Below are 72089 nucleotides of genomic sequence, written 5' to 3'. Positions count from 1 at the left end.
GTGGATATCCGAACGCGTTATCCGCGAATATCCGACCTATTCAGATATCCGCATAGAAAACCAGAAGTGGCCTCTAAATTGCTTTTAAAACGTTTTTTAGGGTAAATGATGCATGTATCATCATGTTTTATTAAAGAGAAACGCTAATTGATTATGTGGGGAGTTAGGCCTCGTTCACATCTGCTGCGCTGAAAAACGCGTGAAAGCACGTGGTAAAAAACGCATGCGCTTTAGTGCGCGTTTCTGTGCGTTGCGCTGCGCTTCTTTAAAGCACGTTTTGCTTGGTGTACCAGCAGCAGTTGTCAATAAAACTTTGTTTTTGTATGTAAATGTATTTTTTTCTCCAATTAGGGGTAAAAAACGCATGCGCTTCCATGCGCTTGTACGCGCTTCTATGCGCTACAAACGCACCCATTCACTTGCATTGATGTGCGCTTTCCAGCTCAACGCACAGAAATGCATGCAACCCTACGTTTCTGTAACGCTGCTCAGCGCAGCGCATAGATGTGAACCAGCTACATTTAGTTACATGGGAAAATAAATACCTTGCTGATCGCAGAGGGCAGTGCGCTGTAAAACGCGCACAGAAACGGCCCTGATGTGAACGAGGCCTTAAAATACAAAGATGCACACAAAGATGCCTGTACACATTCAAAAGATCATTATAATGAATTATTAAGTAATTGAGATCTATTAGTCTGGTAAAGGAAATAAAGACCTTTCTAAAGCTTTGGGACTCCAGCGAACCACAGTGAGAGCCATTATCCACAAATGGCAAAAACATGGAACAGTGATGAACCTTCCCAGGAGTGGTCAGCTCTCCAAAATTACCCCAAGAGCACCGAGAAAACTCATCCGAGAGGCCAGCAAAGACCCGAGGACAACATCGCAAGAACTGCAGGCCTCACTCAATTAAGGTCAGTGTTCACGACTCCACTGTTGTGAATTTTGTGTTCAATTGTTATCTTTGACTAATAGTTAACGGTTTTTGATAAGCAGAAACATGCAAAAGAATAAGAAATCAGGAAGGGGCAAATAGTTTTTCACATCACTGTATGTATGTATGTATGTATGTATGTATGTATGTATGTATGTATGTATGTATATATGTCTATCTATGTATGTTTATTTATTGTATTAATAAAGCACCAACATATTATGCAGCACTGGACATTAATTTAGGGTATGTAACACAACACACAACACACAACACACAACACACAACACACAACACACAACACACAACACACAACACACAACACACAACACGTTTGGGGTTTACCTTACAGACAGGAACCAAGAACGGCCTGGAGGTGCCTCGCTGGCCCCGACCCGCGGTCCGCAGCGTCGGCACCCCAGGCCTGCGGCCTGGAGGTGCCTCGCTGGCCCCGACCCGCGGTCCGCAGCGTCGGCACCCCAGGCCTGCGGCCTGGAGGTGCCTCGCTGGCCCAGACCCGCGGTCCGCAGCGTCGGCACCCCAGGCCTGCGGCCTGGAGGTGCCTCGCTGGCCCCGACCCGCGGTCCGCAGCGTCGGCACCCCAGGCCTGCGGCCTGGAGGTGCCTCGCTGGCCCCGACCCGCGGTCCGCAGCGTCGGCACCCCAGGCCTGCGCATTTTCAGCTGCTTTTTCAGAATTCTAAAATAATGTGGATACCTGCAGTGTGTTTTTTGAACTCTTGGAGTGCTGTTGAGTCGACAGGTCGTCCATAAAGGCTATTTTGTGCTGTGTGTCTGTTTAAATAAAACCTTTGCTTCCCAGTTCCTATTGCAGCGCCAGTAATGTTAATCTGCTGCTCCTCCCTCTTGCCATGGGATATCAGCCTCCACTGCTCGTCTCCAGTGGTTCTCACCTCTCAATCTCTCAATTGTAGAAATCTGCTCCAACCATGCTCCAGCAGGTCAGAGTCCATCACATTGTTGTGATCGTTAGTATGGCATGGTCATATTAGTAAACCGTAATTACAGCCTGACTCACTGAACCACATAGCAGCAGCAGCCAGCTCTTGCAGCCTAGGGCCAATTGGGGGGGGGGGGGGGGGGGTTGGTGGAGGGAGAAATGTAGAAATTAAACAAACAATATAAAAACCATTGCAGCCGCTATCACAGACCACTAAAAGAAAGACCAATTTGTGTGAAGAAATGGAGGGAAGATTAATTTGTTTGCTAAGTTGTATGGCCCTGCTGCGAGCTGTTAAAGCTGCAGACAGTGCAGAGTGCAGAAGTGTAAAAAATTTGCCTGGTCGCGAGGGGGGTGTAAGCCTGTAGTCCTCAACTGGCTAAAATGTTTGCTTTTGATTTCCCCCCCCCCCCCCTGCAGTGACTCTATCTGGGTTTTTGGACACTTTGCAAACTTTTTTTTTTTTTTTTAAGTAATTGTGGCTGCAGGGATACCGTGAAGGTTTAAAATTTGCCTATCATTAGTCAATGGGGCATCACAATGTGTTGTGGTGTTCAGCCACTCCTAATCACAGGCAACTGCTAACAAGGTTTAGTCATATACAGTGCTGCCCATAATTATTCATGCCTCTGGGAAATGTTGACTTTGTTACTTTTATTCAACCAACAAGTAATTTTTTTTTGATGTGAAAGGACATGGGTGTCTCCCAAAAGATAAGCTGATGTACAAGAGGCATTATGGGGAAAAATAACAGACAGTTAAACAGAAAGTGACCAGTCCAAAATTATTCATACCCTTCAAACCGTCAGTCTGAGGGGAAATCCAAAGTTCTATACCATTCCAAATAGTCCAAGCTGTTCTAAAGCATCCTAATTACCCTGATTAATTTGGAACAGCTGCTGTAATCTACTGAACAGATTAAAATCAGTGGCTCTCTGCAGTTGGTTTGTGGACAGTCATGGCTAAGACAAAGGACCTCAGGACCTACTACACTATATTGTCTCTCCCCACTCTTTTTGAACCAGACAAAACGGGCCCTCTCACAGTATAAAGTGTGTAGGAAGGGGGCAATTGTTTTCCTGTGCACTTGTACTATGCAATTGTACCGGCAGTAAAAGTTGTATTGAATGGTGTATGGCATTATGGCACAAATGCCACATTCAGAGACTGGGATCAGCTGTTCTCGGGATCTGGGATCAGCGCTGGTGTTTTTGCGGTTGCATGTGGCTCAATAATCAGATGGAAACCCATGCAGTGTGAAAGGGGCCGCATACTTCCTGCTGGCATTTGGATGTGTTTGGAACTGAATAATCCCCTCTGTATGTGCAGCTGCTGACATTATTCTGACATCCGTAGCAGCCAATCAGGAGCCAGATCTGCCTGACCAAGTTAGACTTTTGTAATGTGTGATGTGGAGGAGACTATATTCCTGCGATGGTGCTGTGCTCATACAGAGGTCATTCAACTGTAACTAGCAACATAATGACTGCTCAGGAAAGCCTTTGTTCTGTGTGTTTAGATGGGAGCCGTTAGCGTCTCTAGTTCAGAATCCTCACGATGGCGGCAGACCGTGCTGAGTGAGAGGAAGATGGCAGCCCGGAGATTGTATTGAGCGGTAACATCTTGGGATATTTTACAGAGAGCAAACACACAAGACCTGATTGTCAACCTGCAGATGTCCTGTATGGAGCCGGTGAGCAGAGAGGTGTGTGCACAGAGGTGTAAAGGTGAGCAAACCAGACTGTGAATCGCTAGATCCATATGTGTGTGACTGCGGGACATAGTGAGTCCTGCAGATCCAGAATCTGTTTGTGGGTAGAGGTGGAGGGGGGATTGCTGGGGTAATAGATTGAACTCTGCGCTTGGGGATTAGGCAGGGGTAGGAGACAAGAAGCCTGTATGTTCCTTGTCTGAGTCTCACCATCCTCTCTTCTTTCATTGTAGTTATTATGGACAATTATCAGGAGCAGCCTCACCTTCTGGATCCACATCTAGGTAAGTTATTTTCATTACCATAGACAAGAGTCGGGGCCAGCAAGGCACCTCCAGGCTGCAGAGAAATGTTGCTAATGTTAATAACAGTGTGGAGCCAGTTGACACTTCACTTTGTACACAGATCACTTTGATCAGGGCCGCTATATCAGGATCATGGCTTCAAAGTGATAGGTTCAGATCAGGGTCATGGCTACAGAGTCATTGCTTCAGATCAGGTTCATGGTGTCAGATCAGGGTCAGGACTCCAGTCAGTGGCTCGGATAAGTCATGCCTTCGAGTCGTGGGTTCAGAACAGGGTCATGGCTACAGTGTCGTGAGTTCAGATCAGGATCGTGGCTACTGAGTCATGGGTTCAGTTCAAGGTCATGGCGTCAGTCATGGGTTCATATCCGAGTAGTGTTGAGCCGAAATTTCTGAAATTTCGCGTTACTATAATTACGCATGCGAAATTTGCTATTACGATGCGAAATTATGGTAGCGTAATTGCCAATAAAATCGTAATTGAAAATACCGTAAGCGTAATTTTCAACGCGTAATTTCGCATTTCGTTCATAACGTAATTTCGCGTTAAACCATAACGTAATTTCGCATTTATTCGTAATTTCACGATTTTCGTAATTACTTGTTAGCAGGGTTGCTCGCAAATTTTCGCCAAAGGCATTTTCGTCTACATGGCGAATTTTGATGCGAAATATCACTACATGGCGAATTTTATATGCGAAATAGCATACCGTAACGCGAAAACGACGCGAAAATTAACTTACAGTAATATGAACTATCGCGAAATTATGTTATGTAACTACGCTTACAAACGGTTGCATGCAAGGCAAACGTAATTTCGCAATACCCACTGTAATGCGAAAATTACGCGAAAATTACGCTTGCGCGGAATTTCGCGAAATCCTTCATTACGATTATGTACTTACGGCCATAATCGTAATTACACTAATTACGCGAAATTTCGCAAAATCGTAATTAAGTCATTACGCTCATCTCTATATCCAGCTTTTTGCATGTCTCCACAGGTATTTTTGCCCATTCATCTTTAGCAATAAGCTCCAAATCATTCAAGTTGGAGGGTCTTCTTCAGGGATGCTCGGGTAGTGCTTTTTAGTTCCCACCCGGATATCCGATCCGGATATCCGACCAAATCACCCGCGGGTACCCGACCTATTCGGGTATCCAGATAGAAAACCCGGAAGTGCCCTTTAAATAGCTTTAAAATGGTTTTTAGGGTAAATGATGCATGCAGCATCATGTTTTTTTTTTTTTTAAAGGGAAATACTAATTATTTGGTGGACATAAAATGGGGAAAAAAACAAAACAAAAACTGTCAATTAACATCAGGACTAGGTTCCAGACAGCGGTCGTGCAGACCACATTGTGTCCAAAGTCCAATCGCACAACTGGGACATGACAGTTTTCAGCCCAGACACCTCCAAAAAAATGACACCGCAATTGTCTTTTGGGTTGAATATAGGTGGCGGTATCAGCAGCAGTGGCCTGTGGCACCGTGGAGGCCAGATTGGGGAGGTGAAGATTCCCCTGCGGCCTGAATGGGATGCTGCGGCTTTTCTCCCTGTGGGGGTTGAGTGGTGCGGCTGGTGGTAGCGGCAGAAGGATGTGGTGGGTCCCGCATTCCACGGCCACTGTCTGCAATGCTGATCCTCCGTGCCAAACCCACCGACGCATCCTCCTCCTCAGTCAGAGCTGACATCCCTATCCTGTGGATGGTAGTCACGGTCCTTCATCCCATCAACATCGTACCCCCCCCCCCTCCTCCAAAACCCAGAACATCCTCCTCAAACTCCTTGCGGCTAACAGCCCTGAGTTCAATCGCGGCGCCTGGAGCGAAAAGCTCGCTGACTGAGGGTAGGCTGCCCGCTGGGATCAATACTGACACGGCAGATCTTCTGAGGGTGGCTGTAATGTTGCTCCCTGTCCTCTTGCCCTTGCTGCCCCTCCCCCAGCTGCCTGTGTCAGCAGACATAGTACAACTTATACGTGATGATGTCACCAGATGATGTGGGGTACTCTTACTTTAATAAAATCGGGGTTGGACTTTGCATCAAATCAGCACGGAGTGGCAGACCGCAGAGTAGAGGACAGACAGTGCACACTGTGTTATGGTGGCGGCCTGGCGGGTACACATGGTGCATTCCTGTACTCGATTTCCCGCTCGATTCCCGTTGACTCGATTATTTCCGACATGTCCGATTTGCATTTCAATGGATCGTTAGGTCGATTTGGCATACTTTACATGCGAATCGACCTAACGATCCATCGAAACGCAAATCAGACATGTCGGCGAGGGGAATCGAGCAGGAAATCGAGTGCGGGAACGCACCGTGTGTACCCGCCAGGCCGCCGCCATAACATCTAACTGCAGTACTAACTACAATACAATAACACAGTAATCCTCCTATTCCATATACTGTCCTGCTGGCCTACACAGACAGGACCTGAGTGAATGAAAGCAAACAATTACAAGCTAGCTAGCTAAAAACACAATAGAACAATAGTGTAGTGAAGGATTTTAGCACTCAAAGCTTAAGGTTTATCACTGTATGATGCACTTGCTAAGCCAGCACTGGAGCAAGTCTGTCAGTAGCCAGCCAGCCACACAAGCAAGGACGATCTGTCTCATCATGCCAGTCCTCCTTGCTATACAGGGGGGCTAGCCAGGGTTCCCTTCTGTGATTGGGTGCCAGGGCTTAGGCTTGAAGGCCTCTGATTGGCTCAATGAGGTCAGGTGGGGCTGGCCAGGGTTCCCCTCTGTGATTGGTTGCTAGGGCTTCTGCTGGGAGCCCTCTGATTGGCAGAATGAAATCATCTCCTTACTAGTTACAATATCTGGACGGATACCAGCGGGTATCCGGATTATGCAGCTATCCAGATAGTGGCCCAGGTATCCGGGTGCTATCCAGATAGTGGCCCAGTTATCCGGATCCGACCCGGATAGCAGAAAAATGGTCGGATATTGTACCCGGATCCGGATGAGCATCCCTGGTCTTCTTGCCTCACCCTGATCTTTAGCTCCCTCCACAGATTCTCAATTAGATTCAAGTCAAGACTGTGGCTGGGCCACTTCAAAACGTTAATGTTGTCTGCTAACCATCTCTTCACTACTTTTGCTGTGTGTTTTGGGTCATTGCCATGCTGAAATATCCACTGGTGCCCAAGGCCAGGTTTCTAAGCAGACTGCCTGATGTTGTCGTTGAGAATTCTCATGTATTGTGTGTTTTTTATAAATAAGGAAAACAGACACTGCACACTGCTGGGTTCCGTTCAGCTCTCGGCAATGCTTGGTCGCATACGTCACTTCCTGCTGACAAGTTCAGCGTGACGCCCGCTGTCTGTTCCAGCAAGCCGTAAGCTGCTCTTTCTGGTGACGTCACCTTAAAGCAATAGGATCCTTTGATGTGCAAATGGTCGCTAAGCGCTATTGCGGCCAGTTTAGTTCCTAAATGCTCCAGAAACGGTTTATTCAGTTACAAGAGAACCTCTACGCGTTTCAGCTATAATACGTTAGCCTTCTTCAGGAGGATTGATTTTACTCGACATAGTTCATCCACTTAAAAAGTGGATGAACTATGTCGAGTAAAATCAATCCTCCTGAAGAAGGCATTGCCGAGAGCTGAACGGAAAAGGGAGCTCTGAAGTACCCGGCTGAGTCTATAGCTTGAAGATCGGGGAGAGGAGCTTCTAAGACATAGAGGTACTCTGATTGAACATAGTTTGCTGTAAAGTCACGCTTGAAAAAGCGCTTGTTAGGCTGCATTTCCACTTGTGCGGTGCGAATCGCCGCGGTAAAAATTCGCATGCGGATGCGAATTTCGCATGCGGGTCTATACGAATTTTCATGCGAATTCGCATGCGAATTCGCATGGATGACGATGTATGCGAATTTAACCATGGCAGTGCTGGTGTGCTTTTCCATTGTTTCTATGCGAATTCGCATGAAAATTCGCATGAAAATTCGCATGCCCAAACCTCATGCGATTTTCCTATTAAATACATTGTATGCGATTCGCATAGCGGTATGCGGTATGCGAATTCTGATGGCTCTGCCATGCGAATTTTTTCTGCACAGAAAACCGCAAAGGAATCCTGACAAGTGGAAACAGTTCCATTCACTTGTATTGCTATGCGAATTTTCATGCGAAAAACGCATGCGAATTCGCTATAGTGGAAATGAGCCCTAAACGAGACTGTTAGCACATATGAAACGGGCTGAATCCACTGAGGCTGATCTATGCATTGTGACTTATAAAGTCTTAAAAGATGCCTGTGTGAAAAACTGACAGCACATATCAAACGGGCTGAATCCACTGAGGCTGAGTGATGCACTGTTGGAACTGACACCTGTTTATTGCACAAAATTGATCAACTCTTCTCATGAATAGGCTCTTAATATACGATCTATTTTTGGAATAGTTGCTGGAAAGAAAGAAAAGTAAAAAGCCTTTTTTCTATGCTCCAGGAATCCTATGCTATTAAGGACTGCCAACAAGCAATCTAGAGTCTAGGTGTAGATCTTAATTAGCTCAGGTTGTTAGGAAGAGGTTTTTGATACACCTGATGAATTTATGGTATGATTGTGAATAGTATGAAAGGCATGAGTGTTTTGTTATAGGTGTGGTTTTTTTTTAGCATTTTATCTATGTACATGAGAATTTTATAGATTAAATCATCATCATTAGCGCGTGTTCCTTATTTATAAATTGTTTATAGTTGATTTTTGAGGGTCCTGGGATCCCCTCTTTGGAACTTGCAGCTTAGGTGTTCTAGTCTCCTTAGTGCCAACTTCTGCTAATAAAATATTGTGTGTTTTTGTTTCGTCTGACCATAACATAGAAGACCAGAAGTCTTCTTCTTTGTCCAGATGAGCATTTGCAAAGGCCAAATGAGCTTTTGTGTGCCTTTATCTGGAAAAGTGGTGTCCTCCTTGGTCTGCATCTGTGGAACCCAGCAGTGTGCAGTGTCCGTTTTATTGTCTGCCTTGAGACATTGCCACCAGAAGTGCCCAGATTCACCAGGATGGCTTTGGTGGTGATCCTTGGATTGTTTTTCACCTCTCACTGTCCTCCTGGACAGCACAGGTGTCACTTTTGGCTTTCGACCACGTCCTCTGAGATTTTCTACAGTGCAGGACATCTTTTTAATAACACTTTGCATTGTAGCCACTGGAACTTGAAAACATTTAGAAATAGAGATGGCCCGACCGGTTCCCGGTGAACTTCCGTGGTTCGCCATCACGGAGAACCGCAAACTTTTCAGGAAGTTTCATTGGCCCCCCATAGTGCATCATTAGGGTAAACTTTGACCCTCTACATCAGTCAGCAGGCACATTGTAGCCAATCAGGCTACACTCCCGGAGCCCCACCCCCTTATAAAACGCAGGCAGTGTCAGGATTTTCATTCACTCGTGTGCCTGCAGTAATTAGAGAAGGGAGAGCTGCTGTGCAGAGACCTATAGGGAAAGCTTACTTGGGCTCTTGTAGGCTTGTTAGCTTGCTCCTTGCTAATCCTTATTGCACAAAAAAAAAAAAAAAAAAAAAAAGCACCCATGAACAGCTCTTTTGAGAGCTAATCTTTTTTTCTTGTGATTTTTTTTTTTTTTTTTTTTTTTTTTTTTTTTGTGTGTGGCCCACTTGCATTATATACAGCCCTGTCAGTCAGTTGCAGCTGGCCTTTGGCCCCTTGGTGGTATAATTACTACTGTGCCAGGTGCACATTATAATACCCATCACTGCATACACCTACCTGTTGTTCACTTCAGTGCACCCACCTACCTACGTGAGCGCAAGCAGTGTCACTGTGCCTGACTGGTACTTGTCTGTGTGACAGGTGTACATTATAATACCCATCCATCACTGCATATACCTACCTGTTGTTCACAGTGCACCCACCTACCAGGCATGGTCGGAATAGCCGATTTCCGTTTCCGGCACAATTCCGCATTCCGACATATAGAAATTCCATTACCGTTCCATTCCGACAGTATACCGGGTCAGTTCCGCGGAATTCCGATTTACACGGAATTCCGTCGGAAAAATTTTAAAATCTCTCTCTCTCTCTCTCTCTCTCTCTCTCTCTCTCTCTCTCTCTCTCTCTCTCTCTCTCTCTCTCTCTCTCTCTCTCCTCCTCCTCCTCCTCCTCCTCCTCCTCCTCCTCCTCCTCCTCCTCCTCCTCCTCCTCCTCCTCCTCCTCCTCCTCCTCCTCCTCCTCCTCCTCCTCCTCCTCCTCCTCCTCCTCCTCCTCCTCCTCCTCCTCCTCCTCCTCCTCCTCCTCCTCCTCCTCCTCCTCCTCCTCCTCCTCCTCCTCCTCCTCCTCCTCCTATCCATCCATCCATCCATCCATCCATCCCATGCAGTAGGGAATTGCAGATTTTCAAAACAGCTTATATACCATAGCTGGGATTTGAACCCAGAACCTAGTGTGTAGTAGGTATGTGTCTTACCCTCTAGACCATGACCCACACTGCATGCTAAAGCTGCCGGTAGCATAAACCATACTTCCATTATGATCAATTCGATAGAAAAAGTAGCATGATTAAGGATTTGTACTTTTTGAAAAGCATGCTTATTTATATACCATAGCTGGGATTTGAACCCAGAACCTAGTGTGTAGTAGGTATGTGTCTTACCCTCTAGACCATGACCCACACTGCATGCTAAAGCTGCCGGTAGCATAAACCATACTTCCATTATGATCAATTCGATAGAAAAAGTAGCATGATTAAGGATTTGTACTTTTTGAAAAGCATGCTTATTTATATACCATAGCTGGGATTTGAACCCAGAACCTAGTGTGTAGTAGGTATGTGTCTTACCCTCTAGACCATGACCCACACTGCATGCTAAAGCTGCCGGTAGCATAAACCATACTTCCATTATGATCAATTCGATAGAAAAAGTAGCATGATTAAGGATTTGTACTTTTTGAAAAGCATGCTTATTTATATACCATAGCTGGGATTTGAACCCAGAACCTAGTGTGTAGTAGGTATGTGTCTTACCCTCTAGACCATGACCCACACTGCATGCTAAAGCTGCCGGTAGCATAAACCATACTTCCATTATGATCAATTCGATAGAAAAAGTAGCATGATTAAGGATTTGTACTTTTTGAAAAGCATGCTTATTTATATACCATAGCTGGGATTTGAACCCAGGACCTAGTGTGTAGTAGGTATCTGTCTTACCCTCTAGACCATGAACCACACTGCATGGAAGTAGGTATCTGTCTTACCCACTAGTAAGGCTGAGGCTGGAGAGGCTGCAGCCTCAGGGCGCAGTGTAGGAGGGGGTGCACAATTCATTCAGCTGTCATTCCCAATTGTGTTTGAAGCAGAAAGAAATAAGAAAAGGTGATACATGGCAGCGACAGCAAGCCAGATAAGTAGAGATTAAGGTGTTGGGGGTGGGGGGGGGGGCCTGGGGCACCTCTTAGTGTAATAGCAATCAGTGTGTGACAGCTGGGGTGGGAGGGATGGGGGGGCGCACTTTGCTGTCTCAGCCTTGGGTGCTGAAGGACCTTGTCCCACCTCTGACCACACTACATGCTAAAGCCTGGCCCTGAGTGTGGTTGATGGTCTAGAGCAGTGGTCCTCAAACTAAGGCCCGCGGGCCGAATGTGGCCCCCTAAGGCTTTCTTACCGGCCCCCCACACAGAAAATGTATTGCTTATAAATGCAGTCAGCTACATCTTTAAATATTGGTGGTCCACATATGGAATAGCAGTGCAGCACCCCCCATCCACATGGAAGCCAGAAAGCAGAAATTTTGCTGGTTTCCAATCAAATTCCACATCCGGTGACACTGCTGTCCAATTGGCTTGCAGATTGTCACCTGGGTATGCTTCACTGTCTGGTCCGCAAAGACTTCTACATCATTTTATGTCTACTCCGGCCCACCAGCGGTCTGAAGTATGTTGACCCGGCCCTCAACCCAAAATGTTTGGGGACCCCTGGTCTAGAGGGTAAGACAGATACCTACTACACACTAGGTCCTGGGTTCAAATCCCAGCTATGGTATATAAGCATGCTTTTCAAAAAGTACAAATCCTTAATCATGCTACTTTTTCTATCGAATTGATCATAATGGAAGTATGGTTTATGCTACCGGCAGCTTTAGCATGCAGTGTGGGTCATGGTCTAGAGGGTAAGACAGATACCTACTACACACTAGGTTCTGGGTTCAAATCCCAGCTATGGTATATAAATAAGCATGCTTTTCAAAAAGTACAAATCCTTAATCATGCTACTTTTTCTATCGAATTGATCATAATGGAAGTATGGTTTATGCTACCGGCAGCTTTAGCATGCAGTGTGGGTCATGGTCTAGAGGGTAAGACAGATACCTACTACACACTAGGTTCTGGGTTCAAATCCCAGCTATGGTATATAAATAAGCATGCTTTTCAAAAAGTACAAATCCTTAATCATGCTACTTTTTCTATCGAATTGATCATAATGGAAGTATGGTTTATGCTACCGGCAGCTTTAGCATGCAGTGTGGGTCATGGTCTAGAGGGTAAGACACATACCTACTACACACTAGGTTCTGGGTTCAAATCCCAGCTATGGTATATAAGCTGTTTTGAAAATCTGCAATTCCCTACTGCATGGGATGGATGGATGGATGGATGGATGGATGGATGGATGGATAGGTGGAGGAGGAGGAGAGAGAGATTTTTATGCTATTGCGGAAAATTCCGTCGGAATTATAAAATTTCCGCGGAATTCCGTTTGAGAGTTATAGGAATTCCGATTTGACTACCGGAATCGGAATTAACCTAATTCCGGCCGGAATCACGGAATTTATAATTCCGCGGAATTTTCCGAGCATCCCTACCACCTACCTAAGTGAGCGCACGCAGTGTGATATTTAATACCACCAGTCACTGTACCTGTTCACGGTACGTGCGTGTGCCAGGTGCACATTTGTAATACCCATCACTGCATATACCATATATGGTGGGTGGGTGCATATTGCGTGCACCCACCCACCTACCTACGTGAGTGCACGCAGTGGGATATACCACTCTGTGAATACCTGTTAACTGCACCTGTGTGACTACACATTGTATTAGTCAAGTCAGTGAAAGTCATCTTTCACTTCACCCCCCCCCCCCCATATGGACGAAAAAGACGAAAAAGGTAGAGGCAAACCCAGAGGAAGGCCACCCGGCAGCTCTGTGCGAGGTCGTGCTGATGTGATTTTGTGCGGCCCTGGACCAAAGTACAGTGCTCAGAAGAAGAGAGGTCCCATCAACTCCCAAGATTGTCAGGACTAGAGATGGCCTCCGATTTTCAGTTCAGAACCGCGAACTTCCGCAAAAGTTTGGTTTGCATGAACTTTTGCGAACCGCAATAGACTTTAATGGGGAGGCGAACTTTGAAAACTAGAAACATTAATGCTGGCCAGAAAAGTGATGGAAAAGATGTTTCAAGTGGTGTAACACCTGAGTTTTTTTCAGTGACTACAAGAGGGAAAATAAAAATGTCAAAAAGACCTCATAGTTTTTGAGAAAATCTATTTTCAAATTCTACTTCTTACCGTGAGAAAATTAAACCCCTGCCGAATTTAGTGGTTAATAGCAAAGCTCCTTTAAAAGCTAGAAACACCAAAACACAAAAACAGTGGGAACAAGAGGAACATTTTTTTTTTTTTCTCAAAAAGACCTTATACTTTTTGAGAAAATCGATTTTAAAGTTTTTCAAAGAAAAAAGAGCTGATTCATTAAAGAGCCGATTCATTAAAAAGAACTGGATCATTCATGAACCGTTAGTATAGCTTAGAATGCGTGCTGTGCAGGACGTATAGCTGCCGTCTCCCGCTGTCTCTCCCCACCTGCCTTTACCTGTCACCCTCGGCTAGGCTGGCACCTGGTGTGAGGGTGACGGGTGAAGGCAGGTGGGGGAGAGACAGCGGGAGACGGCAGCTATGCGTCCCAAAGAACGCATTCTCTGCTACGTGGGGGGCGGCAGAGATCAATCAACTTAATTGAAGATTGCAAGATAAGAGGATACTGTATTCGTGGGATCATTTACCGAGGATATTGGTGTGGGAATTTTTTTTTTTTAAAGCTACAGGTAAGTATTTCTGGTTAATTAAGAACATTAAAGGATTTTTTTCGTGGTTGTGTTTTTATTTCATTTAACCCTTTGTGGAAATGGGTAAGGGGTACTTTGTAACCCTATACTTATTTCTGCTGGGAGGGGGTGGGCATCTGGGCTGGGGTCCCCTTGTTAAAGGGGACTCCCAGATGCCACCCCCCCCCCCACCAGGGAGTCATCACCCCCACCTAAAGATGCTAACCCTGCATTCAAAACTTGCAAAACTTTTTCTGTAATAGTAGTAATAATAATAATAATAATAATAATAATAATAATAATAATAATAATAATAATAATAATAATAATAATAATAATAATAATCTGAACATTTGTATAGCGCTTTTCTCCTGTCGGACTCAGCGCTCAAGAGCTGCAGCCACTGGGACGCGCTCAAAAGGCCACCCTGCAGTGTTAGGGAGTCTTGCCTTGAACTCCTTACTGAATAGGTACTTGACCTAGCCAGGATTTGAACCCTGCTGGTCTCCCACGTCAAAGGCAGAGCCCTTAACCAGTACTCTATCCAGCCACTTTATATTATGGTTTGGAATTATCACATACTTTAGGAGCACTGGCCCTAGTGCCAAACAGTGCCAAAGAGTTGAATGCTGGGAGTTCTTTTTATCTATAATATATTCCTCCTCTTCCATTTATTTCCCTGCCTAGCTTTCTTATCTGAAACACCTCTGCTCGCGTCTAGTTAAAAATGGCGCCATTTACCGTTTTTAAAAAATGGCGCCCCATATAAATGCATTATTGAACGTTATTTTTCGTTTTATACTGTTAAAAAATGGCGCCGCCGTCCAAAACGCTATTTTTCGTTTAGGTGACAATTAGTCCGTGGTTTTGAACGGTATTTATAGTTTATGTAATCATTTCTCCAAAACGATATTTGTCGTTCCTTAATAGTTCCTTTCGACCCATCTTCTAATTGATTCCTAAACGATATTTTTCGTTCTAGTTTATTTCGACCCGCCTTCTAATAATTTTTTGGCAAACATTTCTCCTAAACGATATTTTTCGTCCTTTCTTAGTTAACAAATTTTTATTTATTTATTTATTTTTTAAAACCATTGTAGTTATTATCAATATTATTTAAATATGTGACAATCAATGAATGTATTATTTTTACTCTTCTTTATTTACATCAATTAAATCAGTTCATGAAATTTATTAAATATTATGCATCATCTATCATTTATATATCCTTTTCTATGAAAATAATTATAGAATGAAAAGCATCTATTTAAGAATGTTCTGTGTTTTTAAAATATATATTAAAACATTTTTTTTTTAAGTCTCCTGAGATTTGAACTCGCAAAATTACGAGTCTGCTAACCACAGGCATCTGACTAATCCACTACACTATGGCCTTTTTTTTTTTTTTTTTGCTGCTATTTCAATACTTGTGTTCATTGTGTTAATATATCCTACAAACAGTGCCATCTACTGTTTAAATGAAATATAGTTATGAAGGTTTTCTTTTCGAATCAATTTTGTATTTGCCTTAAAGGGAAGGTTCAGGGAGGGGATTAAAAAAATAAAAATAAATTTCCAATTACCTGGGGCTTCCTGCAGCCCGTGGCAGGCAGGAGGTGCCCTCGCCGCCGCTCCGCAGGCTCCCGGTGGTCTCCGGTGCCCGACCTGGCCAGGGCGGCTGCCAGGTCGGGCTCTTCTGCGCTCCATTTCTTGGCACTTCTGCGCTCCATTTCTTGGCACTTCTGCGTCCCACGCCGGCGCGCTGACGTCATCGGACGTCCGCCGGTTCTGCGCCTGCGCAGTACATAATACATTCATTGATTGTCACATATTTAAATAATATTGATAATAACTCAGCACATAAATAGCGCTTCTCACCAGTGTGAGATCTCTCATGTCTGATAAGGTTTCCTTTTCTCTCCAAAACATTTCCCACACTCACCACATGAATACGGTATCACACCAGTGTGAGATCTCTCATGTCTGATAAGGTTTCCTTTCTCTCCAAAACATTTCCCACACTCAGCACATGAATACGGCTTCTCACCAGTGGGAGATCTCTCATGTCTGATAAGGTTTCCTTTCTCTCCAAAACATTTCCCACACTCAGCACATGAATACGGCTTCTCACCAGTGGGAGATCTCTCATGTCTGATAAGGTTTCCTTTCTCTCCAAAACATTTCCCACACTCAGCACATGAATACGGCTTCTCACCAGTGGGAGATCTCTCATGTCTGATAAGGTTTCCTTTCTCTCCAAAACATTTCCCACACTCAGCACATGAATAGCGCTTCTCACCAGTGGGAGATCTCTCATGTCTGATAAGGTTTCCTTTCTCTCCAAAACATTTCCCACACTCAGCACATGAATAGCGCTTCTCACCAGTGGGAGATCTCTCATGTCTGATAAGGTTTCCTTTCTCTCCAAAACATTTCCCACACTCACCACATGAATACGGCTTCACACCAGTGTGAGATCTCTCATGTCTGATAAGGTTTCCTTTCTCTCCAAAACATTTCCCACACTCAGCTCATGAATAGCGCTTCTCACCAGTGTGAGATCTCTCATGTCTGATAAGGTTTCCTTTCTCTCCAAAACATTTCCCACATGTGGAACAGGAATGAGACCCTCCAGCAGGGGGAGAGCTGTGCTGGGTATGGGGCCTTTCAGGGTTAGACAAATGAGGGGAGTCTGGGAGAATATTTGGGGTAAACAGGATATCTGCAGGAGACTCTTGTCCAATGACATCATCATTCGTTGTACAGTCTGTGGATACAGAGAGACGACTCTCTGAGAGGTTCCTGATGCCGGGACTCCACCCTGTATTGCTCTCTGTAACAGTTTCCTCCTCTTTATTTGTCCTCATCATGTCACCCTCCTCCACAGACTGCTGATCAGTCACTCCTCACATATGTCTCCTCTTCTTCCTCTTTACTTGTCCTCATGTCACCTTCCTCCACAGACTGCTGATCACTCCTCACATACATCTATTCACAGAACAGGTATGCAGTGACGTGTTCACTGAACAGTACAGGTATGCAGTGGTGGGTTCAACTGTTCTGTTCAGTGAACCCGTCACTGCATACCTTTACTGTTCAGTGAACCCGCCACTGCATACCTGTACTATTCAGTGAACTCGCCACTGCATACCTGTTCTGTTCAGTGAACCATATGGGCTGTAAAGCCACCAAAACCTGCACTCTTGCCATGGTGCGCGCACTAGTCCAGCACGGCCGTCACTGCACAAACAGCTGTTTGCGTTGCGTTACACGGTGAGTTTGGTGTGTCAGTGTGAAGCAGTACCTTAATTACACTACCTGATTGATGTATACACATGCAAGATGTTTTTAAGCACTTTAGGCCTCCAAATTAGCATTCAATGTGATTTCTGCCCTTAAAACGCTGCTTCACGTCAAATACATATTTTTCCCGGGGACTTTTGGCATGTATCCCACTCCGCCATGCCCCCCGCTACAGGTGTTAGACCCCTTTAAACATCTTTTCCATCAGTTATGTGGCCAGCATAATTTTTTTTTCAAAGTTCGCATCCCCATTGAAGTCTATTGTGGTTCGAGAACTTTAACGCGAACCGAACCTTCAGCGGAAGTTTGCAAACCCGGTTCGCGAACATAAAAAAGGTTCCGCCCATCTCTATTCATAAATAGGCAGTGAATGTAATACTAAATGAAATATCAATAATATTTTAAGTGATAGTTACGTGAAATTACTATCATTTTTAAAGTTGAAAGCAATGTATGAACAATGTGCCAAACAGTGCCAAAGAGTTGAATGCTGGGAGTTCTTTTTATCTATAATATATTCCTCCTCTTCCATTTATTTCCCTGCCTAGCTTTCTTATCTAAAACACCTCTGCTCACTTGTGTTTACAAGCAAGGCTGAGGTGAATCAGCGATTGGAGGAAGAGACAGTGTAGTTCCTAGTATACACCTCAGTGGGAGTGTCTGAAGACTCTGGGAGGAGGGCAGCTAATGAATACACAATGAGCAAGAGAAGGGAGGGGGGAAAACAAGTCGGGGAGGATATGATGTCAGCATTAGCTTGGCAAGATGGCCACTGCCTTGAATAGAATTTTCTGCTTTTCCTTTATAAAATTCACAGGAATCAGTACGTGGATAGCACAATACATCTGTTATGCAAGTAGAAGTAGTATTTATCTACTTATATATGTGTTTTTTATTTCTAGGTTAGCATGGGTGTCGCTTGTTCTTAAGAAGCAGTGTATTGGAACACAAACTGTGGAAGAAGACAGACATACCTGCAGATACATCTGTTCCTGGATTTACACAGATACATTCAAGGTAAGACTAATCCTGGTTACCAAACCTACTTTCATTTATAAAACTTTTTTTTTTTTTTTTTATACAATCCAGATAATAGTATTACTCTGCAGTGACATAATGATTTTTTTTTTCTGCTTATTTTTAATTTTTATAATGGTGGCAGCAGGTCTTTTCAGAACCGGTCCATCTCAGCAGAGCTAGGAGTGAATTGTAACTGTTGTTGCATCCAGTTATGTGATGTGTTCTGTATAGAGGTGCCCATGCAAGTATAGATTGCCACCCAATATGATTTATTATAATGGTATGGACCATCAATCTACGTTCGACTACAATCGATGTGCCGGAGATGTTAGGTCAACAGATAGTGGTCACCTGAGCCTGAAAATGGAGGCTATTCATTAGGGGATCTTGCAGTGCTACTTTATCAGGCACCTCCTGAATTTACTGGTGTGCCTTTACATTGTCATCTATAGCATCACCAACACTTCTCTGGCTATAAATACCAGAGGTGTGCGGGAGAGAGCATATGGGGAATGGTAGAATTGAATAATCGTGCTGCTGCTGCAGTGGATGTGCGGATCGATAGTAACTTGCTGGGAGAAGTAGTGCAGCAGAGGTAGGCTACATTGTAGTTCGTACTCCGGGCTGTAGTGTGTTTGGTTCGCATTAACCCCAATCAGCACAATACGGTTCTTTATTCAATTACGATTCTATTTATGATCCGATTAAATCCGACATGTCCGTTCTGGATTCTATTCAATTTGATTTGCCATTGCAAAACAATCGAATCCCGATCGGACATGTCGGATTTAATCGGATCGTAAATAGAATCGTAATTGAATAAAGAATTATATCTTGTAGATTGGGCTTTAGGCTAATACCTAATATACACAATGAGATTTTCCGGCAGATGTGCTGCCAGATAAACTATTTCCAGCATGGGCGTAGGGGTCGCGGTGGCGGCTGGGCCTGCCTCCTAAAGAGGCAGGGGAGGGGCCCAGGGGCCTGGACCCCCCCCCCCCCCAGGTGTTGAAATCCCCGCAGCGCACTGCGGGGACTGGCTCCCGGAGGCAGAGCAGGGCTACGGCAAGATTGCTGCCGAAGCCCTGCACTAGAGACTATTTGTGTCTCCAGTACAGGGCTTCGGGCGCCATCTTCCCGTAGCCCTGCACTCTGCCTTTCAGCTAGGGAGAAACTGGCTGCTCCGCTGCAGGATCGTCGCTGGAGGAGCTGCACGAGGGAGGCTGGTTGCACGTCGGGGAGCTCACGTCAGAGGCTGGCCAGGTGAGTGAATTTTTTTTTTTTATTTGTACAGGTTTATTTTGTGGTGACTGCCCCCACATAACGATTATTTTCTGGTGACTGTCCCCACATAACGATTATTTTCTGGTGACTGTCCCCACATAACGATTATTTTCTGGTGACTGTCCCCACATAACGATGATTTTCTGGTGACTGCCCCACATAACGATTATTTTCTGGTGACTGTCCCCACATAACGATGATTTTCTGGTGACTGCCCCCACATAACGATGATTTTCTGGTGACTGTCCCCACATAACGATGATTTTCTGGTGACTGCCCCCACATAACGATTATTTTCTGGTGACTGTCCCCACATAACGATGATTTTCTGGTGACTGTCCCCACATAACGATGATTTTCTGGTGACTGTCCCCACATAACGATGATTTTCTGGTGACTGTCCCCACATAACGATGATTTTCTGGTGACTGCCCCCACATAACGATGATTTTCTGGTGACTGCCCCCACATAACGATTATTTTCTGGTGACTGTCCCCACATAACGATGATTTTCTGGTGACTGCCCCCACATAACGATTATTTTCTGGTGAATGCTGCGCACATAACAATTATTTTCCTTCAGACTGGCATCTTGCTACTAATTGCCCTATTTCCTCTGGGTGCTGCGTATGTTTGCAAATTGAACATGGCAGCCATGCTGCTGGAAAGCGGAATTGATATAGCCATGCACAGCTATGGGGATTTGGATATGTGTGTGCTTCGGGTGTTGCGAGGGGGGGGCTGTTGTTGCCGGGAGGGAGGGGCCCCACATCCAGATTCCGTATCGGGGCCCAGAGGTTTCTAGCTACGTCACTGCATGGCCGATCTGATTTCCGATTGATTTCCCATTCACGTCTAAGGAAAATCGATTGGAAATAAGAAGGGTCATGCTGGACATACTAGATCTGGCAGTAAATCGGCAATAAAATCTCATTGTGTGTATTAGGCTTTAGATAGAGGAGAGTTCATTTGAGAGTAAAGGATGGCCACACTGTATGCAGTCTGACTGTACAACCAATCTCCAATCTTACTACTTTTATGTAGTATAAGACACTACCTGAAACTTATTGGTGTTTATAGTACATGGATGTTTGTAAGATTGTATAGTCACATTGCATAGTGTGAAGTACAGAGGGTGATGGTAGAATATCCGTAAATTACCCGATAATTTACAATAGTGGATTGTATAATGTAAAAATTTCAAATATTCAATTGCTGTTATTTCATGCCCATGTTTGAACACACCTTTGCTAGCAGTGTGGTTGAATATGTTGCTATACTGTAAAGCTCTGTCCACAAGCTTGATGAATGTTGACTGAGTTGTCCAATAAGGACTGCTTGTGCCGGGAATGCAACATTTGCACATCAGGGGCTGACATGGGCAGCATGGTGGCGTCATGGTTAGCGCTCTCGCCTTGTAGCGTTGGGTCCCAGGTTCTAATCCCAGCCAGGTCAACATCTGCAAGGAGTTTGTATGTTCTCCCTGTATCGACTTGATTTTCCTCCGGGCACTGCGATTTCCTCAACCATTCCAAAAACATACAGATAAGTTAATTGGCTTCCCCCTAAATTGGCCCTAGAGTACGATACACACACTACATGATACATACATACACATATGACTATGGTAGGGACTAGATTGTGAGCTCCTCTGATGGACAGTTAGTGACAAGACAATATACTCTGTACAGTGCTGCGGAAGATGTAGGCGCTAAATAAATTAATAATAATATGCAAATGCTGGATTCCCAGCACAGGCAGTCGTTATTGGACGACTCGGGCAAGATTCATCCGCTGCTTGGCAAACTGGTGGATCACTTGGGTCGATTGGCTGAGTGGTTTTCTCCCCATGGCCATTTGTAGAGGTAGTTGGAGTGGGCGACTGACCGAGGTGTAGAGGTGGGTGAGCGTGGACACAGAGCAGTTACATATTACCTTCCGGGATCCACACACGCGTGGCCACTGTGATGACATGCAGGTATGACCTCACGGGGGCCTGTTACAAATGCAATGGATGCCTAGGAGGGAGAAGATGGATGCAGTGTGCATGCCGGAAGGTGATTTGTAACTGCTCTGTGCCCACGCTCACCTACTGCTACATCCTCCAGGAGCACCTATTCCTGGCTAACCTATACTGGGGGCTCCCATGCGTGGCTACATATACTGGGGGACTATCTGCCCTGGTTCTCCCCACTATCCAGCCCCCACATAACATCACTCTTGTGGTGCTCTGTTGGTGCCACCAGCCCTTCACCATATGACTAGAACAGGTTTATAACCTGTAGTCTAGTTCCGTCTCTGCTAGTCTCTGCCTTTCAATGATAATACAGCCATATGGCAACGGTTGTAGCACCACGCGTGTCAAGTGGTGAAGTAACCTGGCAGCAGAGGACCACAACTTGTTACACTTGAGCCTGGCTGCGGCCACGCTCAGATGTGAGACTCTAGGGGCAGAGAGGGGGTTCCTGTCAAGCGCTAGTACCAAGCACGTGGGCTGTGCAGGTGCATCCACTGCCTGCAGAAGCCTTTACAGTAGCATTATTATTATTTAGTATTTATATAGTGCTGACATCTTCCACAGCGCTGTACAGAGTATATAGTCTTGTCACTAACTGTCCCTCAGAGAAGCTCACAATCTAATCCCTACCATAGTCCTATGTCTATGCATTGATCGTGTAGTATATATGTATTGTAGTCTAGGCCCAATTTAGGGAGAAGTCAAATAACTTCTCTGTATGTTTTGGGGTGCTGGAGGAAACCAGAGTGCCCGGAGGAAACCCACACAGACACGGGAGAACATAAAAACTCCTTGCAGATGTTTACCTGGCTGGGATTTGAACCAGGGACCCAGCGCTGCAAGGCAAGAGCGCTAATCACTATGCCACCATGCTGCCCATGGTGGCGTAGTATGCATTGACATGTATCCGTTGTATTGGTGTGCAAAACGCACTCAATATGCCTTTTCTACCTACACTGTAACCCTGTTCTCTGAATAAAAATAGCCCAGTGTCAAATTAGCCCAACTGGTGAGTGGAAAATAGTGTACTGTGTTTGACTATCAAGCAGGTGTTTGAGAAACACATTGTACTAACATGCCATATATGTTACTTATCTTTGTAGTTCGGGGCATATAATTACTGGTTTTTGAAAAATAATAAAAAAAAAAAAAATCTATAATCGTGTAAGATTATCATCCAATAGGTTCAAAATGTCAAGTTCCAGTACTGAATGTGAACCAGAAACTCTTGGATATCTAGTAAATCTGGATGAGTCATACACGCGAACAATCACTCACGTTCCCATGCCTGTCGGCCGGTGACGGCCAAACTAGTGTTGGGCGAACAGTGTTCGCCACTGTTCGGGTTCTGCAGAACATCACCCTGTTCGGGTGATGTTCGAGTTCGGCCGAACACCTGACGGTGCTCGGCCAAACCGTTCGGCCATATGGCCGAACTAAGAGCGCATGGCCGAACGTTCCCCGAACGTTCGGCTAGCGCTGTGATTGGCCGAACGGGTCACGTGGTTCGGACCCGAACGCGCTCTGATTGGCCGAACTGTCACGTGGTTCGGGTAAATAAATACCCGAACCACGTCATATCTCCGCCATTTGTCTGTGGGTTTAGCTTTGGGTAGGCAGGCAGGGTAGTTCGCGCTCCAGCCACGCTAGCCAGGGTCCCCCCTGTCATTGTGTCACTGCTGGGAACAGTAGTACACCGCTTGCTCAGCCACACTATATAGCATTCTGTTTACTGCCACTCTGTGTACCTCGCTCAGCCACACTATATAGCATTCTGTTTACTGCCACTCTGTGTCTGCTGGGAATAGTAGTACACCGCTTGCTCAGCCACACTATATAGCATTCTGTTTACTGCCACTCTGTGTACCTCGCTCAGCCACACTATATAGCATTCTGTTTACTGCCACTCTGTGTCTGCTGGGAATAGTGGTACACCGCTCGCTCAGCCACACTATATAGCATTCTGTTCACTGTTCTGTGTCTGCTGGGAATAGTGGTACACCGCTCGCTCAGCCACACTATATAGCATTCTGTTTACTGTTCTGTGTCTGCTGGGAATAGTGGTACACCGCTCGCTCATCCACACTATATAGCATTCTGTTTACTGTTCTGTGTCTGCTGGGAATAGTGGTACACCGCTCGCTCAGCCACACTATATAGCATTCTGTTCACTGTTCTGTGTCTGCTGGGAATAGTGGTACACCGCTCGCTCAGCCACACTATATAGCATTCTGTTCACTGTTCTGTGTCTGCTGGGAATAGTGGTACACCGCTCGCTCAGCCACACTATATAGCATTCTGTTTACTGTTCTGTGTCTGCTGGGAATAGTGGTACACCGCTCGCTCAGCCACACTATATAGCATTCTGTTTACTGTTCTGTGTCTGCTGGGAATAGTGGTACACCGCTCGCTCAGCCACACTATATAGCATTCTGTTTACTGTTCTGTGTCTGCTGGGAACAGTAGTACACCGCTCGCTCAGCCAGAGTATATAGCATTGTGTTTACTGCCACTCTGTGTACACCGCTCAGCCAGACTATATACCATTGTTTACTGACACTCTGTGTACACCGCTCAGCCAGACTATATACCATTGTTTACTGCCACTCTGATTCTGCTGGGAACAGTAGTACACCGCTCGCTCAGCCAGACTATATATCATTGTTTACTGACACTCTGTGTACACCGCTCAGCCAGACTATATACCATTGTTTACTGCCACTCTGATTCTGCTGGGAACAGTAGTACACCGCTCGCTCAGCCAGACTATATACCATTGTTTACTGACACTATATAGCAGACTATATAGCATTGTGTGTACACCGCTCAGCCAGACTATATACCATTGTTTACTGACACTCTGTGTACACCGCTCAGCCAGACTATATACCATTGTTTACTGCCACTCTGATTCTGCTGGGAACAGTAGTACACCGCTCGCTCAGCCAGACTATATACCATTGTTTACTGACACTATATAGCAGACTATATAGCATTGTGTGTACACCGCTCAGCCAGACTATATACCATTGTTTACTGACACTCTGTGTACACCGCTCAGCCAGACTATATACCATTGTTTACTGCCACTCTGATTCTGCTGGGAACAGTAGTACACCGCTCGCTCAGCCAGACTATATACCATTGTTTACTGACACTCTGTGTACACCGCTCAGCCAGACTATATACCATTGTTTACTGCCACTCTGATTCTGCTGGGAACAGTAGTACACCGCTCGCTCAGCCAGACTATATAGCATTGTGTTTACTGCCACTCTGTGTACACCGCTCAGCCACACTATATAGCATTGCGTACTCTGCCAGTCAGTGTGTATATTGCTGGGTTTAGTAATACTCCACTCACCGTCAACCACTATATGAGCTCAACATGAGTTCCCCAGAGACCTCCGCTGTGAGCAGCACTCCCAACAAGAGCAACAGCCAACGCCCCACGCAAGCTATAACATCCACCCCAGCAGCCAGTGGTCAGCAGCAGCCCTCCCCGGAGGAGAACGTTGTGTCCATCAGTCCGTCGCCAGAGCGATTAATGAGGGCTGCCATTGAGGAGATGATGGGGCCTGATGTGGAGGAGGAGGTCTGGCTCAGGCCAGCATCCCAAGTTAATGTTGAGGACGATGAGGGGTCTGTGTCTGGGGATGTTGGGGTGGCAGAGGTGGTGGGTGGGTCAGACTCAGGAGAAGAGTTGTATGATGAGGATGATGATCGGGACCATCTGTATGTGCCTCAGAGTCCGACCCCGGAAAACATGTTGTATCGTGTGTTTAGGTACTAAAATCTGCGTTCCCTCCCAGTAGTGTTGGGCGAACAGTGTTTGCCACTGTTCGGGTTCTGCAGAACATCACCCTGTTCGGGGTGACTATATAGCAGACTATATAGCATTGTGTTTAATGCCACTCTGTGTACACGGCTCAGCCACACTATATAGCATTGTGTTTACTTCCACTCTGTGTCTGCTGGGAACAGTAGTACACCGCTCACCCGCCACTGTATAGCATTGTGCTCTGTGTCACTGCTGACAATAGTGGTACACCGCTCACCCACCACTGTATAGCATTTCTGTACTGCCACTGTACTGCTGCCAGTCAGCGTGTACTTTAAGGATAAGTGAAATGAGGAAGAAATCCGGTGAAAGAGGGAGGGGCAAGGGAAGAGGTGTTTCCCCTGACGGTTCACGTACAGGCCACAGGGGAGCACCCAAGAAAACCCACTCAATACTGCCCATGTTGTCCAGGACAACAACCCTCACAGATCCAAAAGAACAGGACCAGATAATTACTTGGATGACCTCTCAAGCGTCCAGCAGTGGGTTAAGCAGCACCAGCACATCACGCACGAGGTCCGAGTCCTCAGCCAGTTAAAGTCTGGGCTTTCTTTGAAGACTGCACTGAGGATGTTACCATGGCGATTTGCAAGGTGTGCAAGACCCGCCTGAGCAGGGGGAAAAGTATTAACAACCTCTCCACCACCAGCATGAGCCGCCACATTCTATCCAAACATCCCACTCTGTGGGCAAACGCGGCAGGACAGGGTACCACCAGCAACACTGCCTCCCTTGGGTTCACCAGACTCACCACCAGACCCGCCTCAGCAGCAGCAGTAGCCCAGCCATTGCGTGGTTCACAACATTCACAAACATCAGACGATGCTGACACTGTCACTTTCCGGACTAGTGCTCTTGAGGTCTCCCAGTGTTCATCAAACACAACAACCAACAGCCCTTCGGTGTGCAGCGCTACGGTTGAGTTGTCTGTCTCTGAGATGTTTGAGCACAAGAGGAAATTGCCAGCAAATGACCCCCGGGCCGTGGCAGTAACAGCCAGCCAGCATAGCCAAGCTTCTGGCCTGCGAAATGCTGCCATATCGAGTGGTGGAGACAAACAGCTTCAAGGGCATGATGTCAGTGGCCATCCCACGTTACGTGGTTCCCAGCCGCTACCACTTTGCGCGCTCTGCAGTGCCTGAGTTGCATGAGCACGTGGTCAGCTAAATAACCCGAAGCTTGAAGAATGCCGTTGCCTGCAAGGTTCACCTCACCACTGACACCTGGACGAGTGCGTTCGGCCAGGGTCGATACATCTCCCTTACCGCGCACTGGGTGAACCTTGTGGAGCCTGGCAGCGATTCCTCACCTGCTACGGCGCGGGTGTTGCCCACGCCGCAAACAGCTGGATAACAACAGCAGCACCTACCTCTCTGACTCCTTCTTCTCCTCCAACGCATCTCAAAGCTGTACCTCATCCGGAAATGCTAACCCAGCACCAGCAGCAGTAGGATCGTGGAAGCAGTGCAGCACAGCTGTTGGCATGCGTCAGCAAGCGTTGCTGAAGCTGATCTGCCTTGGGGATAAGCAGCACACAGGGGAGGAAATTTGGAGGGGAATAAAGGAACAGACGGATTTGTGGCTGGCACCGCTGGACCTGAAACCGGGCATGAAGCTAGACACCTGGCACGAACTGGCAATGTACGCAATAGAGGTGCTGGCTTGCCCGGCAGCCAGCGTTATGTCGGAACGCTGTTTCAGTGCTGCCGGAGGCATCATCACAGATCGGCGTATCCGCCTCTCCACAGAAAATGCAGACCGTCTGACTCAAATTAAAATGAATCAATCCTGGATTGGAAACGACTACGCAACACTCCTGGACCCCAACCAAGTAACATGACCGATGAACATCTGGGATGGTTTAGCGTTTCCGGTCCCTGTTTATTGAACCTCTCATCTGTATTACATTTATGACTGCATGGCGGCAAAAAGCATTGCTGCTATATCCGCACGCTTTTTGTCCTCATGCAAGGCCTGGGTTGTTGTCTCACAAAGCGTGGCCTTCTCCTCCTGCGCCTCCTCCTGTTCCATCACGTGTGCTGCTGCTGCTGCTGCTGCTGCTGCTGGGTTAGCGTTGCCGCGTGGTCCCTGTTTATTGAACCTCTTATCTTTATTACATTTATGACTACATGGCGGTACAAAGCATGCTATCCGCACGCTTTTTGTCCTCATGCAAGGCCTGGGTTGTTGTGTCTCACAAAGCGTGGCCTTCTCCTCCTGCGCCTCCTCCTGTTCCATCACGTGTGCTGCTGCTGCTGCTGCTGCTGGGTTAGCGTTGCCGCGTGGTCCCTGTTTATTGAACCTCTTATCTTTATTACATTTATGACTACATGGCGGTACAAAGCATGCTATCCGCACGCTTTTTGTCCTCATGCAAGGCCTGGGTTGTTGTGTCTCACAAAGCGTGGCCTTCTCCTCCTGCGCCTCCTCCTGTTCCATCACGTGTGCTGCTGCTGGGTTAGCGTTGCCGCGTGGTCCCTGTTTATTGAACCACTTATCTTTATTACATTTATGACTGCATGGTGGTACAAAGCATGCTATCCGCACGCTTCTTGTCCTCATGCAAGGCCTGGGTTGTTGTGTCTCAAAGCGTGGCCTTCTCCTCCTGCGCCACCCTCCTCCTGTTCCATCACGTGTGCTGCTGCTGGGTTAGCATTACCGGTCCCTTTTCCTGGAACCTCTTATATGTATTACATTTATGACTGCATGCCGACAAAAAGCATGTTACCTGTGCAAAGAAAACAGACATTTCCCGCATTTAAAAGACAGTTTTCCCTTTGAAACTTTAAAATCGATTTTTTCAAAAACTATAAGCTCTTTTTGCTAAATTTTTTTTTCCTCTTGTACCCACTCCCAAGGTGCACATACCCTGTAAATTTGGGGTATGTAGCATGTAAGGAGGCTTTACAAACCACAAAAGTTCGGGTCCCCATTGACTTCCATTATGTTCGGAGTTCGGGTCGAACACCCGAACATCGCGGCCATGTTCGGCCTGTTCGGCCCGAACCCGAACATCTAGATGTTCGCCCAACACTAGGCCAAACCGGAAGTGTTCGTCGGCGGGTCCTGGAGCGTCAGAGCGGGGCTGCGAGGGCACCGATCGGCTGCAGGGGGCTGAGGGAAGCCCCAGGTGAGTTGATCTCATTTTTTTTTCCAGGCTTTAGGTTCACTTTAAGCAAGCCAGCACAGAAGCAAGAGACAGCACTCTGAACTTCTGTGATTCTAAACAGTAACTCCCTTTATTCAGTCAAACAAGACATTTTATACCCAACAGCAGAGCCCCCACCTTTGGGAAGGATTGTCCATCCCAACCAGTTTATCTTTTAAACAGTTTATCTTATCTATCTGTACACAATAAGGTCCAGCACCTGGAATACACTACTGTACACATTACAGGTGATAATCTTCCTGGACCTATAGTCTTTTAGAGACACACTGTCTCTCAAGGTGTTAAATGTCTCCAGCCATGTTGGCACCTTCCAAGGGCCTGTGACATCACAGGGCTAAGTAATGGCCCATACTCACGGGCTACTTTTGTAGATTGTCGCTAGCACACGGGAGCGTGTGTGCGAAAGTTCGGCGACAGCTCGTCGCCAGGTCCCTCCGCATACATACTGCGGAAGAGGGATCAGTGATGCGGCGGAAGCTGTCGCCGACGTTCCTCCCCCCCCCACGCCAGAAACTCAGTGCTCCGGCTATTAGGTTTCTGTCGCTAGTCAGCATACACACGCGGACTAGCGGCAGTTGCGGCGCCAACTGTCGCTAGGCGATTGACCGCGCCAATCGCCTGGCAACAGTGATGGTTCGGGGGGGCACACGCCATGCTTATGGGTGACCTGTTGCCGCAACACGCGTGCCACGTGGTTGCGGTGACAATTGTAGCCCGTGAGTATGGGCCATAAGTCCAAGACAGCCCGGAACCACTGTTTGTAATGTGGAAGTCTATTTCTTTCCAACCCATGCATGCTTCTCCAACGCATGGGTTGGCCAGTGAATCAGAGGAATGCTGTATACTTTGGGGACCCCTAAATGTTTCCCAATCCATTTGGTCCTGGCTCATGTGACAGTATGTTTAAATACACATGAATGTATGTATCTTTATCAAGCAATATACTTTTTTTATTTAATTTTTTTTATTACATAATCTTTTTTCAGACTGAATTCCAAGCAGCAGGATGACAGGAATATGTGGATTCAGAAATGACTGCTGAGGAGAGAGCACAAAGGGTAAGGTTACTTTGTATAATACAGTAGAGTTCCGAGCATCTGGCATAAGCAGGGATAGCCTGATGAAAGATATATGTGCATGCCAGTTGCTTGAGCATCCAGGGAAAAAAAAAAAATCACCCTGAAATAGTCACTGATCATACAGTGACATCTAGTAGCAGCCTTTATGTATCTCCTTGCAAGCATCTTTCCATCTTCTCCCGCACATGACCCGCATTGGGTCAGGTGACAGGCCAGCTTATGTACTTGGATGCTGGAACCCGATAAAGACACCACGAGGAGTTAGAGCAAGGCTGCTAGATGTTACTGGAGGCTTGGAAAGTATCCTTCTGCCTGCCAGCACCCCATCAGGTGCAGTGGGCCTATCACTAGCTCTGCGTTAGTGATGTCATGAGGACATAGAATGACATTGTGATAGCAGCTCCTGGCAAGTGCATGTTTCACAGTGAGTTTCATGTTTGATCTGTGTGCACTATTGTGTTTCCTGACATGCAAAGGTTGATGTAAAATGTTCCCAATGTGAAATCGCAGTACAAATCGCATAACACTATGTTTGCAATGCGAGTTGCATGCACTCCCATTGACTTGACAAACACAGCAACACTGCATCAGACACTGCAATTGTAAAGTGAAATAAACCACGCACCACTGATGAGGGTGGCCTTGTGATGGCCCAGTGTACTTGCAATGGGGAAATAAATGCAATTCGATAACGGAATAGTAAAATATGTCATGTGGCAGCGCCCTTAACCCTTCGCCAAACAGTAGAAACGCACCACAAGCATGGAGCAGAAGAGATCCTAATTTAGTGAAAATGACAATTGTGGTTGAAAAAATGTATAGTGGTTTAGAAAGGTAATTCAATTGCTTCGGAAACCTGAATGAATGGAAGGATCTTGTTGGCCACAAACAGTATTTTTATACCCGTTTAATTATTTTGCTATTTTTATCATTTGCAAAGTCTATATCAATTTTAGTACTTTTATAGAGTGTAATGTTTGTGTTTTCTTAATTTAGACACAAATGGTTATGGACGAGATCTACGCTACTTTCCCATATTTTGATGAAGATTGCAGTTTCCCATTCAATCCAAGAAGGCCCTTACAGACAGACAATGAAGGGTCACAGGCGTCAACATCTGACCATGCACCAGTTACAGGTAGAATTGGGAACAGCAATTGGTGTTTATGTGGAAACTGTATTTCCATGCCAACGGAAATAGAAAGCATCTGCTGCCAGGATGCCGAGGACGTCAAGTCTTTCATACCTGATGACTTACAATGTATTACACAAATCTCAGACTTTCATCACCTTTGCACAAACCCAATTATTGTGGAAGCTCTTTTTAGGACTCATCCGAACAATACAACTCATCCTCCTGCCGATGTATATCACAGGTAACTAATCTCTATCCTTAAGCTGGCCATACACTGGCCCGATTTGTCGCCGTTTGACAGCAGATTCGATCACTGGGATCGAATCTGCTGCCAATCATTCGCGCTAAACGCACCCGCCGACCAGATTTCCTCCCGAAATCGGATTGGTCCATCAATCGCGCCGTGCGGGAAATTACCATCGATCGCCCATGGGTAGGGAGCGCGTCGCTAGCGGCGGCCGATCTGATACAGGTATACATTACCTGACGCTGGCTCCCGGGCATCTTCTCCACGCTGCACCACTCTGTTCCTGCTCCATCCCAGCGTACAGTGTATGGCTAGCTTAACTTCTTGTCACTCCAGTGACCAGGAAGTTCAAATAGAGGGTGCTGTATTTGAACATCCTGGTCACGGAGTGACACAGTGTACGCTGGGATGCGGTGTGGGATGCGGTGCAGCACGGAGAAGAGGACCCGGAGCTAGCTTCAGGTAATATATACGGGGGGGGGGGGGGAGACAGGCGGCAGGAGCAGCTCAACAGATTGTGATCTGTTTCAGGCTGAAATCGATTTACACTCTGCTTGCAGTAAAGGCAGCCATTCGATCCCTCTCTGATCAGAATCGATCAGATAGGGATCTGTCAGTTGGTCGATCTAATGGCAAATCGACCAGTGTATGGCTACCTTTACAGTTTTCTTCTCTATAAAGAAGTGTACTCTTCATTAACTACAATTTTATTTTTCAGAAAACTCCATAGAACCGCATATCGTTCTTTTGCGTCATGGATTTATGGCTATCTTGGGAAAGGGAGGAGGCGTCCAATCCCATCTTGCACCGTAAAAAGTGTGTGAAACACTTTTCCAGACCCTCAGGGAATTTACAAGGGGTTTTATTATGGCAACGATTTTGATGCGGCTGAAATGCTTGATTACTAATTGTTTTAAATATTTACTTCCTAATAAAAAGTCAAGCTTTATTTGTATTATCATTTTTTAATACTGTTGGTTTTCCAATACGCGAAGTAGAATGCACCGACTCAGACGCCTAATGAATTTAAACTGTAATTAAAATAGAAAATATGATAAAATGTTCTATTTCTCAGATAATAGTCATCATAAATTATATATACAGCAATAGCTGTGTATAGCCCACAAAAATGAAATACACCAATAAAAAAAGTTACTTGTCCTGCTTCAATAAAGCAGTCCCCATATTTTTAAAGTAAATAAACATATCTGATTGTGACTGTATATATGATGTGTACACTGGATTCTTTTATATATGTTACGGCCAGAACCCGAAGTCTGGCCACTTCAAGTTCTGGCCGGTCACAATGCGAAGTGGCTGCCTGATGCGGCCAATGTACAAAATGCTGCACAATTTCGGACTTTGGCCGGCCAGAACGCGTTCTGACTACATGTGGCTGGCCAAGGCCCGAAGTTCACCTATTTAGTGCTGTGCCGCTGTCCCCTGCTCTGCGTTCTGTTCCACTGTCCCCGCTCCATGTCCTGCTGGCCCCTGTTCTCCGTTCTTCCCTAGCTGTGAGGACCCGGGGCTGCCTATATGCTACCGGCTGCAGCTGATTTCACCGCTGGCGGACAGGAGGACCTTGGCGAGGACAGAAGTGACAGGTGGTTAGACAGGAGGAGGAGACGAGGACGCACACAGGCAGGGAATCCCCGAAATACAGTACATTCTAGATATCTATCTATCTAGAATGTACTGTATATATTTAGAATTACTACTGTATATATATATATATATATATATATATATATATATCTCTCCATTATATTCATGTTGTGATCAAATTTACACAGAAACACAGATTCTGAGGGTTTTGTAATAGATTTATTCAGAACACTAACACAAACCATCTAACATGTCATTACAATGTAATTTGGAAAATTTAATAGACAAATATGGAAACCCTCAAAAAAATAAAAAAAATAAGACTTAAACCAGAGAAAGGCGAAAAAACCCATGACACACTAAAAAGACAATATAAGTATAGCATGGGGAAAAAAAATCCTTTCTGATCCCTGTTAGGCGATCCCAGGCCCGGCCCTAGACTTTTTGCCGCCTGAGGCAATCTTGAAAGAAATCGCCCCCCCCCCCCCTCCAGGCCGTGGGTGTGGGGGGGGGGCGCCCGAGCTGGAGGGGATAGCTGGCAGGAAGGGGGTATTGGGCCTAGCAGCGGGGAGGGGGGTCAGACCCCCCCCCTCCCTCACCTGGGTCCCCCGTCCTCCACTCCCCCTCCAGCTTTAAAGAGTTATGTCACTGGCTGCATTGTAAGAGGCAACGGGCGGGGATCACTCACCTCTTCCTTGTTAAGCGTGCGCTCCACTGACGACACTTCCTGCGGCGTAGCAGGAAGTGACATCAGTGGAGCGCACGCTGGAACGAGGAAGAAGTGAGTGATCCCCGCCCGTTGCCTCTTACAATGCAGCCAGCGACGTAACTCCTTTAAAGCTGGAGGGAAGTGGAGGACGGGAGACCCAGGTGAGGAGGGGGGGGCGCCCCCCCCCCCCCCCACCGCTAGGCCTAATACCCCCTTCCTGCCCGCTATCCCCTCCAGCTCGGGCGGCCCCCCACACCCACGGGGCGGGTGCCGCCCCCCCAGAAGTTCCGCCTGAGGCAAAAGTTTCACCCCGCCTCATGGGCGGGCCGGCTTTGGGCGATCCACTAATGGCTGTTTCAACTGTCTTATTTGTTGTTTAAATTTGAATATACACTTTTAGATTCTCCAGTTGGAGAAACGCCACCTTTGTCAACCCTTAATTGAATCTTAAATTTTTGTGCCCCATCCTATCGATTGTTTTATTAAAAATGTGGTCTTTCCACAAGATTTCTAATTAGAATGATAAATAAAATCCTATGGGTTGTGCGGCAGTAACATTCCTGGAAGAACAATATTGAACATGAAAAGAGCAAAACTATGTTAGGTGTGGGTGGGTGGTGGGAGAGGAGGCCACGGTTTTTACATCATCGCCCTGGGAGAAATGTAGGCTAAAGACTGACTTGTGCTCTGATGGAAATGGGCTGCTGCAAAGGAGAACAAAGCCAAAGTGGTTTCTTTGTAAGGTAAAAATGAAATCTATAAGTGTACATCTAAAAAAAAAAAAAAACATTGTACAACTTTTTTTAAAAACAACTAAGAACGATATGAATAAATGAAACTTGACCTGTTGAAAAAAAAAAAACCACATATTTACAAGCAAAACAAACAAGTAATACAATTGTCTTGGGTGAGGCACTGAGGTTGATTTAACAACCTGCGAAGCGGAAGCAGCGCAGCCAAAATGACAGGAGCGCAAAAACATCACACGCTATGTGGCGGTAGGGCCTCTAACATTGTGCTGGTAACTTTCATACGCTCCTTCTGACGATTAGCCGCTCCACTAAATACACCATGAGTCCCTGCAGGTCCAGTTGCTATAATGGACGTGATCCCAGAACTTTGATTGGCCCAGTAGGCTGTCTGAAAACTTGACAGGCAGCCTATTGGGCCAATCAAAGTGGGTTTGGATTGCGTCAGTAATCCACTTGACCCACGGACGGTAGTAAGTTGTGAGCGCAAGTTGCCAGCGCATGGTAGAAGCAGTACCACAGCATAGCGTGCACAATGCTTGCAATTCTGCTTTAGTGGCAAACTATGTAAATGTACAAAAGTATAGAGGTATTTACAGTTGATTACTTGAAACATTGAAGGCACTCCAAGGGATACGACTATCGGCTCCTCTGGGCAATCTGTGACAAGACTAAGGCCTTTGTATCAGTTATAAAGAAAGCTTGCCCTTCCCCACATTGTTGTTAGCAATAATCACATACAGCAGGCCCACCACTAGAGTTGGGCCGAACCTCCGATTTTCGGTTCGCGAACTTTCGCGAAAGGTTCGGTTCGCGTTAAAGTTCGCGAACCGCAATAGACTTCAATGGGGATGCGAACTTTGAAAAAAAAAATTAATTATGCTGGCCACAAAAGTGATGGAAAAGATGTTTCAAGGGGTCTAACACCTGGAGGGGGGGATGGCGGAGTGGGATACATGCCAAAAGTCCCCGGGAAAAATCTGGATTTGACGCAAAGCAGCGTTTTAAGGGCAGAAATCACATTGAATGTTAAATGACAGGCCTAAAGTGCTTTCAAACATCTTGCATGTGTATACATCAATCAGGTAGTGTAATTAAGGTACTGCTTCACACTGACGCACCAAACTCATCGTGTAACGCACCGCAAACAGCTGTTTGTGTAGTGACGGCCGTGCTGGACTGGTGCGCACCATGGCGAGAGTGCAGGTTTTGGTGGCTTTACAGCCCATATGGTCAGTCACCTGGCTGATGTAGCTGAATGACAGAACAGTGACTGTCCAGCTGATCAAATTTGGTCTGACCACAATGAGGCAACGACCTTATTATCGTGGGTGTGCCCCCCGAGACACTCATCTAGGCGCCGGTCATTGCTCCATTGTGATACGCAAGCCCCTTCACCACGGCAAGGTAATGATCACGAAGGGGAATGGGCGCATGTTCATGCCTTTTCTTTTGTTGTTGCAGCTGCCCGCAGTGCAGCCAGAAAAATTAGGCAGTCATGTACACGCACCCGAAAAATTATTACAGCGGCCGCTGCTAGCAGCGGCCTAAAAAATTCAGCAATCCGCCTGGAGTCCCGGACCCTGTTGGTGGTGGCGGAGAAGGTAGTGAAGCGGCCTGCAGGCAGACATGCTGTGTGGAGGGACTGGGAGCGACTTAGTCTTCTTGGGGCAGGCCAGGCAGCCAGTCACACGGCGTGCAGGCAGAGATGCTGTATGTGCGGGGACTGACTTAGTCTTGGGGCGGGCAGCAGCCCTCCGGGATCCATGCCTCATTCATTTTTATAAAGGTGAGGTACTTAACACTTTTGTGACTTAGGCGACTTCTCTTCTCTGTGACAATGCCTCCAGCTGCGCTGAAGGTCCTTTCTGAGAGGACGCTTGCGGCAGGGCAGGAGAGAAGTTGGATGGCAAATTGGGACAGCTCTGGCCACAGGTCAAGCCTGCGCACCCAGTAGTTCAAGGGTTCCTCATCGCTGTTCACAGCAGTGTCTACATCCACACTTAAGGCCAGGTAGTCGGCTACCTGCCGTTCCAGGCGTTGGTGGAGGGTGGATCCGGAAGGGCTACGGCGAGGCGTTGGACTAAAGAACGTCCGCATGTCCGACATCACCATGAGATCGCTGGAGCGTCCTGTCTTTGACTGCGTGGACACGGGAGGAGGATTAGTGGCAGTGGTACCTTGCTGGCGTTGTGCCGTCACATCACCCTTAAAGGCATTGTAAAGCATAGTTGACAGCTGGTTCTGCATGTGCTGCATCCTTTCCACCTTCCGGTGAGTTGGTAACAGGTCCGCCACTTTGTGCCTGTACCGAGGGTCTAGTAGTGTGGCCACCCAGTACAGCTCATTCCCCTTGAGGTTTTTTATACGGGGGTCCCTCAACAGGCAGGACAGCATAAAAGACGACATCTGCACAAAGTCGGATCCAGTACCCTCCATCTCCTCTTGCTCTTCCTCAGTGACGTCAGGTAAGTCAACCTCCTCCCCCCAGCCACGAACAATACCACGGGAAGGTTGCGCAGCACAAGCCCCCTGCGACGCCTGCTGCGGTTGTTCTCCTGCCGCTGTCCCCTCCTCCTCCTCCTCCTCCCCCAAAGAAACACCTTGCTCATCATCCTCTGAGTCTGACTCATCTTCTGCACATGACCTCTCTTCTTCCTCCTCCTCCCCCCTCTGTGCTGCCGCAGGTGTTGAGGAAACAGCTGGGTCTGATGAAAATTGGTCCCATGCCTGTTCCTGCCGTAACGGTTCCTGGTCACGCTCATTCGCAGCTTCATCCGCCACTCTACGCACAGCACGCTCCAAGAAGTACGCGTAGGGAATTAAGTCGCTGATGGTGCCCTCACTGCGGCTCACCAGGTTGGTCACCTCCTCAAACGGCCGCATGAGCCTGCATGCATTTTTCATCATTGTCCAGTTGTCGGGCCAGAACATCCCCATCTTCCCAGACTGTTTCGTTCTACTCCAGTTGTAGAGGTACTGGGTGACGGCTTTCTTCTGTTCTAGCAGGCGGGAGAACATGAGGAGGGTCGAGTTCCAGCGAGTGGGGCTATCGCAAATGAGGCGTCTCACCGGCATGTTGTTTTTACGCTGAATTTCTGCAAATCGTGCCATGGCTGTGTAAGAGCGCCTCAAATGCCCACAGAACTTCCTGGCCTGCTTCAGGACATCCGCTAAGCCAGGGTACTTTGCCACAAATCTTTGAACCACCAGATTCATGACATGTGCCATGCAGGGTATGTGTGTCAGCTTCCCCATATGCAAAGCGGCAAGCAGATTGCTGCCGTTGTCGCACACCACGTTGCCTATCTCCAGGTGGTGCGGGGTCAGCCACTCATCCACCTGTTTCTTAAGAGCAGCCAGGAGAGCTGCTCCAGTGTGACTCTCCGCTTTGAGACAAGCCATGTCTAAGATGGCGTGACACCGTCGTACCTGGCATGCAGCATAGGCCCTGCGGAGCTGGGGCTGTGTAGCTGGAGAGGAGAACTGCCACTCAGCCAAGGAGGAGGACAGCGAAGAGCATGTAGCAGGAGGAGAGGAGGTGGCAGGAGGCCTGCCTGCAAGCCGTGGAGGTGTCACAATTTGGTCCGCCGCTTTCTGCTTGCCATCGTTCACCACCAGGTTCACCCAATGGGCTGTGTAGGTAATGTAGCGGCCCTGCCCGTGCTTGGCAGACCAGGCATCCGTGGTCAGGTGTACCCTTGACCCAACGCTCTTCGCAAGAGATGACACCACTTGCCTCTCAACTTCACGGTGCAGTTGGGGTATGGCCTTTCTGGAAAAATAAGTGCGGCCTGGCATCTTCCACTGCGGTGTTCCGATGGCCACAAATTTACGGAAGGCCTCAGAGTCCACCAGCCGGTATGGTAACAGCTGGCGAGCTAACAGTTCCGCCACGCCAGCTGTCAGACGCCGGGCAAGGGGGTGACTGGCCAAAAGTGGCTTCTTCCGCTCAAACATTTCCTTCACGGACACCTGACTGCTGCTGTGGGCAGAGGAGCAGGAACCGCTCAAGGGCAGAGGCGGAGTGGAGGAGGGTGCCTGTGAAGGTGCAAGGGAGAGAGCGGCATAAGCAGATGATGCACCTGAAGGAGGAAGAGGAGAAGGAGGGTGACTTTGCTTTTGTGTGCTGCTGCTGCTTTTGCTCAGGTGGCCATCCCATTGCTGTTTGTGCCTTTTCAGCAGGTGCCTTCGTAAGGCACTTGTCCCTACGTGAGTGTTGGCCTTTCCACGGCTCAATTTTTGTTGGCAGAGCGAACAGATGGCTTTGGTCCGATCTGAGGCACACACATTAAAAAATTTCCACACCGCTGAGCCACCCTGGGATGTGGGCACCTCAGCAGCTGATGCTGAAGGGCAAGTTGGCTGGCTGTACATAGGTGGCGAATCTGGCGATACATGGTGCCGGACTCTGCCACCAGCTGTTTCTGACGAAGAGCTGCCCCAGCTTCTTTCAGCAACTTCTATCCTCCTACTACTCTCTGACTCCCCCTCTGAACTGTCCCCCTCTTCATCTCCTCTATTGGGAACATACAGAGGATCCCTATCATCGTCATCATCGTAATCATCCTGCCCAGCTTCGCTTGCCTCAGAAAAATCCAAATGTGTAGGTCCTTCATCCTCCTTACACGTTACATCCATAGTGTTGTCGCGTAACGCAGACATATGAGCTGGTGAAAATTCATCTGGCTGTAACAATGGCTGTGCATCAGTGATTTCACCACCACTAAATAATTCTTGCGAAGTGTCAAATGCAGCGGAAGTGGTGCTAGTAGTAGCGCTGGTGGCTGAGCAAGATGAGGTGTTCTGTGTCGCTAAATACTCAACCACGTCCTGACAATCTTGGGAGGTGATGGGACGTGCCTTCTTCCGAGCACTGTACTGTGGGCCAGGTCCACACGAAATTACATTTACACGACCTCGCGCAGACCTGCCGGGTGGCCTTCCTCTGCCTCTGCCACTACCTCTTCCTCTTCCTCTACCTGTTTTGTCCATATCGGGTATGCACGGAGTGGTATATCACACTGCGTGCACTCACGTAGGTAGGTGGGTTCACTTAACTGCACAGGTATGCGCACTGATGCGGTGGGTTCACTGAACAGTACAGGTATACAGTGGCGGGTTCACTGAACACAACAGGTATGCAGTGGCGTGTTCACTAAACAGGTATACAGTGGCAGGTCCACTGAACAGAACAGGTATACAGTGGCAGGTCCACTGAACAGAACAGGTATACAGTGGCGGGTCCACTGAACAGAACAGGTATACAGTGGCGGGTTCACAGAACAGGTATGCAGTGGCAGGTTCACTGAACACAACAGGTATGCAGTGGCGTGTTCACTAAACAGGTATACAGTGGCAGGTCCACTGAACAGAACAGGTATACAGTGGCGGGTTCACAGAACAGGTATACAGTGGCGGGTCCACTGAACAAAACAGGTATACAGTGGCGGGTTCACAGAACAGGTATGCAGTGGCAGGTTCACTGAACACAACAGGTATGCAGTGGCGTGTTCACTAAACAGGTATACAGTGGCAGGTCCACTGAACAGAACAGGTATACAGTGGCGGGTTCACAGAACAGGTATACAGTGGCGGGTCCACTGAACAGAACAGGTATACAGTGGCGGGTTCACAGAACAGGTATACAGTGGCGGGTCCACTGAACAGAACAGGTATACAGTGGCGGGTTCACAGAACAGGTATACAGTGGCGGGTCCACTGAACAGAACAGGTATACAGTGGCGGGTTCACAGAACAGGTATACAGTGGCAGGATCACTGAACAGGTATGCAGTGGCAGGATCACAGTACAGGTATGCAGTGGGCTGGGGGCTCACTGAACAGAACAGGTATGCTGTGGCAGGATCACTGAACAGCTATGCAGTGGCAGGATCACAGTACAGGTATGCAGTGGGCTGAGGGCTCACTGAACAGAACAGGTATGCTGTGGCAGGATCACTGAACAGCTATGCAGTGGCAGGATCACAGTACAGGTATGCAGTGGGCTGAGGGCTCACTGAACAGAACAGGTATGCTGTGGCAGGATCACTGAACAGGTATGCAGTGGCAGGATCACAGTACAGGTATGCAGTGGGCTGAGGGCTCACTGAACAGAACAGGTATGCTGTGGCAGGATCACTGAACAGGTATGCAGTGGCAGTATCACAGTACAGGTATGCAGTGGGCTGAGGGCTCACTGAACAGAACAGGTATGCTGTGGCAGGATCACTGAACAGGTATGCAGTGGCAGGATCACTGAACAGGTATGCAGTGGCAGGATCACAGTACAGGTATGCAGTGGGCTGAGGGCTCACTGAACAGAACAGGTATGCTGTGGCAGGATCACTGAACAGGTATGCAGTGGCAGGATCACAGTACAGGTATGCAGTGGGCTGAGGGCTCACTGAACAGAACAGGTATGCTGTGGCAGGATCACTGAACAGGTATGCAGTGGCAGGATCACAGTACAGGTATGCAGTGGGCTGGGGGCTCACTGAACAGAACAGGTATGCTGTGGCAGGATCACTGAACAGCTATGCAGTGGCAGGATCACAGTACAGGTATGCAGTGGGCTGAGGGCTCACTGAACAGAACAGGTATGCTGTGGCAGGATCACTGAACAGCTATGCAGTGGCAGGATCACAGTACAGGTATGCAGTGGGCTGAGGGCTCACTGAACAGAACAGGTATGCTGTGGCAGGATCACTGAACAGGTATGCAGTGGCAGGATCACAGTACAGGTATGCAGTGGGCTGAGGGCTCACTGAACAGAACAGGTATGCTGTGGCAGGATCACTGAACAGGTATGCAGTGGCAGTATCACAGTACAGGTATGCAGTGGGCTGAGGGCTCACTGAACAGAACAGGTATGCTGTGGCAGGATCACTGAACAGGTATGCAGTGGCAGTATCACAGTACAGGTATGCAGTGGGCTGAGGGCTCACTGAACAGAACAGGTATGCTGTGGCAGGATCACTGAACAGGTATGCAGTGGCAGGATCACAGTACAGGTATGCAGTGGGCTGAGGGCTCACTGAACAGAACAGGTATGCTGTGGCAGGATCACTGAACAGCTATGCAGTGGCAGGATCACAGTACAGGTATGCAGTGGGCTGAGGGCTCACTGAACAGAACAGGTATGCTGTGGCAGGATCACTGAACAGGTATGCAGTGGCAGGATCACAGTACAGGTATGCAGTGGGCTGAGGGCTCACTGAACAGAACAGGTATGCTGTGGCAGGATCACTGAACAGGTATGCAGTGGCAGGATCACAGTACAGGTATGCAGTGGGCTGGGGGCTCACTGAACAGAACAGGTATGCTGTGGCAGGATCACTGAACAGCTATGCAGTGGCAGGATCACAGTACAGGTATGCAGTGGGCTGAGGGCTCACTGAACAGAACAGGTATGCAGCCAGGAAGAAGTTAAGCCTAACTAATCTTTCCCTGAGAGACAGTCTGCAGCAGCTCGCCCTACTCTGACTAATGCAGGCACACGAGTGGCCGTAATGGCCGCCGCTGCCTGCCTTATATAAGGGGGGGTGGGGCTCCAGGGGCTAGTGTAGCCTAATTGGCTACACTGGGCCTGCTGACTGTGATGTAGAGGGTCAAAGTTGACCCTCAGGTGCATTATGGGGCGAACCGAACTTCTTCCGCAAAAGGTTCGCGTGCGGTACCCGCACGCGAACCACCTAAGTTCGCGCGAACCCCGTTCGCCGGCGAACCGTTCGGCCCAACTCTACCCACCACACACAAAGGTTACTGTCATAGGAACGGTCCCTCTCCAACCAACTAATAGTGCCACCAATTGCACATGTCTAAACAAACCCAAATAGTCAATTTTCAGAAACCCTTTCTCACTTAAAAGCACACAGCCACCCTCTGCCCCATAGACCACCAACCATGAGGACACACACAGGGCCGGCCCGCTCATGAGGCGGGGTTAAACTTTTGCCTCAGGCGGCAAATTTCTAGGGGCGGCATCCGCCCGTCGGTGGGTGCGGGGAGCCGGCCGCCCAGCTGGAGGGGTAGCGGGCAGGATGGGGGTATTGGGCCTAGCGGCGGGTAGGGGGGTCACCCCCCCCCCTCCCTCCCTCGCCTGGGTCCCCCGTTCTCCGCTCCGATCAGAAGCGCAACTCGTAAGAGGCAGTGGGCGGGGAGGACTCACCTCTTCCTCGATCCAGCGTGCGCTCCACTGACGTCACTTCCTGCAACGCCGCCCACTGTATTGTAAATGGACGGCGCTGCAGGAAGGGACGTCAGTGGAGCGCACGCTGGATCGAGCAAGGAAGAGGTGAGTCCTCCCCGCCCACTGCCTCTTACGAGAGTTGAGCTTCTGATGTATTTAAGGCTGGAGGGAAGCGGAGGACGGAGGACCCAGGCGAGGGAGGGGGGAAACCGAACCCCCCCCCCCTCCCTGCCGCTAGGCCTAATACCCCCGCCCGCTACCCCCTCCAGCTCGGCGGCGGCACCCCCCCCCCCCATATCAATTTTTTTTCAAAATTTGCCTCAGGCGGAAAAAAGTCTAGAGCCGGCTCTGGACGCACGCACGCACGCACGCGCACGCACGCACGCACGCACGCACACACACACACACACACACACGGAGTGACGGCACAGCTGCAGCCAGAGGTAGTGACGGGAGAGGAGTGACGGCACACCTGGAGCCAGAGATACTGACGGGAGAGGAGTGACGGCACACCTGGAACCAGAAGTAGTGACGGGAGAGGAGTGACGACACAGCTGCAGCCAGTGGTAGTGACGAGAGAGGAGTGACGGCACAGCTGCAGCCAGAGGTAGTGACAGGAGAGGAGTGACGGCACAGCTGCAGCCAGAGGTAGTGACAGTTCTCTCGCAGCCGGAGGAAGTGACAGCAGAGGAGTGATGGCACACCTGCTGCCGGAGGAGCAGAGCACAGTGATAGGAGAGCTAACCGCAATCTACCTAGCAGTCCTTCATGACCTACTGGTAGATGTTGATCGAGGCATTGGGCAGCCCTGTTCTATACACTCCTATCCAATTAATTTAATTGATGTTTTATTTGTTCACTCTCATAAACCCCATTTGAATTGTTTGGAGTTTGTTTGTCAACTACTGGTCACAAAGCATTATTTCCATATGAAGAATCATTCATAAACTCTTTTTTTGCCACTTAAGGTAGCCATACACTGGTCGATTTGCCATCAGATTCGACCAACAGATAGATCCCTCTCTGATCGAATCTGATCAGAGAGGGATCGTATGGCTACCTTTACTGCAAACAGATTGTGAACCGATTTCAGCCTGAAACCGTTCACAATCTGTGGTGGTGGTGCTGCCGCCGCTCCCCCCGCCCGCATGCCCGCATACATTACCTGCTCCGCCGGCGCGACTCCAGTCCCCAGGTCTCGGCTGTCTTCTCCGCTCTGGTCTCCAGGTCCAGCATGCTTTACTTCTTCCTGCCCGGCAGGAAGTTTAAACAGTAGAGCGCCCTCTACTGTTTAAACTTCCTGAGGAACTGAAGCATACCGGAGACCAGCGCGGACACGGAGCAGCGGTGACCGGGGGTAGTCGCGCCGGCGGAGCAGGTTATGTATTGCCACTCTATTGCGTCGGTCATCGTGCACTCAAACGCCGCTAGCGACGCGCTCCCTACCCGCGGGTGATCAACGGTAATTTTCCACACGTAACGATCGACGGGACCGGACGAAATGGATCGAAATACGGCGTGTAGCGCAAACGATTGGCAGCAGATTCGATCCCAGTGATCGAATCTGCTGTCGAAACGGCGGCAAATCAGGCCAGTGTATGGCCAGCTTTAGCATAGTTATTGCCTACCTCTTCATACACTCCCAGACCAATTGTCTAGGCAACACAATAGAACAAATTCAGCCTAATCCTATATGGACATATAAATACAGACACTCCCAAACACTTAGATTAGGCTGATGTGATTCAATTTTGTTGCCTATTGGGCCACTATTTGTGTATTATGTCTTTGGCTTGTGACAGCACACCTGCAGCCAGAGGTAGTGACAGAGGAGTGACAGCACACCTGCAGCCAGAGGTAGTGACAGAAGAGGAGTGACGGCACACCTGCAGCCAGATGTAGTGACAGGAGAGGAGTGACTGCACAGCTGCAGCCAGAGGTAGTAACAGGAGAGGAGTGACAGCACACCTGCAGCCAGTGGTAGTGACAGGACAGCTGCAGCCAGAGGTAGTAACAGGAAAGGAGTGACAGCACACCTGCAGCCAGTGGTAGTGACAGGAGAGGAGTGACAGCACAGCTGGAGCCAGATATAGTGACAGGAGAGGAGTGACAGCACACCTGCAGCCAGAGGTAGTGACAGGAGAGGAGTGACGGCACAGCTGCAGCCAGAAGTAGTGACAGTAGAGGAGTGACAGCAAAGCTGCAGCCAGAGGTAGTGACAGGAGAGGAGTGAACGCACAGCTGCAGCCAGAGGTAGTGACAGAGGAGTGACAGCACAGCTGCAGCCAGAGGTAGTGACAGCCAGGAGAGGAGTGACGGCACAGCTGCAGCCAGAGGTACTGACAGGAGAGGAGTGACAGCACATCTGCAGCCAGAGGTAGTGACAGGAGAGGAGTGACAGCACAGCTGTAGCCAGATATAGTGGCAGGAGAGGAGTGACAGCACACCTGCAGCCAGAGATAGTGACAGGAGAGGAGTGACAGCACAGCTGTAGCCAGATATAGTGTCAGGAGAGGAGTGACGGCACAGCTGCAGCCAGAAGTAGTGACAGGAGAGTAGTAATAGCGCACCTGCAGCCAGAGGTACTGACAGGAGAGGAGTGATAGCACACCTGCAGCCAGACGTAGAGACAGGAGAGGAGTGACAGCACAGCTGCAGCCAGAGGTAGACAGGAGAGGAGTAACAGCACACCTGCAGCCAGAGGTAGTGACAGGAGAGGAGTGACGGCACAGCTGCAGCCAGAGGTAGTCACAGGAGAAGAGTGACAGCACACCTGCAGCCAGATATAGTGACAGGAGAGGAGTGACAGCTCACCCGCAGCCAGAGGTAGTGACAGGAAAGGAGTGATGGCACAGCTGCAGCCAGAGGTAGACAGGAGAGGAGTGACAGCACAGCTGCAGCCAGAGGTAGTGACAGGAGAGGAGTGACGGCACAGCTGCAGCCAGAAGTAGTGACAGGAGAGTAGTTTTAGCGCACCTGCAGCCAGAGGTACTGACAGGAGAGGAGTGATAGCACACCTGCAGCCAGAGGTAGTGACAGGAGAGGAGTGACGGCACAGCTGCAGCCAGAGGTAGTCACAGGAGAAGAGTGACATCACACCTGCAGCCAGATATAGTGACAGGAGAGGAGTGACAGCTCACCCGCAGCCAGAGGTACTGACAGGAGAGGAGTGATAGCACACCTGCAGCCAGAGGTAGTGACAGGAGAGGAGTGACGGCACAGCTGCAGCCAGAGGTAGTGATAGGAGAGGAGTGACGGCACACCTGCAGCCAGATGTAGTGACAGGAGAGGAGTGACAGCACACCTGCAGCCAGAGGTAGTGACAGCTCTCTCGCAGCCGGAGGAAGTGACAGCAGAGGAGTGATGGCACACCTGCAGCCAGAGGAGCAGAGCACAGTGATAGGAGAGCTAACCGCAATCTACCTAGCAGTCCTTCATGACCTACTGGTAGATGTTGATCGAGGCATTGGGCAGCCCTGTTCTATACACTCCTATCCAATTAATTTAATTGATGTTTTATTTGTTCACTCTCATAAACCCCATTTGAATTGTTTGGAGTTTTTTTGTCAACTACTGGTCACAAAGCATTATTTCCATATGAAGAATCATTCATAAACTCTTTTTTGCCACTTAAGGTAGCCATACACTGGTCAATTTGCCATCAGATTCGACCAACAGATAGATCCCTCTCTGATCGAATCTGATCAGAGAGGAATCGTATGGCTACCTTTACTGCAAACAGATTGTGAACCGATTTCAGCCTGAAACCGTTCACAATCTGTGGTGGTGGTGGTGGTGCTGCCGCCGCTCCCCCCGCCCGCATGCCCGCATACATTACCTGCTCCGCCGGCGCGACTCCAGTCCCCAGGTCTCGGCTGTCTTCTCCGCTCTGGTCTCCAGGTCCAGCATGCTTTACTTCTTCCTGCCCGGCAGGAAGTTTAAACAGTAGAGCGCCCTCTACTGTTTAAACTTCCTGAGGAACTGAAGCATACCGGAGACCAGCGCGGACACGGAGCAGCGGTGACCGGGGGTAGTCGCGCCGGCGGAGCAGGTTATGTATTGCCACTCTATTGCGTCGGTCATCGTGCACTCAAACGCCGCTAGCGACGCGCTCCCTACCCGCGGGTGATCAACGGTAATTTTCCACACGTAACGATCGACGGGACCGGACGAAATGGATCGAAATACGGCGTGTAGCGCAAACGATTGGCAGCAGATTCGATCCCAGTGATCGAATCTGCTGTCGAAACGGCGGCAAATCAGGCCAGTGTATGGCCAGCTTTAGCATAGTTATTGCCTACCTCTTCATACACTCCCAGACCAATTGTCTAGGCAACACAATAGAACAAATTCAGCCTAATCCTATATGGACATATAAATACAGACACTCCCAAACACTTAGATTAGGCTGATGTGATTCAATTTTGTTGCCTATTGGGCCACTATTTGTGTATTATGTCTTTGGCTTGTGACAGCACACCTGCAGCCAGAGGTAGTGACAGAGGAGTGACAGCACACCTGCAGCCAGAGGTAGTGACAGAAGAGGAGTGACGGCACACCTGCAGCCAGATGTAGTGACAGGAGAGGAGTGACTGCACAGCTGCAGCCAGAGGTAGTAACAGGAGAGGAGTGACAGCACACCTGCAGCCAGTGGTAGTGACAGGACAGCTGCAGCCAGAGGTAGTAACAGGAAAGGAGTGACAGCACACCTGCAGCCAGTGGTAGTGACAGGAGAGGAGTGACAGCACAGCTGGAGCCAGATATAGTGACAGGAGAGGAGTGACAGCACACCTGCAGCCAGAGGTAGTGACAGGAGAGGAGTGACGGCACAGCTGCAGCCAGAAGTAGTGACAGTAGAGGAGTGACAGCAAAGCTGCAGCCAGAGGTAGTGACAGGAGAGGAGTAACAGCACAGCTGCAGCCAGAGGTAGTGACAGAGGAGTGACAGCACAGCTGCAGCCAGAGGTAGTGACAGCCAGGAGAGGAGTGACGGCACAGCTGCAGCCAGAGGTACTGACAGGAGAGGAGTGACAGCACATCTGCAGCCAGAGGTAGTGACAGGAGAGGAGTGACAGCACAGCTGTAGCCAGATATAGTGGCAGGAGAGGAGTGACAGCACACCTGCAGCCAGAGATAGTGACAGGAGAGGAGTGACAGCACAGCTGTAGCCAGATATAGTGTCAGGAGAGGAGTGACGGCACAGCTGCAGCCAGAAGTAGTGACAGGAGAGTAGTAATAGCGCACCTGCAGCCAGACGTAGAGACAGGAGAGGAGTGACAGCACAGCTGCAGCCAGACGTAGAGACAGGAGAGGAGTGACAGCACACCTGCAGCCAGAGGTAGTGACAGGAGAGGAGTAACAGCACAGCTGCAGCCTGAAGTAGTGACAGGAGAGGAGTGACAGCACAGCTGCAGCCAGAGGTAGTGACAGGAGAGGAGTGACGGCACAGCTGCAGCCAGAGGTAGTCACAGGAGAAGAGTGACAGCACACCTGCAGCCAGATATAGTGACAGGAGAGGAGTGACAGCTCACCCGCAGCCAGAGGTAGTGACAGGAAAGGAGTGATGGCACAGCTGCAGCCAGAGGTAGACAGGAGAGGAGTGACAGCACAGCTGCAGCCAGAGGTAGTGACAGGAGAGGAGTGACGGCACAGCTGCAGCCAGAAGTAGTGACAGGAGAGTAGTTTTAGCGCACCTGCAGCCAGAGGTACTGACAGGAGAGGAGTGATAGCACACCTGCAGCCAGAGGTAGTGACAGGAGAGGAGTGACGGCACAGCTGCAGCCAGAGGTAGTCACAGGAGAAGAGTGACATCACACCTGCAGCCAGATATAGTGACAGGAGAGGAGTGACAGCTCACCCGCAGCCAGAGGTACTGACAGGAGAGGAGTGATAGCACACCTGCAGCCAGAGGTAGTGACAGGAGAGGAGTGACGGCACAGCTGCAGCCAGAGGTAGTGATAGGAGAGGAGTGACGGCACACCTGCAGCCAGATGTAGTGACAGGAGAGGAGTGACAGCACACCTGCAGCCAGATGTAGTGGCATCTCTCTCGCAGCCGGAGGAAGTGACAGCAGAGGAGTGATGGCACACCTGCAGCCGGAGGAGCAGAGCACAGTGATAGGAGAGCCAACCGCAATCTACCTAGCAGTCCTTCATGACCTACTGGTAGATGTTGATCGAGGCATTGGGCAGCCCTGTTCTATACACTCCTATCCAATTAATTTAATTGATGTTTTATTTGTTCACTCTCATAAACCCCATTTGAATTGTTTGGAGTTTTTTTGTCAACTACTGGTCACAAAGCATTATTTCCATATGAAGAATCATTCATAAACTCTTTTTTGCCACTTAAGGTAGCCATACACTGGTCGATTTGCCATCAGATTCGACCAACAGATAGATCCCTCTCTGATCGAATCTGATCAGAGAGGGATCGTATGGCTACCTTTACTGCAAACAGATTGTGAACCGATTTCAGCCTGAAACCGTTCACAATCTGTGGTGGTGGTGGTGCTGCCGCCGCTTCCCCCGCCCGCATGCCCGCATACATTACCTGCTCCGCCGCCGCGACTCCAGTCCCCAGGTCTCCGCTGTCTTCTCCGCTCTGGTCTCCAGGTCCAGCATGCTTTACTTCTTCTTGCCCGGCAGGAAGTTTAAACAGTAGAGCGCCCTCTACTGTTTAAACTTCCTGAGGAACTGAAGCATACCGGAGACCAGCGAGGACACGAAGCAGCGGTGACCGGGGGTAGTCGCGCCGGCGGAGCAGGTAATGTATTGCCGCTCTATTGCGTCGGTCATCGTGCACTCAAACGCCGCTAGCGACGCGCTCCCTACCCGCGGGCGATCGACGGTAATTTTCCGCACGGAACGATCGACGGGACCGGACGAAATGGATCGAAATACGGCGTGTAGCGCAAACGATTGGCAGCAGATTCGATCCCAGTGATCGAATCTGCTGTCGAAACGGCGGCAAATCGGGCCAGTGTATGGCCAGCTTTAGCATAGTTATTGCCTACCTCTTCATACACTCCCAGACCAATTGTCTAGGCAACACAATAGAACAAATTCAGCCTAATCCTATATGGACATATAAATACAGACACTCCCAAACACTTAGATTAGGCTGATGTGATTCAATTTTGTTGCCTATTGTGCCACTATTTGTGTATTCTGTCTTTGGCTTGTCTCTATTTACATTCCCAAATTGGATTAGGCTGTTTTTGTTCTATTGTATGGCCCAGAGAATTGGTCCTCTGTGTACTAAGTTTGCCATGAGGCCTTTGGTTCTGGTGTATTATGCCTGTGAAGTATACCTCTTATGCTGGGAATACACGGTTCATTTTTTAGCTGATTAGATGGTTCAATAGATAATTTCCGACATGTCCGATCTCCCTTTCGATGAAATGGCTGCTCGTTTTCTGTTAGAAGTAACTGGAAAAAAAGTACGAAAAACGAGCAGAAGATAAGAGACTCAACCGCAGAATCGAGTGGCAAAAACGTTTGAGAGCAGAAACGCACGGCAGAAACGAACTGTGTATTCCCAGCATTAGAGCAAATGTCCCCAAAATAACAAATAAATAACATGTCTCATATCGGTCACGTCTTGTACCCTTATGTTTCCCCCTGGTCACCTCTTGTGCCCCTATGTTTCCCACTCTACCACCTCTTGTGCCCCTATGTTTCCCACTGTGCCAAACCACAGCTGCAGCCAGAGGTAGTGACAGAAGAAGAGTGACAGCACAGCTGCAGCCAGAGGTAGTGACAGGAGAGGAGTGACGGCACAGCTGCAGCCAGAGGTACTGACAGGAGAGGAGTGACAGCACAGCTGTAGCCAGATATAGTGACAGGAGGGGAGTGACAGCACACCTGCAGCCAGAGGTAGTGACAGGAGAGGAGTGACAGCACAGCTGTAGCCAGATATAGTGACAGGAGAGGAGTGACAGCACACCTGCAGTCAGAGGTAGTGACAGAAGAGGAGTGACAGCACAGCTGCAGCCAGAGGTAGTGACAGAAGAGGAGTGACAGCACACCTGCAGCCAGAGGTAGTGACAGCACAGCTGCAGCCAGAGGTAGTCACAGGAGAGTAGTTATAGCAGAGGTAGAGACAGAAGAGGTGTGACAGCACACCTGCAGCCAGAGGTACTGACAGGAGAGGAGTGACTGCACAGCTGTAGCCAGATATAGTGACAGGAGAGGAGTGACAGCACACCTGCAGCCAGAGGTAGTGACAGAAGAGAAGTGACAGCACACCTGCAGCCAGAGGTAGTGGCAGAAGAGGAGTGACAGCACAGCTGCAGCCAGAGGTAGTGACAGAAGAGGAGTGACGGCACACCTGCAGCCAGATGTAGTGACAGGAGAGGAGTGATGGCACAGCTGCAGCCAGAGGCAGTGACAGGAGAGGAGTGACGGCACAGCTGCAGCCAGAGGTAGTGACATGAGAGGAGTGATGGCACAGCTGCAGCCAGAGGTACTGACAGGAGAGGAGTGACAGCACACCTGCAGCCAGAGGTAGTGACAGAAGAGGAGTGACTGCACACCTGCAGCCAGATGTAGTGACAGGAGAGGAGTGACGGCACAGCTGCAGCCAGAGGCAGTGACAGGAGAGGAGTGACGGCACAGCTGCAGCCAGAGGTAGTGACATGAGAGGAGTGATGACACAGCTGCAGCCAGAGGTACTGACAGGAGAGGAGTGACAGCACAGCTGCAGCCAGAGGTAGAGACAGGAGAGGAGTGACAGCACACCTGCAGCCAGAGGTAGTGACAGGAGGGGAGTGACAGCACAGCTGTAGCCATATATAGTGACAGGAGAGGAGTGACAGCACACCTGCAGCCAGAGGTGGTGACAGGAGAGGAGTGACAGCACAGCTGTAGCCAGATATAGTGACAGGAGAGGAGTGACTGCACACCTGCAGCCAGAAGTAGTGACAGGAGAGGAGTGACGGCACAGCTGCAGCCAGAAGTAGTGACAGGAGAGGAGTGACAGCACAGCTGCAGCCAGAGGTAATGACAGGAGAGGAATGACAGCACAGCTGCAGCCAGAGGTAGTAACAGAGGAGTGACAGCACAGCTGCAGCCAGATGTAGTGACAGGAGAGGAGTGACGGCACAGCTGCAGCCAGAGGCAGTGACAGGAGAGGAGTGACGGCACAGCTGCAGCCAGAGGTAGTGACATGAGAGGAGTGATGACACAGCTGCAGCCAGAGGTACTGACAGGAGAGGAGTGACAGCACAGCTGCAGCCAGAGGTAGAGACAGGAGAGGAGTGACAGCACACCTGCAGCCAGAGGTAGTGACAGGAGGGGAGTGACAGCACAGCTGTAGCCATATATAGTGACAGGAGAGGAGTGACAGCACACCTGCAGCCAGAGGTGGTGACAGGAGAGGAGTGACAGCACAGCTGTAGCCAGATATAGTGACAGGAGAGGAGTGACTGCACACCTGCAGCCAGAAGTAGTGACAGGAGAGGAGTGACGGCACAGCTGCAGCCAGAAGTAGTGACAGGAGAGGAGTGACAGCACAGCTGCAGCCAGAGGTAATGACAGGAGAGGAATGACAGCACAGCTGCAGCCAGAGGTAGTAACAGAGGAGTGACAGCACAGCTGCAGCCAGAGGTAGTGACAGAGGAGTGACAGCACACCTGCAGCTAGAGGTAGTGACAGAAGAGGAGTGATGGCACACCTGCAGCCAGATGTAGTGACAGGAGAGGAGTGACGGCACAGCTGCAGCCAGAGGTAGTGACAGGAGAGGAGTGACAGCACACCTGCAGCTAGAGGTAGTGACAGGAGAGGAGTGAAAGCACACCTGCAGCCAGAGGTAGTGACAGGAGAGGAGTGATGGCACAGCTGCAGCCAGAAGTAGTGACAGGAGAGGAGTGACAGCACAGCTGCAGCCAGAGGTAGTGACAGAGGAGTGACAGCACAGCTGCAGCCAGGGGTAGTGACAGGAGAGGAGTGACGGCACAGCTGCAGCCAGAGGTACTGACAGGAGAGGAGTGAAGGCACACCTGCAGCCAGAGGTAGAGACAGGAGAGGAATGACAGCACACCTGCAGCCAGAGGTAGTGACAGGAGAGGAGTGACAGCACAGCTGTAGCCAGATATAGTGACAGGAGAGGAGTGACAGCACACCTGCAGCCAGAAGTAGTGACAGGAGAGGAGTGACGGCACAGCTGCAGCCAGAAGTAGTGACAGGAGAGGAGTGACAGCACAGCTGCAGCCAGAGGTAGTGACAGGAGAGGAGTGACAGCACACCTGCAGCCAGAGGTAAGGACAGGAGAGGAGTGACTGCACAGCACTAGCCAGATATAGTGACAGGATAGGAGTGACAGCACACCTGCAGCCAGAGGTAGTGACAGGAGAGGAGTGACAGCACAGCTGTAGCCAGATATAGTGACAGGAGAGGAGTGACAGCACACCTGCAGCCAGAAGTAGTGACAGGAGAGGAGTGACGGCACAGCTGCAGCCAGAGGTAGTGACAGGAGAGGAGTGACAGCACAGCTGCAGCCAGAGGTAGTGACAGAGGAGTGACAGCACAGCTGCAGCTAGAGTTAGTGACAGAAGAGGAGTGACGGCACACCTGCAGCCAGATGTAGTGACAGGAGAGGAGTGACGGCACACCTGCAGCCAGATGTAGTGACAGGAGAGGAGTGACAGCACACCTGCAGCCAGATGTAGTGACAGGAGAGGAGTGACAGCACACCTGCAGCCAGAGGTAAGGACAGGAGAGGAGTGACTGCACAGCACTAGCCAGATATAGTGACAGGATAGGAGTGACAGCACACCTGCAGCCAGAGGTAGTGACAGGAGAGGAGTGACAGCACAGCTGTAGCCAGATATAGTGACAGGAGAGGAGTGACAGCACACCTGCAGCCAGAAGTAGTGACAGGAGAGGAGTGACGGCACAGCTGCAGCCAGAGGTAGTGACAGGAGAGGAGTGACAGCACAGCTGCAGCCAGAGGTAGTGACAGAGGAGTGACAGCACAGCTGCAGCTAGAGTTAGTGACAGAAGAGGAGTGACGGCACACCTGCAGCCAGATGTAGTGACAGGAGAGGAGTGACGGCACACCTGCAGCCAGATGTAGTGACAGGAGAGGAGTGACAGCACACCTGCAGCCAGATGTAGTGGCATCTCTCTCGCAGCCGGAGGAAGTGACAGCAGAGGAGTGATGGCACACCTGCAGCCGGAGGAGCAGAGCACAGTGATAGGAGAGCCAACCGCAATCTACCTAGCAGTCCTTCATGACCTACTGGTAGATGTTGATCGAGGCATTGGGCAGCCCTGTTCTATACACTCCTATCCAATTAATTTAATTGATGTTTTATTTGTTCACTCTCATAAACCCCATTTGAATTGTTTGGAGTTTTTTTGTCAACTACTGGTCACAAAGCATTATTTCCATATGAAGAATCATTCATAAACTATTTTTTGCCACTTAAGGTAGCGGTGGTGACAGGAGAGGAGTGACAGCACAGCTGTAGCCAGATATAGTGACAGGAGAGGAGTGACTGCACACCTGCAGCCAGAAGTAGTGACAGGAGAGGAGTGACGGCACAGCTGCAGCCAGAAGTAGTGACAGGAGAGGAGTGACAGCACAGCTGCAGCCAGAGGTAATGACAGGAGAGGAATGACAGCACAGCTGCAGCCAGAGGTAGTAACAGAGGAGTGACAGCACAGCTGCAGCCAGAGGTAGTGACAGAGGAGTGACAGCACACCTGCAGCTAGAGGTAGTGACAGAAGAGGAGTGACGGCACACCTGCAGCCAGATGTAGTGACAGGAGAGGAGTGACGGCACAGCTGCAGCCAGAGGTAGTGACAGGAGAGGCGTGACAGCACACCTGCAGCTAGAGGTAGTGACAGGAGAGGAGTGAAAGCACACCTGCAGCCAGAGGTAGTGACAGGAGAGGAGTGATGGCACAGCTGCAGCCAGAAGTAGTGACAGGAGAGGAGTGACAGCACAGCTGCAGCCAGAGGTAGTGACAGAGGAGTGACAGCACAGCTGCAGCCAGGGGTAGTGACAGGAGAGGAGTGACGGCACAGCTGCAGCCAGAGGTACTGACAGGAGAGGAGTGACAGCACAGCTGCAGCCAGAGGTAGTAACAGAGGAGTGACAGCACAGCTGCAGCCAGAGGTAGTGACAGGAGAGGAGTGACAGCACAGCTGTAGCCAGATATAGTGACAGGAGAGGAGTGACAGCACACCTGCAGCCAGAAGTAGTGACAGGAGAGGAGTGACGGCACAGCTGCAGCCAGAAGTAGTGACAGGAGAGGAGTGACAGCACAGCTGCAGCCAGAGGTAGTGACAGGAGAGGAGTGACAGCACACCTGCAGCCAGAGGTAAGGACAGGAGAGGAGTGACTGCACAGCACTAGCCAGATATAGTGACAGGATAGGAGTGACAGCACACCTGCAGCCAGAGGTAGTGACAGGAGAGGAGTGACAGCACAGCTGTAGCCAGATATAGTGACAGGAGAGGAGTGACAGCACACCTGCAGCCAGAAGTAGTGACAGGAGAGGAGTGACGGCACAGCTGCAGCCAGAGGTAGTGACAGGAGAGGAGTGACAGCACAGCTGCAGCCAGAGGTAGTGACAGAGGAGTGACAGCACAGCTGCAGCTAGAGTTAGTGACAGAAGAGGAGTGACGGCACACCTGCAGCCAGATGTAGTGACAGGAGAGGAGTGACGGCACACCTGCAGCCAGATGTAGTGACAGGAGAGGAGTGACAGCACACCTGCAGCCAGATGTAGTGGCATCTCTCTCGCAGCCGGAGGAAGTGACAGCAGAGGAGTGATGGCACACCTGCAGCCGGAGGAGCAGAGCACAGTGATAGGAGAGCCAACCGCAATCTACCTAGCAGTCCTTCATGACCTACTGGTAGATGTTGATCGAGGCATTGGGCAGCCCTGTTCTATACACTCCTATCCAATTAATTTAATTGATGTTTTATTTGTTCACTCTCATAAACCCCATTTGAATTGTTTGGAGTTTTTTTGTCAACTACTGGTCACAAAGCATTATTTCCATATGAAGAATCATTCATAAACTATTTTTTGCCACTTAAGGTAGCCATACACTGGTCGATTTGCCATCAGATTCGACCAACAGATAGATCCCTCTCTGATCGAATCTGATCAGAGAGGGATCGTATGGCTACCTTTACTGCAAACAGATTGTGAACCTATTTCAGCCTGAAACCGTTCACAATCTGTGGTGGTGGTGGTGGTGGTGGTGCTGCCGCCGCTCCCCCCGCCCACATGCCCGCATACATTACCTGCTCCGCCGGCGCGACTCCAGTCCCCAGGTCTCCGCTGTCTTCTCCGCTCTGGTCTCCAGGTCCAGCATGCTTTACTTCTTCCTGCCCGGCAGGAAGTTTAAACAGTAGAGCGCCCTCTACTGTTTAAACTTCCTGAGGAACTGAAGCATACCGGAGACCAGCGCGGACACGGAGCAGCGGTGACCGGGGGTAGTCGCGCCGGCGGAGCAGGTAATGTATTGCCGCTCTATTGCGTCGGTCATCGTGCACTCAAACGCCGCTAGCGACGCGCTCCCTACCCGCGGGCGATCGACGGTAATTTTCCGCACGGAACAATCGATGGGACCGGACGAAATGGATCGAAATACGGCGTGTAGCGCAAACGATTGGCAGCAGATTCGATCCCAGTGATCGAATCTGCTGTCGAAACGGCGGCAAATCGGGCCAGTGTATGGCCAGCTTTAGTATAGTTATTGCCTACCTCTTCATACACTCCCAGACCAATTGTCTAGGCAACACAATAGAACAAATTCAGCCTAATCCTATATGGACATATAAATACAGACACTCCTAAACACTTAGATTAGGCTGATATGATTCAATTTTGTTGCCTATTGTGCCACTATTTGTGTATTATGTCTTTGGCTTGTCTCTATTTACATTCCCAAATTGGATTAGGCTGTTTTTGTTCTATTGTATGGCCCAGAGAATTGGTCCTCTGTGTACTAAGTTTGCCTTGAGGCCTTTGGTTCTGGTGTATTATGCCTGTGAAGTATACCTCTTATGCTGGGAATACACGGTTCATTTTTTAGCTGATTAGATGGTTCAATAGATAATTTCCGACACGTCCGATCTCCCTTTCGATGAAATGGCTGCTCGTTTTCTGTTAGAAGTAACTGGAAAAAAAGTACGAAAAACGAGCAGAAGATAAGAGACTCAACCGCAGAATCGAGTGGCAAAAACGTTTGAGAGCAGAAACGCACGGCAGAAACGAACTGTGTATTCCCAGCATTACAGCAAATGTCCCCAAAATAACAAATAAATAACATCATATCTAATATCGGTCACGTCTTGTACCCTTATGTTTCCCCCTGGTCACCTCTTGTGCCCCTATGTTTCCCACTCTACCACCTCGTGTGCCCCTATGTTTCCCACTGTGCCAAACCACAGCTGCAGCCAGAGGTAGTGACAGAAGAGGAGTGACGGCACACCTGCAGCCAGATGTAGTGACAGGAGAGGAGTGACAGCACAGCTGTAGCCAGATATAGTAACAGGAGAGGAGTGACAGCACACCTGCAGCCAAATGTAGGGACAGGAGAGGAGTGATGGCACAGCTGCAGCCAGAGGTAGTGACAGAAGAGGAGTGATGGCACAGCTGCAGCCATAGGTAGTGACAGGAGAGGAATGACAGCACAGCTGCAGCCAGAGGTAGCCACAGGAGAAGAGTGACAGCACACCTGCAGCCAGAGGTAGTAACAGGAGAGGAGTGACGGCACACCTGCAGCCATAGGTAGTGACAGAAGAGGAGTGACAGCACAGCTGCAGCCAGAGGTAGTGACAGAAGAGGAGTGATGGCACACCTGCAGCCAGATGTAGTGACAGAAGAGGAGTGATGGCACACCTGCAGCCAGATGTAGTGGCAGGAGAGGAGTGATGGCACAGCTGCAGCCAGAGGTAGTGACAGGAGAGGAGTGACGGCACAGCTGCAGCCATAGGTAGTGACAGGAGAGGAATGACAGCACAGCTGCAGCCAGAGGTAGTGACAGGAGAGGAGTGACAGCACACCTGCAGCCAGAGGTAGTGACAGGAGAGGAGTGACAGCACAGCTGTAGCCAGATATAGTGACAGGAGAGGAGTGACAGGACACCTGCAGCCAGAGGTAGTGACAAGAGAGGAGTGGCGGCACAGCTGCAGCCAGAAGTAGTGACAGGAGAGGAGTGACAGCAAAGCTGCAGCCAGAGGTAGTGACAGGAGAGGAGTAACAGCACAGCTGCAGCCAGAGGTAAAGACAGAGGAGTGACAGCACAGCTGCAGCCAGAGGTAGTGACAAGAGAGCAGTGACGGCACAGCTGCAGCCAGAGGTACTGACAGGAGAGGAGTGACAGCACAGCTGTAGCCAGATATAGTGACAGGAGAGGAGTGACAGCACACCTGCAGCCAGAGGTAGTGACAGGAGAGGGGTGACAGCACAGCTGTAGCCAGATATAGTGACAGGAGAGGAGTGACAGCACACCTGTAGCCAGAGGTAGTGACAGGAGTGGAGTGACAGCACAGCTGTAGCCAGATATAGTGACAGGAGAGGAGTGACAGCACACCTGCAGCCAGAGGTAGTGACAGGAGAGTAGTGACGGCACAGCTGCAGCCAGAAGTAGTGACAGGAGAGGAGTGACAGCACACCTGCAGCCAGAGGTAGTTACAGAGGATTGACAGCACAGCTGCAGCCAGAGGTAGTCACAGGAGAGTAGTTATAGCAGAGGTAGAGACAGAAGAGGTGTGACTGCACAGCTGTAGTCAGATATAGTGACAGGAGAGGAGTGACAGCACAGCTGCAGCCAGAGGTAGAGACAGGAGAGGAGTGACAGCACACCTGCAGCCAGAGGTAGTGACAGGAGAGGAGTGAGAGCACAGCTGAAGCCAGAAGTAGTGACAGGAGAGGAGTGACAGCAAAGCTGCAGCCAGAGGTAGTGACAGGAGAGGAGTAACAGCACAGCTGCAGCCAGAGGTAAAGACAGAGGAGTGACAGCACAGCTGCAGCCAGAGGTAGTGACAAGAGAGCAGTGATGGCACAGCTGCAGCCAGAGGTACTGACAGGAGAGGAGTGACAGCACAGCTGTAGCCAGATATAGTGACAGGAGAGGAGTGACAGCACACCTGCAGCCAGAGGTAGTGACAGGAGAGGGGTGACAGCACAGCTGTAGCCAGATATAGTGACAGGAGAGGAGTGACAGCACACCTGTAGCCAGAGGTAGTGACAGGAGTGGAGTGACAGCACAGCTGTAGCCAGATATAGTGACAGGAGAGGAGTGACAGCACACCTGCAGCCAGAGGTAGTGACAGGAGAGTAGTGACGGCACAGCTGCAGCCAGAAGTAGTGACAGGAGAGGAGTGACAGCACACCTGCAGCCAGAGGTAGTTACAGAGGATTGACAGCACAGCTGCAGCCAGAGGTAGTCACAGGAGAGTAGTTATAGCAGAGGTAGAGACAGAAGAGGTGTGACTGCACAGCTGTAGTCAGATATAGTGACAGGAGAGGAGTGACAGCACAGCTGCAGCCAGAGGTAGAGACAGGAGAGGAGTGACTGCACAGCTGTAGTCAGATATAGTGACAGGAGAGGAGTGACAGCACAGCTGCAGCCAGAGGTAGAGACAGAAGAGGAGTGACAGCACAGCTGCAGCCAGAGGTACTGACAGAGGAGTGACAGCACAGCTGCAGCCAGAGGTAGTGACAGAGGAGTGACAGCACACCTGCAGCCAGAGGTAGTGACAGAAGAGGAGTGACGGCACACCTGCAGCCAGAGGTAGTGACAGGAGAGGAGGGACGGCACAGCTGCAGATAGAGGTAGTGACAGGAGAGGAGTGACAGCACACCTGCAGCCAGAGGTAGTGACAGAAGAGTAGTGACGTCACAGCTGCAGCCAGAAGTAGTGACAGGAGAGGAGTGACAGCAAAGCTGCAGCCAGAGGTAGTGACAGGAGAGGAGTGACAGCACAGCTGCAGCCAGAGGTAGTGACAAGAGAGCAGTGACGGCACAGCTGCAGCCAGAAGTACTGACAGGAGAGGAGTGACAGCACAGCTGTAGCCAGATATTGTGACAGGAGAGGAGTGACTGCACAGCTGTAGTCAGATATAGTGACAGGAGAGGAGTGACAGCACAGCTGCAGCCAGAGGTAGAGACAGAAGAGGAGTGACAGCACAGCTGCAGCCAGAGGTACTGACAGAGGAGTGACAGCACAGCTGCAGCCAGAGGTAGTGACAGAGGAGTGACAGCACACCTGCAGCCAGAGGTAGTGACAGAAGAGGAGTGACGGCACACCTGCAGCCAGAGGTAGTGACAGGAGAGGAGTGACAGCACACCTGCAGCCAGAGGTAGTGACAGAAGAGTAGTGACGTCACAGCTGCAGCCAGAAGTAGTGACAGGAGAGGAGTGACAGCAAAGCTGCAGCCAGAGGTAGTGACAGGAGAGGAGTGACAGCACAGCTGCAGCCAGGGGTAGTGACAGAGGAGTGACAGCACAGCTGCAGCCAGAGGTAGAGACAGAGGAGTGACAGCACAGCTGCAGCCAGAGGTAGTGACAAGAGAGCAGTGACGGCACAGCTGCAGCCAGAAGTACTGACAGGAGAGGAGTGACAGCACAGCTGTAGCCAGATATAGTGACAGGAGAGGAGTGACAGCACACCTGCAGCCAGAGGTAGTGACAGGAGAGGAGTGACAGCACACCTACAGCAGGAGGTAGTGACAGGAGAGGAGTGACAGCACAGCTGTAGCCAGATATAGTGACAGGAGAGGAGTGACAGCACACCTGCAGCCAGAAGTAGTGACAGGAGAGGAGTGACGGCACAGCTGCAGCCAGAGGTAGTGACAGGAGAGGAGTGACAGCACAGCTGCAGCCAGAGGTAGTGACAGAGGAGTGACAGCACACCTGCAGCTAGAGGTAGTGACAGAAGAGGAGTGACGGCACACCTGCAGCCAGATGTAGTGACAGGAGAGGAGTGACGGCACAGCTGCAGCCAGAGGTAGTGACAGGAGAGGAGTGACAGCACACCTGCAGCTAGAGGTAGTGACAGGAGAGGAGTGAAAGCACACCTGCAGCCAGAGGTAGTGACAGGAGACGAGTGATGGCACAGCTGCAGCCAGAAGTAGTGACAGGAGAGGAGTGACAGCAAAGCTGCAGCCAGAGGTAGTGACAGGAGAGGAGTGACAGCACAGCTGCAGCCAGAGGTAGTGACAGAGGAGTGACAGCACAGCTGCAGCCAGGGGTAGTGACAGGAGAGGAGTGACGGCACAGCTGCAGCCAGAGGTACTGACAGGAGAGGAGTGAAGGCACACCTGCAGCCAGAGGTAGAGACAGGAGAGGAATGACAGCACACCTGCAGCCAGAGGTAGTGACAGGAGAGGAGTGACAGCACAGCTGTAGCCAGATATAGTGACAGGAGAGGAGTGACAGCACACCTGCAGCCAGAAGTAGTGACAGGAGAGGAGTGACGGCACAGCTGCAGCCAGAAGTAGTGACAGGAGAGGAGTGACAGCACAGCTGCAGCCAGAGGTAGTGACAGGAGAGGAGTGACTGCACAGCTGTAGCCAGATATAGTGACAGGAGAGGAGTGACAGCACACCTGCAGCCAGAGGTAGTGACAGAGGTGTGACAGCACAGCTTCCGCCAGAGGTAGTCACAGGAGAGCAGTGACGGCACAGCTGCAGCCAGAGGTACTGACAGAAGAGGAGTGACGGCACACCTGCAGCCAGATGTAGTGACAGGAGAGGAGTGACTGCACAGCTGCAGCCAGAGGTAGTAACTGGAGAGGAGTGACAGCACACCTGCAGCCAGTGGTAGTGACAGGAGAGGAGTGACGGCACAGCTGCAGGCAGAGGTAGTAACAGGAGAGGAGTGACAGCACACCTGCAGCCAGTGGTAGTGACAGGAGAGGAGTGACAGCACAGCTGTAGCCAGATATAGTGACAGGAGAGGAGTGACAGCACACCTGCAGCCAGAGTTAGTGACAGGAGAGGAGTGATGGCACAGCTGCAGCCAGAAGTAGTGACAGGAGAGGAGTGACAGCAAAGCTGCAGCCAGAGGTAGTGACAGGAGAGGAGTGACAGCACAGCTGCAGCCAGAGGTAGTGACAGGAGAGGAGTGACAGCACACCTGCAGCCAGAGGTAGTGACAGGAGAGGAGTGACAGCACAGCTGTAGCCAGATATAGTGACAGGAGAGGAGTGACAGCACACCTGCAGCCAGAGGTAGTGACAGAAGAGGAGTGACAGCACAGCTGCAGCCAGAAGTAGTGACAGGAGAGGAGTGACAGCAAAGCTGCAGCCAGAGGTAGTGACAGGAGAGGAGTAACAGCACAGCTGCAGCCAGAGGTAGAGACAGAGGAGTGACAGCACAGTTGCAGCCAGAGGTAGTGACAAGAGAGCAGTGACGGCACAGCTGCAGCCAGAGGTACTGACAGGAGAGGAGTGACAGCACAGCTGTAGCCAGATATAGTGACAGGAGAGGAGTGACAGCACACCTGCAGCCAGAGGTAGTGACAGGAGAGGAGTGACAGCACAGCTGCAGCCAGAGGTAGTGACAGAAGAGGAGTGATGGCACACCTGCAGCCAGATGTAGTGACAGGAGAGGGGTGATGGCACAGCTGCAGCCAGAGGTAGTGACAGGAGAGGAGTGACGGCACAGCTGCAGCAATAGGTAGTGACAGGAGAGGAGTGACAGCACAGCTGCAGCCAGAGGTAGTGACAGGAGAGGAGTGACAGCACACCTGCAGCTAGAGGTAGTGACAGGAGAGGAGTGACAGCACAGCTGTAGCCAGATATAGTGACAGGAGAGGAGTGACAGCACACCTGCAGCCAGAGGTAGTGACAGGAGAGGAGTGACGGCACAGCTGTAGCCAGATATAGTGACAGGAGAGGAGTGACAGCACACCTACAGCCAGAGGTAGTGACAGGAGAGGAGTGACAGCACAGCTGTAGCCAGATATAGTGACAGGAGAGGAGTGACAGCACACCTGCAGCCAGAGGTAGTGACAGGAGTGGAGTGAGAGCACAGCTGTAGCCAGATATAGTGACAGGAGAGGAGTGACAGCACACCTGCAGCCAGAGGTAGTGACAGAAGAGGAGTGACGGCACAGCTGCAGCCAGAAGTAGTGACAGGAGAGGAGTGACAGCAAAGCTGCAGCCAGAGGTAGTGACAGGAGAGGAGTAACAGCACAGCTGCAGCCAGAGGTAGAGACAGAGGAGTGACAGCACAGCTGCAGCCAGAGGTAGTGACAAGAGAGCAGTGACGGCACAGCTGCAGCCAGAGGTACTGACAGGAGAGGAGTGACAGCACAGCTGTAGCCAGATATAGTGACAGGAGAGGAGTGACAGCACACCTGCAGCCAGAGGTAGTGACAGGAGAGGAGTGACGGCACAGCTGTAGCCAGATATAGTGACAGGAGAGGAGTGACAGCACACCTACAGCCAGAGGTAGTGACAGGAGAGGAGTGACAGCACAGCTGTAGCCAGATAGAGTGACAGGAGAGGAGTGACAGCACACCTGCAGCCAGAGGTAGTGACAGGAGTGGAGTGAGAGCACAGCTGTAGCCAGAAATAGTGACAGGAGAGGAGTGACAGCACACCTGCAGCCAGAAGTAGTGACAGGAGAGTAATGACGGCACAGCTGCAGCCAGAAGTAGTGACAGGAGAGGAGCGACAGCACAGCTGCAGCCAGAGGTAGTTACAGAGGAGTGACAGCACAGCTGCAGCCAGAGGTAGTCACAGGAGAGTAGTTATAGCAGAGGTAGAGACAGAAGAGGTGTGACAGCACACCTGCAACCAGAGGTAGTGACAGGAGAGGAGTGACAGCACAGCTGTAGCCAGATATAGTGGCAGGAGAGGAGTGACAGCACACCTGCAGCCAGAGATAGTGACAGAGGAGTGACAGCACAGCTGCAGCCAGAGGTAGACAGGAGAGGAGTGACGGCACAGCTGCAGCCAGAAGTAGTGACAGGAGAGGAGTGACAGCACAGCTGCAGCCAGAGGTAGTGACAGAGGAGTGACAGCACAGCTGCAGCCAGAGGTAGACAGGAGAGGAGTGACAGCACAGCTGCAGCCAGAGGTAGACAGGAGAGAAGTGACAGCACAGCTGCAGCCAGAAGTAGTGACAGGAGAGTAGTTATAGCGCACCTGCAGCCAGAGGTACTGACAGGAGAGGTGTGATAGCACACCTGCAGCCAGAGGTAGAGACAGGAGAGGAGTGACAGCACAGCTGCAGCCAGAGGTAGACAGGAGAGGAGTGACAGCACAGCTGCAGCCAGAAGTAGTGACAGGAGAGTAGTTATAGTGCACCTGCAGCCAGAGGTACTGACAGGAGAGGAGTGATAGCACACCTGCAGCCAGAGGTAGAGACAGGAGAGGAGTGACAGCACAGCTGCAGCCAGAGGTAGTGACAGGAGAGGAGTGACGGCACAGCTGCAGCCAGAGGTAGTCACAGGAGAAGAGTGATGGCACAGCTGCATCCAGAGATAGTGACAGGAGAATAGTGACAGGAGAGAAGTGACAGCACACCTGCAGCCAGAGGTAGTGACAGGAGAGGAGTGACAGCACAGCTGTAGCCAGATATAGTGACAGGAGAGGAGTGACAGCACACCCGCAGCCAGAGGTAGTGACAGGAGAGGAGTGATGGCACAGCTGCAGCCAGAGGTAGACAGGAGAGGAGTGACAGCAAAGCTGCAGCCAGAAGTAGTGACAGGAGAGTAGTTTTAGCGCACCTGCAGCCAGAGGTACTGACAGGAGAGGAGTGATAGCACATCTGCAGCCAGAGGTAGAGACAGGAGAGGAGTGACAGCACAGCTGCAGCCAGAGGTAGTGACAGGAGAGGAGTGACGGCACAGCTGCAGCCAGAGGTAGTGACAGGAGAGGAGTGACGGCACAGCTGCAGCCAGAGGTAGTGACAGGAGAGGAGTGACGGCACAGCTGCAGCCAGAGGTAGTGACAGGAGAGGAGTGACAGCACACCTGCAGCCAGAGGTAGTGACAGGAGAGGAGTGACAGCACACCTGCAGCCAGATGTAGTGACAGTTCTCTCGCAGCCGGAGGAAGTGACAGGAGAGGAGTGACAGCACACCTACAGCAGGAGGTAGTGACAGGAGAGGAGTGACAGCACAGCTGTAGCCAGATATAGTGACAGGAGAGGAGTGACAGCACACCTGCAGCCAGAAGTAGTGACAGGAGAGGAGTGACGGCACAGCTGCAGCCAGAGGTAGTGACAGGAGAGGAGTGACAGCACAGCTGCAGCCAGAGGTAGTGACAGAGGAGTGACAGCACACCTGCAGCTAGAGGTAGTGACAGAAGAGGAGTGACGGCACACCTGCAGCCAGATGTAGTGACAGGAGAGGAGTGACGGCACAGCTGCAGCCAGAGGTAGTGACAGGAGAGGAGTGACAGCACACCTGCAGCTAGAGGTAGTGACAGGAGAGGAGTGAAAGCACACCTGCAGCCAGAGGTAGTGACAGGAGACGAGTGATGGCACAGCTGCAGCCAGAAGTAGTGACAGGAGAGGAGTGACAGCAAAGCTGCAGCCAGAGGTAGTGACAGGAGAGGAGTGACAGCACAGCTGCAGCCAGAGGTAGTGACAGAGGAGTGACAGCACAGCTGCAGCCAGGGGTAGTGACAGGAGAGGAGTGACGGCACAGCTGCAGCCAGAGGTACTGACAGGAGAGGAGTGAAGGCACACCTGCAGCCAGAGGTAGAGACAGGAGAGGAATGACAGCACACCTGCAGCCAGAGGTAGTGACAGGAGAGGAGTGACAGTACAGCTGTAGCCAGATATAGTGACAGGAGAGGAGTGACAGCACACCTGCAGCCAGAAGTAGTGACAGGAGAGGAGTGACGGCACAGCTGCAGCCAGAAGTAGTGACAGGAGAGGAGTGACAGCACAGCTGCAGCCAGAGGTAGTGACAGGAGAGGAGTGACTGCACAGCTGTAGCCAGATATAGTGACAGGAGAGGAGTGACAGCACACCTGCAGCCAGAGGTAGTGACAGAGGTGTGACAGCACAGCTTCCGCCAGAGGTAGTCACAGGAGAGCAGTGACGGCACAGCTGCAGCCAGAGGTACTGACAGAAGAGGAGTGACGGCACACCTGCAGCCAGATGTAGTGACAGGAGAGGAGTGACTGCACAGCTGCAGCCAGAGGTAGTAACTGGAGAGGAGTGACAGCACACCTGCAGCCAGTGGTAGTGACAGGAGAGGAGTGACGGCACAGCTGCAGGCAGAGGTAGTAACAGGAGAGGAGTGACAGCACACCTGCAGCCAGTGGTAGTGACAGGAGAGGAGTGACAGCACAGCTGTAGCCAGATATAGTGACAGGAGAGGAGTGACAGCACACCTGCAGCCAGAGTTAGTGACAGGAGAGGAGTGATGGCACAGCTGCAGCCAGAAGTAGTGACAGGAGAGGAGTGACAGCAAAGCTGCAGCCAGAGGTAGTGACAGGAGAGGAGTGACAGCACAGCTGCAGCCAGAGGTAGTGACAGGAGAGGAGTGACAGCACACCTGCAGCCAGAGGTAGTGACAGGAGAGGAGTGACAGCACAGCTGTAGCCAGATATAGTGACAGGAGAGGAGTGACAGCACACCTGCAGCCAGAGGTAGTGACAGAAGAGGAGTGACAGCACAGCTGCAGCCAGAAGTAGTGACAGGAGAGGAGTGACAGCAAAGCTGCAGCCAGAGGTAGTGACAGGAGAGGAGTAACAGCACAGCTGCAGCCAGAGGTAGAGACAGAGGAGTGACAGCACAGTTGCAGCCAGAGGTAGTGACAAGAGAGCAGTGACGGCACAGCTGCAGCCAGAGGTACTGACAGGAGAGGAGTGACAGCACAGCTGTAGCCAGATATAGTGACAGGAGAGGAGTGACAGCACACCTGCAGCCAGAGGTAGTGACAGGAGAGGAGTGACAGCACAGCTGCAGCCAGAGGTAGTGACAGAAGAGGAGTGATGGCACACCTGCAGCCAGATGTAGTGACAGGAGAGGGGTGATGGCACAGCTGCAGCCAGAGGTAGTGACAGGAGAGGAGTGACGGCACAGCTGCAGCAATAGGTAGTGACAGGAGAGGAGTGACAGCACAGCTGCAGCCAGAGGTAGTGACAGGAGAGGAGTGACAGCACACCTGCAGCTAGAGGTAGTGACAGGAGAGGAGTGACAGCACAGCTGTAGCCAGATATAGTGACAGGAGAGGAGTGACAGCACACCTGCAGCCAGAGGTAGTGACAGGAGAGGAGTGACGGCACAGCTGTAGCCAGATATAGTGACAGGAGAGGAGTGACAGCACACCTACAGCCAGAGGTAGTGACAGGAGAGGAGTGACAGCACAGCTGTAGCCAGATATAGTGACAGGAGAGGAGTGACAGCACACCTGCAGCCAGAGGTAGTGACAGGAGTGGAGTGAGAGCACAGCTGTAGCCAGATATAGTGACAGGAGAGGAGTGACAGCACACCTGCAGCCAGAGGTAGTGACAGAAGAGGAGTGACGGCACAGCTGCAGCCAGAAGTAGTGACAGGAGAGGAGTGACAGCAAAGCTGCAGCCAGAGGTAGTGACAGGAGAGGAGTAACAGCACAGCTGCAGCCAGAGGTAGAGACAGAGGAGTGACAGCACAGCTGCAGCCAGAGGTAGTGACAAGAGAGCAGTGACGGCACAGCTGCAGCCAGAGGTACTGACAGGAGAGGAGTCACAGCACAGCTGTAGCCAGATATAGTGACAGGAGAGGAGTGACAGCACACCTGCAGCCAGAGGTAGTGACAGGAGAGGAGTGACGGCACAGCTGTAGCCAGATATAGTGACAGGAGAGGAGTGACAGCACACCTACAGCCAGAGGTAGTGACAGGAGAGGAGTGACAGCACAGCTGTAGCCAGATAGAGTGACAGGAGAGGAGTGACAGCACACCTGCAGCCAGAGGTAGTGACAGGAGTGGAGTGAGAGCACAGCTGTAGCCAGAAATAGTGACAGGAGAGGAGTGACAGCACACCTGCAGCCAGAAGTAGTGACAGGAGAGTAATGACGGCACAGCTGCAGCCAGAAGTAGTGACAGGAGAGGAGCGACAGCACAGCTGCAGCCAGAGGTAGTTACAGAGGAGTGACAGCACAGCTGCAGCCAGAGGTAGTCACAGGAGAGTAGTTATAGCAGAGGTAGAGACAGAAGAGGTGTGACAGCACACCTGCAACCAGAGGTAGTGACAGGAGAGGAGTGACAGCACAGCTGTAGCCAGATATAGTGGCAGGAGAGGAGTGACAGCACACCTGCAGCCAGAGATAGTGACAGAGGAGTGACAGCACAGCTGCAGCCAGAGGTAGACAGGAGAGGAGTGACGGCACAGCTGCAGCCAGAAGTAGTGACAGGAGAGGAGTGACAGCACAGCTGCAGCCAGAGGTAGTGACAGAGGAGTGACAGCACAGCTGCAGCCAGAGGTAGACAGGAGAGGAGTGACAGCACAGCTGCAGCCAGAGGTAGACAGGAGAGAAGTGACAGCACAGCTGCAGCCAGAAGTAGTGACAGGAGAGTAGTTATAGCGCACCTGCAGCCAGAGGTACTGACAGGAGAGGTGTGATAGCACACCTGCAGCCAGAGGTAGAGACAGGAGAGGAGTGACAGCACAGCTGCAGCCAGAGGTAGACAGGAGAGGAGTGACAGCACAGCTGCAGCCAGAAGTAGTGACAGGAGAGTAGTTATAGTGCACCTGCAGCCAGAGGTACTGACAGGAGAGGAGTGATAGCACACCTGCAGCCAGAGGTAGAGACAGGAGAGGAGTGACAGCACAGCTGCAGCCAGAGGTAGTGACAGGAGAGGAGTGACGGCACAGCTGCAGCCAGAGGTAGTCACAGGAGAAGAGTGATGGCACAGCTGCATCCAGAGATAGTGACAGGAGAATAGTGACAGGAGAGAAGTGACAGCACACCTGCAGCCAGAGGTAGTGACAGGAGAGGAGTGACAGCACAGCTGTAGCCAGATATAGTGACAGGAGAGGAGTGACAGCACACCCGCAGCCAGAGGTAGTGACAGGAGAGGAGTGATGGCACAGCTGCAGCCAGAGGTAGACAGGAGAGGAGTGACAGCAAAGCTGCAGCCAGAAGTAGTGACAGGAGAGTAGTTTTAGCGCACCTGCAGCCAGAGGTACTGACAGGAGAGGAGTGATAGCACATCTGCAGCCAGAGGTAGAGACAGGAGAGGAGTGACAGCACAGCTGCAGCCAGAGGTAGTGACAGGAGAGGAGTGACGGCACAGCTGCAGCCAGAGGTAGTGACAGGAGAGGAGTGACGGCACAGCTGCAGCCAGAGGTAGTGACAGGAGAGGAGTGACGGCACAGCTGCAGCCAGAGGTAGTGACAGGAGAGGAGTGACAGCACACCTGCAGCCAGAGGTAGTGACAGGAGAGGAGTGACAGCACACCTGCAGCCAGATGTAGTGACAGTTCTCTCGCAGCCGGAGGAAGTGACAGCAGAGGAGTGATGGCACACCTGCAGCCGGAGGAGCAGAGCACAGTGATAGGAGAGCCAACCGCAATCTACCTAGCAGTCCTTCATGACCTACTGGTAGATGTTGATCGAGGCATTGGGCAGCCCTGTTCTATACACTCCTATCCAATTAATTTAATTGATGTTTTATTTGTTCACTCTCATAAACCCCATTTGAATTGTTTGGAGTTTTTTTGTCAACTACTGGTCACAAAGCATTATTTCCATATGAAAAATCATTCATAAACTATTTTTTGCCACTTAAGGTAGCCATACACTGTTAGATTTGCCATCAGATTCGACCAACAGATAGATCCTTCTCTGATCGAATCTGATCAGAGAGGGATCGTATGGCTACCTTTACTGCAAACAGATTGTGAACCGATTTCAGCCTGAAACCGTTCACAATCTGTGGTGGTGGTGGTGCTGCCCCCGCTCCCCCCGCCCGCATGCCCGCATACATTACCTGCTCCGCCGGCGCGACTCCAGTCCCCAGGTCTCCGCTGTCTTCTCCGCTCTGGTCTCCAGGTCCAGCATGCTTTACTTCTTCCTGCCCGGCAGGAAGTTTAAACAGTAGAGCGCCCTCTACTGTTTAAACTTCCTGAGGAACTGAAGCATACCGGAGACCAGCGCGGACACGGAGCAGCGGTGACCGGGGGTAGTCGCGCCGGCGGAGCAGGTAATGTATTGCCGCTCTATTGTGTCGGTCATCGTGCACTCAAACGCCGCTAGCGACGCGCTCCCTACCCGCGGGCGATCGGCGGTAATTTTCCGCACGGAACGATCGACGGGACCGGACGAAATGGATCGAAATACGGCGTGTAGCGCAAACGATTGGCAGCAGATTCAATCCCAGTGATCGAATCTGCTTTCGAAACGGCGGCAAATCGGGCCAGTGTATGACCAGCTTTAGTATAGTTATTGCCTACCTCTTCATACACTCCCAGACCAATTGTCTAGGCAACACAATAGAACAAATTCAGCCTAATCCTATATGGACATATAAATACAGACACTCCCAAACACTTAGATTAGGCTGATGTGATTCAATTTTGTTGCCTATTGTGCCACTATTTGTGTATTCTGTCTTTGGCTTGTCTCTATTTACATTCCCAAATTGGATTAGGCTGTTTTTGTTCTATTGTATGGCCCAGAGAATTGGTCCTCTGTGTACTAAGTTTGCCATGAGGCCTTTGGTTCTGGTGTATTATGCCTGTGAAGTATACCTCTTATGCTGGGAATACACGGTTCATTTTTTAGCTGATTAGATGGTTCAATAGATAATTTCCGACACGTCCGATCTCCCTTTCAATGAAATGGCTGCTCGTTTTCTGTTAGAAGTAACTGGAAAAAAAGTACGAAAAACGAGCAGAAGATAAGAGACTCAACCGCAGAATCGAGTGGCAAAAACGTTTGAGAGCAGAAACGCATGGCAGAAACGAACTGTGTATTCCCAGCATTAGAGCAAATGTCCCCAAAATAACAAATAAATAACATCATATCTCATATCGCTCACGTCTTGTACCCTTATGTTTCCCCCTGGTCACCTCTTGTGCCCCTATGTTTCCCACTCTACCACCTCTTGTGCCCCTATGTTTCCCACTGTGCCAAACCACAGCTGCAGCCAGAGGTAGTGACAGAAGAGGAGTGACGGCACACCTGCAGCCAGATGTAGTGACAGGAGAGGAGTGACAGCACAGCTGTAGCCAGATATAGTGACAGGAGAGGAGTGACAGCACACCTGCAGCTAGATGTAGGGACAGGAGAGGAGTGATGGCACAGCTGCAGCCAGAAGTAGTGACAGGAGAGGAGTGACAGCAAAGCTGCAGCCAGAGGTAGTGACAGGAGAGGAGTGACAGCACAGCTGCAGCCAGAGGTAGTGACAGAGGAGTGACAGCACAGCTGCAGCCAGAGGTAGTGAGAGGAGAGGAGTGACGGCACAGCTGCAGCCAGAGGTACTGACAGGAGAGGAGTGATAGCACACCTGCAGCCAGAGGTAGAGACAGGAGGAGTGACAGCACACCTGCAGCCAGAGGTAGTGACAGGAGAGGAGTGACAGCACAGCTGTAGCCAGATATAGTGGCAGGAGAGGAGTGACAGCACACCTGCAGCCAGAGATAGTGACAGGAGAAGAGTGACAGCACAGCTGCAGCCAGAAGTAGTGACAGGAGAGGAGTGACAGCACAGCTGCAGCCAGAGATAGTGACAGAGGAGTGACAGCACAGCTGCAGCCAGAGGTAGACAGGAGAGGAGTGACAGCACAGCTGCAGCCAGAGGTAGTGACAGGAGAGTAGTTATAGCACACCTGCAGCCAGAGGTACTGACAGGAGAGGAGTGATAGCACACCTGCAACCAGAGGTAGAGACAGGAGAGGAGTGACAGCACAGCTGCAGCCAGAGGTAGACAGGAGAGGAGTGACGGCTCACCTGCAGCCAGAGGTAGTGACAGGAGAAGAGTGACACCCCATGCAGCTGTAAAATGGGTGTGGCAATACAAAAGAATATGGGCTCGGTCATGAGTGGTACCAAACATACATGACCTTAGCAGCCATGTAAGTGCTCCTACGGAGGAAGTTTGAGCACCGCCAAAGTGTTTCCCCCCAATATATACATAATCTGACAGCATTTCACACAAAATGCACGTAATCTGGCAGATTCCCTCCAACATACACATGATCTGGCAACGGTTTCCCTCCAAAATAAACCAATGTGACTACAACAGTTTTAACAATGGATCCATGACTGTTACAAATGTTACCATATATTTATCGACGATCCATAAAGGTGGCCATACATTAGGGGACTTGGTGGCCAATCGATCATCCGATTCAATTATAATCAAATCGGACGGAAATCGGTGCTGCCAAGTGCACGCCCAATCGATGATGCGATTAATTTGGTCCTGAAATTGGTGCATGAATTGGTCAGACAAGCTGCAAGGTGTAGGGCCGACTTCCTCGATCGGGTGTGCGGCAGTAACAAAGAGCGATGAAACCCCCGGAGCGGTTTCCACATTGTAAAAACGTGTACGTTTATACATTACCTGTCCCGTGTCACGGTGTCCTGCCCCTTTTCCCATCAGCCCCATATATGCCATCAGCATGTGTGATGGAAGAGCGGTGGATTGGGACACTGGATGGTACTGCGACACAGCAGAGGTAATGTATTAATGCACACGTGTACACTAGGGAACAGCGGCAAGGCTGCGCACTGGGTCCATTTTCAAAAGATTTTAGCATGAAATTGATTGGAAATCGGCCTGTGGTTTATGGGCAGCTGATGGATCTCTCTCTGATCAGAGAGCGATCT

The sequence above is a fragment of the Hyperolius riggenbachi genome, chromosome 11, assembly GCF_040937935.1.
Source record: "Hyperolius riggenbachi isolate aHypRig1 chromosome 11, aHypRig1.pri, whole genome shotgun sequence".
NCBI lineage: Eukaryota > Metazoa > Chordata > Amphibia > Anura > Hyperoliidae > Hyperolius > Hyperolius riggenbachi.
Note: the sequence above shows the minus strand (reverse complement) of the source record.